This window comes from Lepidochelys kempii, chromosome 16, assembly GCF_965140285.1.
Source record: "Lepidochelys kempii isolate rLepKem1 chromosome 16, rLepKem1.hap1, whole genome shotgun sequence".
In the NCBI taxonomy this organism is placed as follows: Eukaryota; Metazoa; Chordata; order Testudines; family Cheloniidae; genus Lepidochelys; species Lepidochelys kempii.
In genome coordinates, this window is record NC_136395.1 from 11,561,959 (window position 1) to 11,634,047 (window position 72,089).

General features: G+C 44.7%; 1 protein-coding gene across 1 annotated transcript; it reads right to left on the bottom strand.

Moving 5' to 3' along the window:
• Positions 1-4,172: 4,172 nt before the first annotated feature.
• Positions 4,173-27,436, bottom strand: TNFSF15 (TNF superfamily member 15). Its single transcript, XM_073314169.2, has 4 exons — positions 27,020-27,436; positions 13,651-13,702; positions 9,988-10,029; positions 4,173-4,838 (listed from the first exon to the last, which is right to left on the bottom strand). The coding sequence occupies exons 1-4, from the start codon at positions 27,215-27,217 to the stop codon at positions 4,411-4,413; spliced, it is 720 nt and encodes a 239-aa protein (XP_073170270.1). The 5' UTR covers positions 27,218-27,436; the 3' UTR covers positions 4,173-4,410.
• Between the last annotated feature and the right edge of the window lie 44,653 nt (positions 27,437-72,089).

Here is a 72,089-nt window from a genome sequence, read left to right on the forward strand (position 1 = left end):
ACAGTAAGCCAAGTCTACTCTACCTTGAAGGAAACAGCGTGTACTATAAGATAATACAGTTATTTATATGAAAATATATTACTATAGCAAAATGCTATACTGGTCTCTAACACCCAGATCGGGCAAATATTTGTGACATTCAATCTGATTCTTTTAAAGAATGACATTTCTCCTTAGTTCTCTTTTGAAATGATGGGCCAGTCAGGATGTTAATTAAACAAAGCACTTTGTGGGTTGGAGGGAGACACTGTCAAGGTGAAAAATCAGATTTCTTTAAAAATGTGTCTTAATCTATGGTTTCAGAGTAGCAGCCGTGTTAGTCTGTACAGCTCACTTCATTGGATGCTCAAATAAATGCCCAAATAAATTGGTTAGTCTCTAAGGTGTCACTAATCCTCCTTTTCTTTTTGTCTTAATCTATGTTTCTAATAACACATAATTGTGATTTAATGCCTTGATCCTTTCATCTGATCTGTGCAGGCACTTCCTTATGGCCATCCAGACTCCCTTTGCAATCAGGGGTCTGCCCAAGAGAATTGCCTTGCAGGATCATGGTCTAAATCGTTTAAAAAAACATAATTTCTTTTTCACTATTTGTGGCAGTTGTTTTCTTTATTTATATCACTCACTGGGCTGTTCAAGTTCATTTTCTGCCTGTTGGCCCCAGTCCTTCAAACACTTAGTCACATGCTTGGCCCATTAATGTGAGGAGCCCATTAACTTTAGCGGGATAACTCATGTATTTATAGTTATTCACACCTAAGTGTTGCAGGACTGGGGCGATAGTCAGTTTCATTCTCTGTTGCTCATGCATTAGAACAGTTCTGATGTCTGTGGGTTTCCAAAACTGTGAGGGGATGATTTAAATTAGAGAAAAATATTTCCATTGAATCGAACCAAATCAGAAAATCTTCTATAAGAACATAATTGTTCACATTCAATTTTGTAAAACAAACAAACAAAAAAACCTTTTAGAAAATCCAAAGTTTCAGCTTAAGCCACTTGACAGTGCCTCAAAGTTTCAATCAACTTTTTAAAAATCCATTACCCATAGTACTATTTACATGCTTTTTGCAACCATTTTTAACTGCCTGGGTCTGATTATCCTCTCAGTGGAGATTCTCCTGATATACACCAGTGGAAATGAGATGAAAATCTGTTTCTTTGTATACATACTGGTCACCATCATTGTTACAGAAGCACAATAACAGAGAAAATTTCCACTGGAGATTATGTGCAGGGTTAATATGCCACCGCCACTTTAAAACAAGTGACGCAAGAAAAATCACTTACGTACATAAATGCAATAGCACAAAGAAGAGTTGCATATGAAAGCCTACATTAAGTGGACTATAAATACAGACTCCTGGAAAATAAATATGGGTTTGTTTTGTGGATAACAAGGTGAGGACTACTAACAGCTAATCTGTGATTACGGCCGGGCTGTGAAATGTATGATAAATATACACTGGAAAGAAATTGTATGCGTCTCATGTGAGGAAAGTCTTATTATTGCTCTAGGACTTCCTAGAACATGAACAGAATATATCTATTTGTCGCTATATAGATATCTCCAACAGAGTCTTTTTTTATATGCCATGTATTGTACGTTCCATTCCTTTCCCCTAAACTCATTTTACTATGATTTAGTGCACCCGGCATTAAGTATTGATGACTTGATTTTTACATATATTTCAATCAGGTGTAGAAATTTATTGGCATTGCATCATGATCAAAGAATAATGCCACAGCATCCCATGATAGAAACAAAGAGCTCTGTGGATTTCTATAACTGTCATAGAACTGCTTGAATTTTGCCTTCATGGATACACTTCACAGAAGTGCTAATATCAGGCTGCTGCAAATTACCTGTCCTGGGCAGGTGTGCTGTGATGAGAGCGTCTTAGCTTAACAGTGGTACCTTCCTTGGGCCTAACCCACAGCGAGGGAACTAGGAGGAGAAAAGCAGGAGGCAAAAAGAGAAAAGACCATGTTTTTTTTAAAAAACTTTGGAAGCTGGGAGCCTGGCAATAGCCACGCTCTCATGGGGCATGTTCAGTGCTTCTTAATTGTTTTTGGATGCATTGATATCATGGTGATAGTTGCCTTCTAAGACAGGTATTAAGAGAGCCAGGTGATAGGGGGTAAATGTAGGAGGGGGCCATGGGAGGGTTCTTCTCTTACAAAGGGGTTTGCAGTAAGAAAAAGATGGAGAATCCTTGCAACTAACCTAAAGCACAGCCAGCTTTCCAGCTCTAATGTGCGTGTACAGAGACATGGTGGCAATGCTCAGACCATGATTCTGTTGCATCATTTTGCCTCCTTCCATGCTTCTCTCTCGCCATCTCCCCCACACCCGCTTGTCTCAACTTGCCTCGGCTGTTTTCTCTTCCCTCCCCTACACTGCACTCTTGTAGAGCCTATGTTCTATTAATCTTGTCAGATAGCTTATTGTTGCATTAATGTATCTCCTCTTAGAAGGAGGAATGCAATGGAGAGAACAGACGGGCTTCCTTGCCAGTCTAGCTGCATTATATATGTGGAGTGTGTGTATATATAAGGACCTTAAATTTGAACTCATCAACTAAACTTGGTCAGGGTCTCTAGCATTCTCTAATGTGTGGAATTCTCATTATTGGTTTATGAGAGGCATGCACTGGCATTGAAGGAAAATATATCTCAGCTACATGTAGCAATATGGTATCCAGCAAAGTACTATGAGGACATATATAAGGCAGTCTCACTTTCACTGATCACGTGGAAAGAGATGTTGAAAGTGGAGGAAGTTCCAGTGAGAGAGAGAGAGAGAGAGAGAGAGAGAGTATGTCTAGCTGCAAAATTCATTATTTGGGTTCTTTACATGACTGAGTTTGAGACCTAGGGGCACTTAACAATATAAAGCTTGAGTCTATTAGAACATGATTTGAATAGTCATCAGTGAATTGTTTATCATGGGAGTGGAGGGAAAGCCAGGGAATTTCCCTGAGAGACGGTATGATCTAGAAGACTGAGCAAGAGACTAGAAGTGGAAAGTTCCTGAGTTCTGCTCCTGGCTACAGTTCCTACTCCCACTGTTGCCTTGAAATTAACCCAGCTCTCTGTGTAGAGGAACCACGAGGTGTGAGCCGGCCTAGTGCCTAGAAAACGTTACAGCAGCCTTTCATTTGAGAAATCACTGCAGGAGTGAGCATCTGGGTAGAGGGGAGTCATGGCCATCTTGGAAGTGGGGTTGGGGGGAAGACATTTTGTTTTCAATTTATGGAAATTTCTGAAATTTTGTGGTTTCTTTCCTCAAAAAGCTACAAAACCAAAGCAAAACATCAGTTTTGAGGAAATATAACACATTTTCAAAATGGTCCCAATTCTGAGTGACTACAGTTACCTGCTGTACAGCAGGTTGAAAGTATTCAAAATTTGAAATTTTTGCTCAAAATTTCAATAAAAATCTTATTTCCCTCCTCCCCTCCTGCCCCCCCGATTTCTCCCCCTGATCCAGTTTTTCAACCTGTTCTAATATTAGGACTTTTTTCATAGTGAGATGAATTTTTACACTGAAACATTAACATTTTTTGTGTGTTCCAGTGTAAAAAGGTACAACCCATCAGCAATGCTATGAAAAGAGCCATTTCTGGGCAGCAAATGGATCCAGAACAACATAGGCCACCATTTCCTGCAAAATTTCTTGGGAGAAAAAATATCAGGAATGTTTTTGTCTATTGGCTTGTTTTGCAAACTGCAAGAAGTCATTTTAATTTGCTTCCCAGGGCAGTTGCAAGGGATTAATTAAAGAGTTAATGATTTACATAGTGCCTTTGAAGATTTAATTTTCAATTTTAGTACAAAGTACTGAGCAAATCTATTTTTAAGGGCATGCCAAGAACGAATTGCCTGTTGAGAGGAGTGATCTGAAGAAAGATCAAACAAAATTACATTGGAAACTTGGGGACAGTTTAAAGTGGTTGTTTAAGGCAAAGGGGGTTGCTTATTGGAGGTGGAATGTAGGCTTAGTTGATTTGTTTGAGATTATTGTTCCCGGTCACCTATAAACAATCTGTGCAACACTTGTAGGCATGCAAGAGGTTCCTAGCTTTAGCATGGAAATGGATTTTTCTCTCCTCTGCCTCCCTCTGTGTTTCTGTGGTTTGATGTGGTGTGATCTATTTGGTATAATATTGGGATGGGCCATTTAATTGAATTTTCCTTCCTCCAAGGATAATGATGGGCATCGCAGCCACACAGGTGAAGGAGAATACAGGTCAGGAAACTGCTTTTGAGAGCACAGATGCTTGGAACTAGGACATCTTGATCCTGCACTCACTAAAATCATTAGCAAAACTCCTGTGTGACTTTAGTGATGCACTTGATTCAGAGCCCTAATTAGAAGCAGCCCTTATTCATTGCTGTTAGAACCTACAGTAAAAAAGCACCAAAGAATGTTTTGTGTTCTTTAGTGTAATCCACCCATTGGATATCACTAACATTGACCATCAGCCTGTCCCCCTCCTCCATGAAAAGCACTGCCCCTAAGTAAATTGGCTGGAACCAGTTGTTTCCCATCTCACACAGAGTTTTGGTGGCAGTCAGTAGTTGGGTAGGCTCAGGGTAGCTGTCCGTGACTTTGGTGATGATCTGCGTTATGGAACCTGGTTTACTGTGATTTGGAGTGGACCCTCGGAAAGTGACCTGAGAGTAGATGTAGTAATCCCCGGTCTTTGGAATCACCAGTGACTTATTGGTATAGTTCATGTTGTTCTTGGTGAAGGCTAAGCCTCGCTCGTGTTCCCACTGGAGAACTGGAAACTGGTTTCCCATGGGGGGTGAAAGATCTTGTTTCTTAACTGAGGACATAAAGGAGAAAGGAAAGAAATCAGTTGGTTCCCCTGTTCAAGCAGGATGTGTGACAGTGAGCATAACTCAGATGATATATTCCTTCAAAAGAAAACAACCTTGCTAGCACATTCTCTTTAGTAAGGGCTCACTCTGCCATGTATTACGGTAGTGTCCAGAGGCCCCACATGAAGTCAGAGCCCCACTGGGATAAACACTCTACATACACCTTGTAAGAGACAGTATCTGCCCCAAAGAGCTTCCAGGCTAGCTAGACAAAGCAAACAAAGGGTCAGAGGAAAGGAATATTATTACTCCCATTTTACATATGGAAAACTGAGGCACAGGTCGATTATGCCCAGATTTTCAAACTCAACTAGCTAGTTTGGGTGCCCACCTGGAGATGCTGTAAAGGGACCTAATTTTCAGAGACTGGACACTGGGTCCCCTTTAAGGTGTCTCGGTTTGAGCATGCTGGAACTGAGCCACTTGGCGTCATTAGTCACTTTGGAAAATCGTGCCCGACGCTGCACAGCAAGTCTCTGGCAACCTGAGACTAAAGCTCAGATCTCCTGAATCCGAGGCCAGCACTTACAAGGCAATCCTTCCTCAGGGTGCAGCCCGGTCACATGAAAGGGGGAAATTCACCCCCACCCCCAAGGCCCAATGCACCAGTTCACAGCATCCTAAAATGCAGCCAGCTCTGGGGCAGCTGTGTGAATAATTACAGCAACTGTACATAATGGTGCAGGACAGTGATCAGTGAGACACCCCATATCCAAGAGACCCTTCAGTCTATCATTACCCTAACTTGCATTTAGCCAGGACAGCCCTCGAGAAAAAGTGGCATGGAATCTTTTCTGACCACAAATGATCAGCACCTTGGTGTTAATCCAATCCAAATAGGTGGCAGCTTCAACTGCAAACACCGTCTCAAAGTCATGTGGAATCTGCATAGCTCATCCTCCTTGCGTGTCCCATACAAAACTATTTTTGTGGCTTAAACCTATCTCTAACTATGAAGGGTTAAGATGAGGTTTCCGCTGGGGGCAGATTATCCCACATCTGCCTACTGTGGGGTATCTTGTACCTTCCTCGGAAGCAGCTGGGGCCGGCTGCTGTCAGAGACAGCACACTGGAGCAGATGGACCCCAGGTCTGATTCAGCCTGGCAATTTCTGTCTTCTCATTTTTGCAGGGTTTGGAGGGTGGAGTTGAGGCATAGTGGGACTTTTACCCTTCCTGCTTTGATCATCTCTCTTCCCCCGTTTGTAATTCAGTTCAGGCAGTAGCTAGGAAAACAAGAGCCCTATATTTTATGTGTAAGAGTGATTTCTGCTAGGGGACAGCAGTCAAGTTTCCTAGTAACTGCGTTTGTCACACAAAATTGTTGCGGTAAAGTTACAGCTGAGAAAAGTAAAACATCCGACTTCTCTGGGCAATAAAAAGAAACATACAACGCTATGGATAAACGAACAGGCAAGACAGAGGCAACTGATTTCCAGGAGATGAGACCTTTTCTTTTGTGTGAGTGTGGGTTAATATTGAATGTTTGCTCTCTTTCCATATCATTCCATTTCGGGGAAAGTGGATGAATTAAGTACAGAAAAGAAAAGCTTTGGAATTCTTCCAGACTTAATTGCGAAGCATGCCCTGTGTGGTATGAGATTTAGCAAGATCACACATAATTACTACAAGGAACAGGATTAAGGGCGTGTGGCTGCGCGATGCCTCAGCTCCTGTTGGCGTCACTGGAAGTCCGGGGGGCTCAGAACAGGTCAGGATGGGTAGGTCTACACAGCCTGCAGAAGCAACCCTGCCAGCCCACATTGACAGATGGGCTAATGGGGCACGTGCTAGCACTCTAAAAATATATGTGTAGACAGCGCTTTGCAGTCGTGCCTGGGGCTCTGAAGCCTGGGCCGGGGGGTGGGCTTTGGAGCCCGAACTCCAGCCCAAGTCGCAAGTTCAAAGCACTGTCTACACAGTTCTGTTTGGAGCACTAGCGTGAGCCCTGCTAGTCCAGGTCTGTTGACCTGGGTTGGGTGACTCACTGCCTCAGGCTGTGTAAACATACCCAATCTGGTCTGAAACCCCGTTTCCAGAACATTGCAACAAGTACTGGCTAGCACTGGTTTTCTCCCAGAAGAGGTGAATGAGCCGTAATGCCTTGCATATTCGCTGAGCAGCATAACACTATGATGGCGTGCAGTAATGGATTTTGAGCTCTAGTTCATTCTAACTTTTCTCCAGAAAAAGGTAAAGCACACAGATGTGGGGGGGGGGGGGGGGGAAGACAAGGATTGCAAGAGCATCTGGAGTGGAAGGAAGAGTGTTCTCAGAGCTTTGGCTCCATCTGAGCTCTGTTTGGTATAGAAACTGAGCTTAGAGAAAGCAAATGGCTGTCTGCTACCTCACACTTCCCCAGGGCTTCCAGGGGGTGTTCAAACCTTGGTATAAACTAGAGGAGCCTTAGGCCTGCTCTAATTTGCAGCAGCTTGTAAGAGCCCCTCCCTCCCCACCCCACGCTCCCTGAGGGCTAATTCAGCAGCTGGGGATGCTGGAGCGTAGGGGTCTCTATGTGTGCAGTTCCCTACCCACTCTAGCATGGCCCCCACACTGGAGTGCACCGCAGCAGCTGTGCCTGGTATTTAGGACAAATTTAAAGCTGCTCTGTGCTACAGTAGCAGCTCCAGGCTCCAGAAATTCAGTGGTCAACCTTAAAAGGCCAGCTGTTCCCAACGAGTAACAGACAGGACTGTTGTTTCCTGCACGGATTTAGGGAAATGCTCAGCTATCACCACACTGTGGTAGCTATTACTTAACGATTTGTAGTGACTAACATCCCCCTCCTCCCCCGCAGTGATCGGAATGAATGTCGTTTCAGTGACAAGGGTAGAGGCTAGGGACAGGAAAAATAAGAACAGACCCTCTGCCTCATGGCCCAGAACTCAAATCAAACCTTTCTGGAGCTTCAAAACAGACAGGAGAACTTCTTGAAAATGTGTTTGTCATTTTCCTTTTCTTGCTCCTCTCCAGTTGGAGGTACAAGCTAGCGAATGTGCCCAAATGGCAGATCAAGGAGGACCGGAAATCTTGCTGATTTCCAGCTAGATTTTGCAAACTCAAGGGTTTGAAAGAAATTTGATTCAACTGTTGGGTGCTTCCCTGAAGCAAAGAGAACATCACACAAGCTTTTGAAGTTAATTCGTCAGGCGTACAGAGCTACAGTCTAATATTCTGAGCCAGCAGGAGGGGCTGTCTCTTGTCCAGCATCTCTTGCGACTATGTCTCGCTGGCTGTGCACAAATGACTCTTTTATCAATGAGTGTGACCTTGTTCTCCTGCAAATCTGCACTGATGTGTTGAAAAATTGTTGGTAAAAGGCATGGAAAAGGGTCAAAAGACACAATCCGGCTTTAGCTAGGAACTTGAGGACAAACGCAGAGAGGGAAACCCTGCTACGAGAGCTATAGGAACGTAGGCTCTGAGTCAGTGGAGTGTTTAAGCACATGCACAACTGTACACATTGACTTCAGTGGGGCGACCCGCACGCTTAAAGTTACTCGTGCGCTTTGAGTGCTTTTTGGAATCAGGGCCAGGGTCCACGCCGGGAGGTCTGACCATGGCAGAGGGATCTTGGAAGCCGTCCACAAGATTCTTGAACCATCACAGCCGTGCCAGCCACCTGGCAGCCATTCTGCCACTGACTTCCCCCAATATGTCCTTGCCCCCAGGTTCTCTCATCTGGGAGCTATAGAAATAGGTTAGGGCTCAGTTATAGGGGGGAGGGATAGCTCAGTGGTTTGAGCATTGGCCTACTAAATCCAGGGTTGTGAGTTCAATCCTTGAGGGGGCCATTTAGGGATTTGGGGCAAAAACTGGGGATTGGTCCTGCTTTGAGCCCGGGGTTGGACTAGATGACCTCCTGAGGTCCCTTCCAACCCTGATATTCTATGATTATGCCCCTCCCTCAAAAAGGGTTCTAAGAAGGGGTTTAGAGCATATTGAGAGTTCCTTGCCCCTCAGCCCATCTACAGAGGAATCAAGCATCATCCCCTGGTCTGGTACCTTTACACTGCAATAAAAGACCCTCCGCATGGCCATGGCTGGCCTGTGTCAGCTGCCTTGAGCTTGGAGGGCTCAGGCTGCAGGGTTGACATGCAGGTGTGGGCTGCAGGTTGGGATCTGAAACACCACAAGGGGTAGAGGTTGGTTCTCAGAGCCTGAGCCCACTGCAGTTTTTAGCCCCATAGCCCAAGCCCTGTGTGCCCGAGTCCATTGACCCAGGCTCTGAGAGTCTGTGCCACGGGTTTTTTATTGCAGAGCAGATGTACCTGACAAGCTCCATGAGTGCATGGCTGGGGGTAATGCTGGCCACACCTGTTAAGCAGCATGAGGCTGCTCCCTCAGCCTTTCTTATTCTTTTGACACCCCCACTCCTGTCCTTGAGAAAGGCATAATACCTTTTGACACTTCCCCCTCCTCACCACTGCTCAGACTCGTGAGAGTCACAACTGAGCCTAATTCTTCTCTTGCGCACGCTGGTGTAAATCAGGGGTGATTCCACTGAAGTCAATGGAGTTCTACTGGCGTGGAAAAGGTGTAAGTGAAGAGAATCAAGACTGTGATGCTTATGGAATATTAAAGGTCTGGTTCTCCTGTCCCTTAAACTGCTCTAGCTCCATTGACTGACAGCTGTGGAGTTACTCCTGAGTCACATCACGATGAGACTACAACTAGGCCCTTTCTGTTTAAATAGTCCCATTAAGTATAGCAGAAGAGTAAAATACCAGCCATTCTAGCAGTTGCTAACAGCCGCCAGCCCAAGTGTTCATTTTGTAAGCAGCCTTTTAAAACCATAAAGAGAATCTTTCATAAAGTGCCTGGCTTTGCAGACACTCTGTATGAACACAGGGCTAGATCCTCGACTGGTATAAATCAGCATAGCTCAGTAAAGCTAAGTCAAGAGACACCAGCTTGAGATCTGGCCCAGAGAGTGTAAACAGGAGATGACTTTCTTTCCACTACTTTTCCTGACTGGCAACTTCTGACTGTCAGTTTCCATCAGGCATGTGTGTTTTGGAGATCAGCTTTTGTGCAGTGCAATGTGATTGACAACTACCCAGGGAGGCATATCATTTTTGAACAGTTAAATTACCTGTTAGGTGTGCTCTTGGCTTTTCTGCACTGGATACTAAAGCTGTAATTAAGAAAAAAAAAAACATTTGCAAACATCCGAGTCCGAATGATTCTTCACAGAGAGACTCTGTACAGTCCCTCTTCATTTCCGCCTTGGTCTGTTTTATGAGTTATTTGTCTAGGCTGGTTTTCTGTGTTTGTTTTTTGTGGCAGGCAGGAATGGAGTTTTGGACAGAGCTGATAGGATCACTGAGCAAGCACCAGGACTTGTCAATTTCACTGCAAGGCTTGTGAGAACTTGGCAAATCCTTTTAAAACAAACACTGCCACCGCCACCCCCCACCCCCTCGAAAAGCAAAGCAAAAGCCTCTTCTTTGAATTAGATTTCAGCATGCATGAGGGCATCCTTTATCATTCTGTCATTTCAATACTAATATAGTCAGACTGTGCTCAAAAAGCCACAAGGCAGGTTTATCCCTACACCAATGCAAAGAGGAGGCAGTCTGCACATCCCTTATTCAGGGCCTGCAGCACCAACCCAGCCACTCCCCCTCTTATGCCATCTTTCTGTTCCCCAAGCTCCGCACTGCGTCCTCAAGCCTGCCTGAGCTCTGCGACAGCCACAGCCTCTGCTCCTCCCTTCCTTCCCCACCTTCCCTCCCATCCATACCTCTCTCCTCCAGCCCAGAGCTTACCCATGATCCTTCCTGCACTGGGTGACCATTGCTGAGGAGGCATCCACCTCCTGTGTTGAAAGGGGTGGGTGGGGGAATGGTGGACTTTGCCTTCTTTGCACCAGCTGCACTGCCACGAAAGAGCCCGTAGGGCACCTGTGAGTCTGGCCCACAGAACAAGAGTGAGCTGGGGTTTGCTTTCACGTCCAGCTACATTTTCCCTGCAGCATTAATATCATAGAATCGTAGGACTGGAAGGGACCTCGAGAGGTCATCTAGTCCAGTCCCCTGCACTCAAGGCAGGACTAAATATTATCTAGAGACCTTCCCTGACAGGTGTTTGTCCAACTGGCTCTTAAAAATCTCCAATGATGGAGATTCCACAAACGCCCTAGCCAATTTATTCCAGTGTTTAACCAGCCTGACAGTTAGGAAGTTTTTCCTAAGGTCCAACCTAATCCGCCCTTGCTGCAATTTAAGCCCATTGCCTCTTGTCCTATCCTCAGAGGTTAAGAAGAAAAATTTTTCTCCCTCCTCCTTGTAACAACCTTTTATGTACTTGAAAACTGTTATCATGTCCCCTCTCCATCTTCTCTTCTCCAGACTAAACCCAATTTTTTAAATCTTCCCTCATAGGTCACGTTTTCTAGACCTTTAATCATTTTTGTTGCTTTTTTCTGGACTTTCTCCAATTTCTCCACATCCTTCCTGAAATGTGGTGCCCAGAACTGGACACAATACTCCAGTTGAAGCCTGATCAGCGCAGAACAGAGCAGAAGAATTACTTGTCCTGTCTTGCTTACAACTCTCCTGCTAATACACATACACAGACAACACCGTACAGGGAAGTGGTTTCCGATGTAGATTCTTATCTACTCCTAGCCTTTCCCTTCATTTATGTTTTCTATTGACTCAAACCTTCACTCTCAGCCCAACCCTTCAGCTCTAACCCTGCCCAAACTTCCAGGGACTTTGATGGGGTTGCAGGAGCATGCACTACAAGAGGATTTAGCCCATAGTATTGCAGATGAAAAAGATGGAAAAGACCTCCCAGAACCTGGGATGCATCTGAGCTGTGCTCAGGAGGAGGTTTGCAAAGGTGGCTTTAAACCACATGTATACCCTGCGGCCCCCAATTCTGGTTCCTTGTGGATGCTGGACTCTTCCCTGCTGTAGACTAGACTAGCCACAGGACTGTCTGTACCTGGTTGCCTATTGCCCATCCCAGCATCTGGGCATCACCAGGGGAGAGTTGTCCCCAAGATATGTCCCCTATACTGGGAACTGGGATGGAGCTGGCATAGAAGCTACTAGACGATTCCCTTGTGCCATTCTCCACTTGCCAGATGTGATGGTTTTAAGACTGGGTTGCACTGTAGAGCAGTATGAAGGCCCTTTAGCAGGACAAAGAGCTGCCCCATCCTTGCGAGGTCACCTAGCCCATCCTCCTTCAGAGGGTTCCTTTGGGAAATCTAATTTTAAGATAATACAAGTGATAGGGCTTCCACCCCTTTGCAGGTGAGACTGATCTATAGCGTAACAGATCTCACAGGCAGGAAGCTTTTCCTGACATTCAGCCTGAATTTACTTTCTCGGACTTTAATCTCCTGTGGCTTCTAGTTACACCCCTTTGCACCACACTAAGCAATTCCTTTTCCTCTAAAGGAAGCTGATCTGGCCCCCAGTCTGGCTCCTATACGCTATTTCGGCAGTGCACAGGGCCCATGAAGGAGCTGCTGAGGAAGAAGTCCCTCTGGGCAGAAGTAGCATAGGGCTTGATATTAGTGACCTGGCATAATGTCCACCTCAAAGCTCAACTCTAGGGGACATGCTGGGAGAGTAGCTGGGTCAGGAAGGGGCAGGTTATGATGCTTCTCAAGGGGTACCCAGCAGTGTGAGGTGCCTCTCTACTGCTGGAGGAAAGCTTGTCTGTGACTGCAGTGGGTCAGTTCCCCTACCACTCCAGTCTCTGGGAACTAGTGCCTTCCAGGCCTCTGTAGGCCCCGATCTCTCTTTACAGGTGAACGATAGTCAACCTGCAATCTCCAAACACCTCAGTGGAGTGCCCAGCCCCTGATCCACTGGGTTTCCCAGACCCTCTGTTCCCAAAGGAACAGTTCCCTGGCCCCCCTCCAGCGAGTCAAATGATAGCAAGCAGAAATAGTGGAAACAAAGGGTTACCATATAGCTCTTCCTACTATAAGAGATTCTGGGCTGCAGCGTGGCTCCTAGGCAGCCAATCAGGTCTGCAGAAAGATGGCAGAAAGTCTCCTTTGCCCAGTTCCTCCTGAGCTCTTTGTGCCAGGTTTCTCAGAATCTGTCCCCAGGAGCCTTTGTCCTTGGATGTTTGTGTTTATGGGACATATCTCTCTACACACCCTCCCACGCCCCTCTCTATTGCACTTGTATTGTTCCCAGTTTCGGGGGCAGGGAGGAGAGAAGTCTCAAGGCCATGTAACCCACACACCTTCTGGGTGTGGTTTCCTGTCCCATCAAGCGAGAGCGAAAGAGAGTAAGCGAGAGAGAAAAAATATGTACAATGAGTCTGCTGTACAGCCTTAGCTAAGCGCTAGTTGGCTTTTAGCTCATGCACTAAGCTCCAGCGGTCCCAGGTTCTATCCCGCTCACCGAAACCACTGGGTTTTCTCAATGTTACAATTACACATGGGCATTTGAATCCCTTGGAACCCTTAGTTGTTAGTAGAGAAGGCAGGTAGCTCTGCTTGATAGCCCTGGGAAAGTGCATTTCCATATAGTGGAAAGAGAAGGAGGGTGAGGTAATATCTTTCATTGGACCAACTTCCTTGGTGAGAGAGAAACTCTTTTGAGATATTACCTCACCCACCCTGTGTCTAATATCCTGGGGCTGACCCGGTTACAAAAAACACTGCCTATCAGCCTTGCTCCTACATTTAGCTGCCGTGAGGAATTTGTACAGGTACCACCCCCAGTGGACACGTGAATGAACAGAAGGTTTTATAGAAGAAGGAAAGGACTGGCAAACTTACAAATTGGTGATGTCTGTTGCTTTAGGAATCTAGACACGCTTTCATCTGCAACCTGCGAATAGATTCACAAGCAGTTAGTGTTCAGGTGATTGAGACAAGACAAACCCTGGAGAGCAGAGGCCTGTCTGTGTATGTAATATTTTCATCAGAAGAGTCTATCTAGCCTTTGGCAATTGCCTCAGGAGACAGAAGAGACAACAATATTTGTTTACATCTGAACTGAGCCTGAAGTACAAACCCCCAAGTAGTTTCAGTTGTTGGTGCAAGAGCCTTCCTCTTCCACAGCCTTCCAATATCCCTCTGTCTCACACACACAGGACAGGTTCCCAGGTCTGGCTGATCTGTGCTAAGCATGGGACCTGGGGTGGGAGAACGGTGGCTCCAAAGCATCTTCCTGCTTCCTGGCTCAGCCAGAGCCTGAAGTTGCCCATGGAATAATTCAGAAAGGCCTAAGGGCTACTCTAAGTTATGCCACCCAGAGCAGTCACCCAGGGACAGTTCTGCCAACCAGGGAGTGTGGAGCACAACTCCATCCAGCCCCACTCCCTCCCATCCCCAGCCTACCACTGAACATCTCCTACACCTCAGGGAGGGGAGCAAGTCATGCAGAGGTGAGACAATGCACAGAGCTTAAAGCTGGAAGCCAGGATCTGACCCTGATTCTTTCTTATCATAGTGGGCCTGATCCGCAGCTGGTGTCAGACCTCCTCTGGATGGGGGTACATTGATGTACAGCAGCTGAGGATCTGTCCCATAATTTCTCCCTTACTTCTGTAGCTTGCGATTCCTCTCTCCCTCTGCTCTTTATTATGTGAATCTGTAACTCTATCATGTCGTTCTCTAAAGGCATTGGGGAAAGAGTTTGTGTGAAAGACAGATCAGTAACGAAAAGGAGCCAAGAACTCTCAGTGGCAGAGAACTAACCTTGCAAGTAAACAAGCACTTGACAGAGAAAGGGTCAGTTTTGTTTGTCTAATAACTTGCTAAATCACTCTCCCTATCTGAGATCCAGAGTCCCTGTGAAGCCCATTCAGACTCGCACTGTAAATATTGCAGCATAATATTGACTTGGTCTGTGCCAAAGACAAAAGGCATTTATGCAAAGCAACCGGAAGGCTGGTTACCACTTGCCAGTCAGATGCCTGCCATTGGTGCTGGCTTTTCCCATTCAAACCCCCATAGGTGGAGTGCCTGCATTCTTGCAAGACTTTGTTCTGTTCAGCCAGATTCTCAGGTGATATAAATCAGCAAAATTTTGAAGCCAATGGAGCTAGGCTGATTGAGGATCTGGTCTGGGGTGGCCAACCTGGGGCTCCGGAGCCACATGCGGCTCTTCAGAAGTTAATATGCGGCTCCTTGTCTAGGCACCGACTCCGGGGCTGGAGCTACAGATGCCAACTTTCCAATGTGCTGGGGGTGCTCACTGCTCAACCCCTGGCTCTGCCCCAGGCCCTGCCCCCACTGCACCCCTTCCCACCCCCTCCCCTGAGCCTGCCGTGCCCCTCCCCCGAGCCTCCCGCATGCCACGAAACAGCTGATCGGGAGGTGCGGGAGGAGAGGGGGAGGCGCTGATCGGCGGGGCTGCTGGTGGGTGGGAGGCGCTGGGACGGGGGCGAGGGGAGCTGATGGGGGGCTGCTGATGTATTACTGTGGCTCTTTGGCAAGGTACATTGGTAAATTCTGGCTCCTTCTCAGGCTCAGGTTGGCCAGCCCTGATCTGGTCTGTAGTTTGTGCATGTGCAACCCCCGCCCCCACCCCAAATCTTAATAGCAATGCCTAGAGGCATACAATACTTACAGTGGTTCTCAAACTGTGGAGCATTTGCTGATGGTCTATGGAGAACCTGCTCACATGATGCTGACTCTTCTCCTCTCCAGCTGCTAAACTGTAGCAACCCATTGCCTCTCCCTGCACTCTCCATTAAAGACTCTTCTAATATTATTTCTCCCCGCACCCAATTCCAGTAGCTGCTACAGAAATGGCACAAAAGGCGGCCTAATCAATAATGAAAGAGAGAGCAGGTGTCCATGAGACAACAGTCGGCTAGATCACCAGCTGGTGTGAATCAGCGTCATACACCGATTTACAGCAGCTGAGGAGCTGACCCCAACTCTCTCTGTTAAAACCAGGGCTAGGCAAAAGTGTGAGAACCCCTGCAGGACAGGGTCTGCTAGGAGTGTGCTTATGTTGTATGCGTATGCACTTTGTGGACCAGACTCTCAATCAGTGTCAATCAGAATAGATTTCATTGTAAGTTGGTTTCAATGGAGCTCTGCTGATTGGCCAGATCTTCAACTGGAGTTAATGACAATTACTACTAGAAAACAGTGATAATATTTAATGTTTGTATACATATATTATCCAGCTTGGATTATTTCACACACACACACACACACACACACACACACACACACACACACACACACACACACACACACACACAATATCAGCCGCTTCTGGGGGAAGAGGACACGTGCTGCATGCCAACATGGTCTAGATAATACTTGGTCATGCTATGAGTGCAGGGGACTGAATTAGACGACCTCTCGAGGCCCCTTCCAGTCCTATGCTTCTATGACTCTATGGGCAAAAGGAGAATGAATGGCTGAGTTCGCTTCATGGCAGACGGACAATATCCTGAATTAACTTTACTGAATTAAGTTAAACCTTGCTGAATTAGTTTTAACAGCTTTGGAGTCCATTGTTTTGAAAATGCAATTGTGTCTGTGTTATTGTGGAATTGTATGTTTGTACCTTCTCTCGGAGATTGACTCACTAATGCAATGTCTGGAAAGTATTAGGAACTTCAAAGGGCTTTTTGAAACAACACCTGTGAAATGGATTTCCTAGGAAGTACCTGTGGGAATGCAAATGACCCACTTCCAATCCACCCTTTTGAAGCTATACCTTCGTGAGGAGAAGCTGCTGTATATTTATTACATGCTCCAGGAAACTCCAGATCAAAGACTCCTAAACAGTGTACAGAGTAGAATAAACATGTTATGAATGTGCTAGTTCTGAGCTGAGGCTGTGATGAATTTGAGACCACAAAGGAAATCTCTTGGGTGGGGTGCTGAAGGACTGCTCCAGCCAGAGATCATGTTCGAGTTGGGGTGATGGCTGCTAAGCTTATTAGCACTGGGGTAGGGGCTTTATTAGTATATATATTTTTTTGGTAACGGTTTTCTCTGTAGTGCTTTTACCTTAAGAATAAAATAGGCTTGTATTAGAAAGAACTGCACGGCAACTTATAACTGCGGACAATCGTTCTGTCATCAGTCCCTGAATAGAAAGCCAGCACATGCTGGGGCAGCCTGTGGCTGCTGAGAATAACAAAGTGAAGGCAGGCAACCGTGCAGTCTGGAAATACCCTGCTCAGAAGGGAGTGAGATATGGGTCTCACCCCCCACCCCCAAAAAAGGCAACAGATGGGGAGTTGGAAGCCTGAGAGCACCACTGTGGGGAAATACAGGTACAAGTTGCCCTGAACTGTGACAACCCTCACCAGGAGTTGAGCCTGGCGCGTGGTGCATTGAGGCTTGAGATTTTAAAATGGATGCCCAATGCTGAGGTGCATGTGTGGTCTAGGAGACAGCTAAGCCACTTATAAAATGGTAATTTCCCAATAGCTAAATTATGTAAAAAAATAAATCTGGAGAAAAGAAAAAAATTGCAACAGAAAATTCCGTCCCTTCCCCAGCTACACCACCTCTGCCCCTGCCTTCCCGCCATACCCCTCCCCCCCAGCAGAAAAAGCATGATCTAAAAGACCCGAGTGAAAACTGCAGGGGCACAGTCTGCAAGATAGGAAGGAATCAGGAAGAACACCCTTTGTCATGTTGACCTTGAACTGTTTGAGATGACGCAGCTGCTTGGTACTGAATATTACATTGTCTTCTGCAAGAGCTCACAAGATCGCTGGGATGTTTGAATACAATTGTAATTTATGATGCGATGTGCAGCATCATGGTCAGCTGAATGTGTAATTTCCCTGGATGGACTTTATAAGGCCATAGTGCGGGAATTCCCTTGGGAACACTCCTCCCCCAAGTGACTTTAATGACAGCTGTAATCACTGAAATGTCAAGGTAGTTACATATGCCATAACAAAGCTGTGTTTGGCCCTGATTCAGCAAGATACTTCAGCACACACCTAACTTTAAGCATGTGAACAGCTCTATTTATTTACTTCAGTGGTACTCCATCCTCAAAGTTAGATCCCTGCTTATGTAGTTTGCTCAAGAACCTTACATAATCAGAACCCTTGAGATTTAAGTAGAGCTGATTGTTTCCATGAAAAGTTTTGACTTTTTGCCAAAAACGTAGAGTGTTTTGGGGACAAAAATTCGGGGTGGCGGGGGGTGGGGGTGGAATGGCTAACAACTGAAATATGTTTGGCTGAAAATCAAAACAATTTATATTTTAGGCCAAAAGTTTTAGTTTTCCGAGGGGGGAAGAACCCAATGTGAATAAAATGGAGAAGAGAAGTAGTGGTGCCTAGTGGATAAAACACTTGTTTGGGACTCAGGAAATCTAGGTTCTATTCCTGGCTCTGGTAGTGGCCTGCTGGGTGACCTTGGGCAGATCACTTCCCTTATCTCTCCCTCAGTTCCCCTAACTGTGAAATGGGGATAATGATATTGATTTGCTTTGAAATCATATGATGAAAAGCGCTAGTTATTTTGAATAGTTTGTTCATGTATATAATGTGTATATACTGCATAGTAAAGATCAGTTGGGCTGAAAGATGCTGTGTTATCGTACAATAAAGGGGTATCATTTATAGACCTCAAAATGAAATACTTTAAAAATTAGTCCTTTTAAAAATTATACTGGAGAGTTTTCTTATTTCCCATTCTTGTTTAGGTTGGTATTTTTCAGAAGTCCACAGCATCACCCTTTGGCTGCCACTGAAGTCTGTGGAAAAGCTCCCATTGATTGCAATGGGAACACAGTTAAACCTGCCTTGAGTGCTTCTGAAAAATCCCACCACAGAGCTAATTAGAAGACAAGGATCTCCTGATTAGGAGCTGATTAGGCCTCAATTAGAATATTGTGTCCAGTTCTGGACACACAAATTTCTCACAATTTGGAGAAAGTCCAGTGAAGAGCAACAAAAATGATTAAAGGTCTAGAAAACATGAGCTATGAGGGAAGACTGAAAAAATTGGGTTTGTTTAGTCTGGAGAAGAGAAGACTGAGAGCGGACATGATAACAGTTTTCAAGTTCATAGAAGGTTGTTACAAGGAGAAGGGAGAAACATTGTTCTCTTTAACCTGTGAGGACAGGACAAGAAGCAATGGGCTTAAATTGCAGCAACGAAGGTTTAGGTTGGACATTAGGAAAAACTTTCTAACTGTCAGGGTGGTTAAGCACTGGAATAAATTGCACAGGGGGTTTGTGGAATCTCCATCACTGGAGGTTTTTAAGAGCAGATTAGAGAAACACCTGCCAGGGATGGCCTAGATAATACTTAATCCTGCCATGAGTGCAGGGGACTGGACGAGATGACCTCTCGAGGTCCTTTCCAGTCCTATAATTCTATGAAATGGCAGCTTTAGTTCCTGTGAAGTCTGCGGTATGCAAAAAGCTGCCACGGGCTTTCAATTCCAAAAAGGCCAAAAGTCCCATTTATAAACGTTTAACGTTTAAATCAAAAGAAAACAGCTAAAGATCCCCCTCCCACACATCTCATTTTATTGTGTCCTTTTGAAAGGGGGTGTCCACATTACAAACCTGAATGCAGCAAAATAGTTAGGAACGGTGGGGCCATAAAGATTAATAAGCAGCTGTATTCAGGTCACATCCATCTCTCTTGCTCTTTACACAAGAAGAGAGCAAGCCTTTTGGAGGGGCCAGATTCTGTGTTATGTGGACATGCATATGAATACACATGCATGGGTAATCATAGACATGCAAGGCTGGAAATGACCTCAAGAAGCCATCAAGTCCAGCCCCCTGTACTGAGACAAGACTTAGTATACCTAGGCCACCCCTTAACAAGCTCTAATGATGGGGATTCCACAAGCTCCCTTGTTCCAGAGTTTAACTACCTGTATACACAGAAAGTTTTTCCTAATATCTAACCTTAATCTCCCCTTCTGAAGATTAAGTCCATTACTTCTTGGTCTACATTCAGTGGACATGGAGAACAATTGATCACAGACTTCTTTGTAACAGCCCTTACCATATCTTCATAAATGATCTGGAGGATGGTGTGGATTGCACTCTCAGCAAATTTGCGGATGATACTAAACTGGGAGGAGTGGTAGATACGCTGGAGGGCAGGGATAGGATACAGAGGGACCTAGACAAGTTGGAGGATTGGGCCAAAAGAAATCTGATGAGGTTCAATAAGGATAAGTGCAGGGTCCTGCACTTAGGACGGAAGAACCCAATGCACAGCTACAGACTAGGGACCGAATGGCTAGGCAGCAGTTCTGTGGAAAAGGACCTAGGGGTGACGGTGGACGAGAAGCTGGATATGAGTCAGCAGTGTGCCCTTGTTGCCAAGAAGGCCAATGGCATTTTGGGATGTATAAGTAGGGGCATTGCCAGCAGATCGAGGGACGTGATCGTCCCCCTCTATTCGACATTGGTGAGGCCTCATCTGGAGTACTGTGTCCAGTTTTGGGCCCCACACTACAAGAAGGATGTGGATAAATTGGAAAGAGTCCAGCAAAGGGCAACAAAAATGATTAGGGGTCTGGAACACATGACTTATGAGGAGAGGCTGAGGGAACTGGGATTGTTTAGTCTGCAGAAGAGAAGAATGAGGGGGGGATTTGATAGCTGCTTTCAACTACCTGAGAGGTGGTTCCAGAGAGGATGGTTCTAGACTATTCTCAGTGGTGGAAGAGGACAGGACAAGGAATAATGGTCTCAAGTTGCAGTGGGGGAGGTTTAGGTTGGATATTAGGAAAAACTTTTTCACTAGGAGGGTGGTGAAACACTGGAATGCGTTGCCTAGGGAGGTGGTGGAATCTCCTTCTCTAGAAGTTTTTAAGGTCAGGCTTGAAAAAGCCCTGGCTGGGATGATTTAATTGGGGATGGGTCCTGCTTTTGAGCAGGGGGTTGGACTAGATGACCTCCTGAGGTCCCTTCCAACCCTGATATTCTATGATTCTATGATTCTATGAAGACTGTTATCAGGTGTGTCTCCCCCACCCCACAGCCTTCTCATCTTATGACTAAATATGTGTTTTTTACCCTTTCCTCAAAGGTCAGGTTTTCTAAACCTTTCATCATTTCTGTCGCTGTCCTCTGGACTCTGCAGTTTGTCCGCATCTTTCCTAACATGTGGCACTCAGAATTGGACACAGTGCACCAGCTGCAGCCTCACCAGTGCTGAGTAGTGCAGGACAATTACCTCCTGCGTCTTACATACAACACTCCTGTTAATAAACCCCACAGTGATATTAGCCTTTTTTGCAACTGCACCACATTGCTGACTTGTATTCAATTTGTGATCCACTGTAGCCCACAGTTCCTTTTCAGCAGAACTACACGTTAGCCAGGTATTCCCCATTTTGTAGTTGTGCATTTGACTTTTCCTTCCTAAGGGCAGTACTTTGCCCTTGTCTTTATTGAATTTCATCTTATTGGTTTCCTACCAATTATCCAATTTGTCAAGGTTGTTTTGAATTCTAATCCTGTCCTCTAAAGTGCTTTCAACTCCTCCCAGCTTGGTGTCATCTGCAGATTTTATGAGTGGGCTCTCCACTCCATTTCCAACTCATTAATGTAAATATTGAATAGTACCAGACCCCAGATTGATCCCAGTGGGACCCCACTAGGTACACTCTCCCAGTTGGACAGCGAACTATTGATAATTATTCTTTGAGTCCTGTCTTTCAACCAGTTGGGCACCCACCTTATAATAATTTCACCTAGACCACTTTCCCCTAGTTTTCTTATGAGAATATCATGCAAGGCTATCTCAAAAGCTTTACTAAAATCAAGATATATCACATCTACTGCTTCCCTTGTAACCACTAGGCCAGTAATCCCGAAAAAGAAGGAATTTAGGTTGGTTTGGCATGCTTTGTTTTTGACAAATCCATGCTGGCTATTCCTTATTATCCTCCAGGTACATACAGACTGATTGTTTAATAATTTGTTCCAGTATCTTTTTCAGATACTGACCAGTCAGGCTCACTGGCCTATAATTCCCATGGTCCTCTTGGTTCCCCTTTTAAAGATAGTTATCATATTTGCCCTTCTCCACTCTTCTGGACCTCACCCATTTTCCAGGAGTTCTTGAAGGCAATTGCTAATGGTTCTGAAATTGCTTCAGCTAGTTCCTTAAGTATCCTAGGATGGATTTCATCATGCCCTGCCAACTTGAATACATCTAACTTATCTAAATTTCCTTAACCTGTTGTTTCCCTATTTGCTTTGCATGCCTTCCCTCTTGTTGGTAATATTAATTCTATTGAGTATCTGGTCACCATTAAACTTTTCAGTGAAGACTGAAGCAAAATAAACATTAAACACCTTGTCACCTTTCTCGATGTCATCAGTTATTAGTGCTCCTTTTCCTCTAAATAAAGGACCTACATGTTCCTTTGTGTATCTCTTGCTTCTAATGTATTCAAAGAACCTCCTCTTGTTGACTTTTATGTCCTTTGCTAGGTGTAACTCATTTTGTGCCTTAGCCTTTTTAATTTTGTTCTTATATGCTTGGGCTATTCTTTTGTAATCCTTCTTAGCAGTTGTCCCATGTTTCCACTTTCTGTAGGATTCCTTTTTGATTTTGGGGTCATTTAAAGAGCTCCTGATAAGAAGAATAGGAAGGGGCCAATATGGTTCTATCTTTCCTTCGCATTGGAATAGTTTGCAATTGTGCCCTTAATATTGTTTCCTTAAGAAACGGACAACTGTCCTAAACTTCTTTTTCCGCTAGATTGTCTTCCCATGGGACCTTCCCTATCAGTTCTCTGAGTTTGTTAAAGTCTGTTTTTTTCTGAAGTCCATTTTCCTAATTCTGCTGCTCTCACACCTTCCTTTCCTTAGAATAATGAAATTTGTCACTTCATGGTCACTTTCATTCAAATTGCCTTCCACTTTCAGATTCGCTACTAATTTCTCCCTGTTAGAATCAAATCTAAAACACCTGTCCCCTTGGTGACTTCCTCCACTTTTTGGAACAAAAATTGTCTGCAATACATGCCAAGAACTTACTGGAGAGTTTGTGTTTGACCATATTACTTTTCCAACAGTTGTCAGGTTGTTAAAATACCCCATTGCTACCAGGTCTGATGTTTTGGCTATTTCTTTTATTTGTTCTAGAAATGCCTCATCCACCTCCTCTTCCTGATATAATATATGCACCAAATTTATTTTGTGTCATTTCCAGGCATGGAATATTGCCTAAGCTTGACCTGTGCTTGAAGGGCCTGATCCGACTCCCATGTAAGCCGATCAAAAGACTCACTGACTTTCATGGGAGTTGGATTGGGCCACAAGGGAAATGCCATGATACCTGCATAAAGCCGGAGTCATTACTATCCAGTTGGGCCGTGGTGATAATGCAGGCAAAGTTTGGGAGGTGAAAACTACACACCTGGGGCCAGGATGTGAAGCTTCTCCTCAGCCCACCCACAGCCGTTCCTCCAGCCTATGTCCTGGGGTAGCTGATTCAGCCTCCCTCCGCCACTTGCATAGTATGTTGAGGCCATTGGCTTTGCATAAATATGGTTCCTTTCGGTTCCTCTTCTGACCCTCATCACTGGCCTCCATGCTGGCCAGTGCAGATCTGGCCTGGAGAGATCCATGCCACAGCTGGGGGCTTTGGAGGCCTGTCTGCATGGCTGCAGACCATTCTCACAGTCGCAGCTTGAGTTCAAAGTGAGCTGCAGACCCTTATGTTGCCCTTCTCTATTTGGGTGAATTTCCCTCTAAACTTGATCCTGCCAGCCTCAGGACTCCTTTGACCCACCTCTCCAAATCCCAGTGCCATCAATGGGAGTTAAGTGCAAAGAGCAGCAATTAAGACTTTGCTTTTCATTTACAGATGATTAACTGAGAAGACTGATAAGGCAGCAACTGGCACATTCCTAGCTGTGTGTCACTCCAGCGGTTGGCTCTATGGCAGGAACTAAGTGCTCGTTATATTCTAAATAAAGTCAATAACATGAAATTTAGCCAGGTAAACAAATGTGTTGCTGAAGCCACCACACCACTAAGGGACAGCAATGCAGCTGTTTCAGAATTAGGGCACAAAAGATGTATCGGTTATTTTGAAAAGGGGGCGGGTGTTGGTGATGGTGGAAGATACCGAGGCAGGCAGCTCTGGAGCGTAAACCCCATAGTTCTACACAGACCAGGTGCAATACAATGAGGAAAGCAAATTTCCAGTTTGCCCAGGTTGTCCCTATCAGGTGCTCTATCCCACAAGGGATGCCTCTAAAGATCAGGCAACAGTCTAAGCTTGTCCCGGGCTGGAATATGACTTTAGGCACATGCATGTGCAAGGGGTGGCATGTAATCTGCACCAGCCCTGCGATAGACCTAGGAGAGACACCCCTTTGTGGCACAACTCCCTCACCCACTTCCCTCTTGCTCCTGAGGGAAAAGAGTTACGGCTAGCTTATAACATGGCAAAAAATGAACGCCCACTCCCAGGGCAGCTCAGCCGAGCAACTCAGCACTGTCGTGGAGACGAGAGAAGGCTTTTCCCATTATCCTCTCCACTGGTCTCCTCACCACTAATCTGCTTTAGAGGGCAGCAAGCAGTCCACCTGCTTTCAGGGGCAATCAATGGGAACACAGCTTCAGCTTATTCCTACATGCCCAGACCGAAAGTCCAGGGAACCTGTGCAGAACTGTAAGTGGTTGGGGGTAGGCAGGGGCTCTCACTCCCTTCTGAGAGGTCAAACCACCATTTAGCCCTCAGTCCTTTTCTTCTTAGATGGGACTGCTAATTATGATGGAGGGTGGTCTGACAAAAAGATGCCCTTAACCAGTACAATTCAAATTTTTTAAAAGACTAATGGGAATGAATTAGATCAAAAGGGATTTTTCTGGGTTCTTTTAAAAAAATGTTTAGAAAAGAAAAGACTTTGTTGGAGCACCTGCATTCCTGATAGCGTTCCCATTGGAATGAGAGGAGCTGCTCCTATGGGTCATGGCTACAGGACAGGGAACATATGAGGAACCCATATTCAGTTCAGAGCACTGGTTTTTGGAGGAGCATTAGAAGAAAGTTCTCAAGGAAAGTCAAACACACCCATGACTACTTCACAGCTGCTAGTCACTGACTGACTCAGTTCTCAATGGAGCAAGTGAAAGGTTTATTGAGTGCAGTAAATAATACAGCAGGATAAGTATGTTCCGCCCTCTCCACTTGGCAGAGAGACAGATGGCAAGTTTCCAGCTATGATGATTTTACTTTTGCAGACTGGGATTTTCATATACTATACTTCATTCGATCATAACAGCCAGATATTAGAGTAATATCAAGAGACATGCACTAATTACCTTTCATGAATATGTATAAATATAATATACAATAATATTGTCCAGAATGAAGCAATCCTTAATGCTTACAAAGGATCTTCTATCTGAAGATCTCAGGGGCATTCACCAGCATTACTTCGTTAAAATGTACAACACACCTGTGAGCCAGGTAAATTTTAATCTCATTTGACAGATTGTTATTTTATTATTTCAATTGTGGCAGCATGTAGAGGCCCCGACCAGGATCTGGACCCCCATTGTGCTAGGTGCTGTACAAATATATAGAAAGACACAGTCCCTGCACTGATAGGCTGACAGTATAGGGACTAAAGTCAGCAGTAAACTCTGCCCAGATGCAGAAGTCCAACCATTCAGAATTCAGTGTAAGGTGTTGTGCTAAGGTATTACAGTAATGGGCACTATAGAAACCACAATAGCAGACAGCGAGAGGCACTGAGCAGTTAAGTGACTCACCAAAGTCACGAGGCCACACAGTGAGTCAATGTGAAAGCTGGGAAGAGATTTTCTGATTTAAGAGTTGTGTGTTTCTAAGCAGTTTTATGCAGCTTCTCCGTATACAAACATGCACTCACACACATTGTACAGATGTGGATATAAACAGGAAATCTGCCTTACGCATTCATCTAAGCAACCAGCAAACACAGTAAGTAAAGACAGTCTAGAACTAATATTGTATTTGACACCCTGGAGAGATTATAAAGTCTTTGACCAAGAACTGTATGTATTAGAAGTGAGCCCCTAGCTCTGATTTCACTGTGTGTGTGTTTGTACCTATATCTACACAACTGCATGTCAAAGAGTGTAAAAACCTAGTGCCAGAATAGAAATAAGGCTCATATTCAGTATATTAGTACCTCTTGATTATTGTTGTTCATGGTATTCATTCAATTGAAGCTTTGTTCATACAAATGAGCAAAGAGTGAACTTCAAGCGTAAAAGCTGAAATTCATGAAGGTCTCGCTCCTGCAAACAATCATACATTGGCTTACCTTTTAAGCAGGTGGGTAATCCCATTGACATCAATGAGAATATGCACCTGCTTAAAAAGCTGATGTGGAGGGCAGCAGCACAGAGTTGAAAGACACATACCTACAGAGGTATGCATGTGGAGATAGATGTCCAGCTGTTTATTAGAGATGGACCTGCAACTATCCCCTGAATCCAGTGCTTCTGAACTTTGGAAAACTTTTGATCAAGATTTAGATGAGGATTTGAATGTTGGGATTAGGGTCACTCCCAATAATTAGCCCAGACTGGACCACCATAGTAAATCCCAGGGAAATCTGAATCCGCATGTGACTCTGGTGCTGAAATGAATAGTTCTCACCCATCTGATTCACACACACACATATGGGTATTTGACACAAACACAACCCACAAATAGATGGATGGACACATTAATGACATTTAGCAGGTGGCTGGTGAAATAGGGTTCTTTCAGCCTGTAATAAGAGACGAGAGAGCTCTCAGCTTCAATCAGAAAAAGGTGGAACAGAGATGGTCAGCCAGATCCCCAGCTGAATTCAATGGCACGACCAGCAATTTACACTAGCTGAGGAGCTAGACTATAGAGTTTTCTTCAGTCTGCCAGTTAGGATTTAATATTGTTCCTGCTCCTCTGACCCTATTAAACTCAAGAAAGAGAAATGAAGAAAAATCTGCCTATTAAAAAACTGATTTTCCCCCTCCTTCCTCACTGTGTGCATGAAAGAAAGAAAAAGCAAGCAAGCAAGAAATAAAAAGTTTGTTTAACATTCTTCCTTGAAATCGTAAATCCATAAAGCAAGAAGCCACAAACTCTTTCTCCAAACCTAAATATTTAAAGAAACTCTCTTGTCTTTTTCTTAACCTTTCCTTAAGATCACTGAGAAATGGCATTTCCTTACCTGAGCTGGGCCAGATTTGTAGGCTCTGAGATTTCCAACCAGTAGATAGGCTGTGGGCAATGCCAGGGCTAGGACAGAGAACAAGCAAAAAATGACAGCACAGCGTATGTTCTTCAGATCCTCCCTGACACGCATTCCGGATTCTTGATTGGTCATATGAACTGCTTCCTCCAGGGGTATTTCAGCACTGTGTTGCATCCCTGTGACTGGCTTGTGCACCTCTCCCTTGGAATAGAATCTGGGAGGAGGAAAATCTCTTCTGCTTGCTGTCCTGCATGGAGACCCCCATTAAATAAGAGCTCACTTGAGTGTGGGATGGCTCTCCCCCCCACACACACACACATGCACCCTCCCTCCCAAGGAATGCACCGCCTACAGAGAAACCCAGTTCAGGGAGACAGACAGAGCACCACTTTTGCTAAGCTTGGAGAGGTGCACGTACTATGCTTGTGTCAGTTTTTCCTCCCTTTACAGAAGGAAGTTAGGAAAGTCCCAGGGGGTGGAACCAGGATAAATTAAGATGGATCAGATTAAAAGCTTTTCCACCCAGAAAAAGGGAACATGAAACCAATGGGAGTGAAAGTGAGAGATCAGCACAGAAATAATACACTGCACTTAAAAATTACAGAGAACACTAATTTAATTGAGGATAGTAACATCATGCAACTCTAGGATGGAGGGGGCAAGTGTCCTGTGATTGTTTAGGGACAGGTAAAGTGACTCTGATAAAGGGCTTGATCCCGAGAAATGCTGAGTGATTCCTAACTTTGGCGGGAGTGTGGAGGTGAGTGGTGCCCATCCAGAGATGCTCAGGCAACCACTCTCAGGATCTGGCCCAAAACAAGAGCTGATTTGGATTCCTGCCTGTTTCTGAGGTGAAACCAAACTTCTTTGCAGGTTGGAAAAATGTCGGATCCAGTTTCTGTGTTTGAGGGGTTCTTTTCAGTGCAAATTCCCGGGCGCCTGTTGTCACTGGTTAGGAAGGGAGAGGAGAAGGGTAGTGTCTCTGCTATACACTGCATGCTTTAGGGTCATCTTATTTTATTGGTGGGCTGATATTGTAATGTCAGCTGAACGTCCTGGGCCAATAGGAGTTTATTGATTGACCTTAGGAGGAGCAGATCAGGATCCCAGCTAATAACCCCAATAAAATTAGCTGGAAAAAGAATATCAGGCCATACGGTGTGATTTAAACAGTCCCATCTGATTTAAACAGTCATCCTCAGGGAGATCCAGGAAGTGCTTGGGAGCCACAATCCCTCTACAGATTTTCTGGAATATAGAAGGAATTGCACATGCTGTATCTTCCTTTGGGACAGTATATCATGTGTGCCCATCCTTCCTCCCTACATTGGCATAACTTGTCAGCACATCCTTAAATAATGGGACTGCCGCTGTGCTTGATCCCTGTAAGCAAACACAGAACAAGGCTGCTGCTGATACCCTCCCTCCCATTTGCATAGTCTATGCATGATTTAGAGGCAATCAATCAATCAATCCGATGAAGTGAGCTGTAGCTCACGAAAGCTTATGCTCAAATAAATTGGTTAGTCTCTAAGGTGCCACAAGTACTCCTTTTCTTTTTGCGAATCAGAGGAGAGGAGAAGGCAGACTGCAGATTAGCAGCTGCAGCAAGGGCCTGATCCTGATAAGACCTGTATACTTGTTGTTCCCACTGAACTTTGTACTTACCCCTTCTAGATGAAGCCCTTGCAAGGAGGTGGAAAACAGTGACAAATCAGAAGCTCTCCTTTTAAATATTGGTCTTTCTGAGTTTAGTGCACTGAAATTCTCAACTGAAGTGCTACATTCTATAGTAACTGGGGCTCCAAAATGATCAGTTATTACTATTTAAGAATTGCCCAGCCTTGTAGAAAAGAACAGAGGGCTAAAAAAATAAAAACCCAAGGTCTGATGGCTAAATTTCTGCAAAAGGAAGCTCGGAGTTGCTACAGTCTTTTGCAAGAGCGTACCGCTGGTGTAACTAAAGCGACTTCCCCTTTATCGCTGGCTGTGAAAAAGTAAATGAATTAAAATTAATTAATTAAATTAATATCAAACATTGGTGTTATATGATGTTCCAGATACAGTAGTAAAATAGGGAACATGATGGAATCTAATATTATAATTAAAATGCATATGAAAGGGAAGTCAATTGTAAGTGGTACAGCTTTGGGCAAAATATATAAACTTTCATGAGGGGGTTTTCCTTGTGAGCAGTCCTGTTAGGAAAGAAAGGGGTTGCATTCATACTGATTTCTTTTAGTTTAGGTGATAAAGTGAAGAAGTAAGGCTAATGTTTGCAGTCAAGCATGCTTATGCTATCAAGTTAGTGAAATATACCTGTGCTGAACAAGGTACTAAATAAAAGGAACTGAAACCAAATTGTGTGTTTATAAGGACACTTGACCACAGAGTAGAATAATTTGAAATGTAATTGTTTGGTTAATAATACACAAACTCGGCCAAGCCAGGGTTGGCAACCCTCCAGAATTGTCCTGGAGTCTTTAGGAATGAAAGATTAATCTTTAATTAAAGATTATGGCATGTGATGAAACCTTCAGGAATACGTCCAACTAAAATTGGCAACCCTACAAGCCATACATACCAAGGTCCCACCATTGCTATTAAAACAAGGAGAAACTGCTCCAGCTGCTCTGGCTTGTTGGAGCAAAACAGTTTTTGAAGGAACTTTGTATTGTATGATGAACTGTCAAAATCAAGTCTAAAAAACAGTGAAGAATATGGAGGAACTTTGTATAAATTATATGAACTTTAAACTGAACATTTCAGCAGCTAGCAGAGTGTTGATGGAGAAACTGAAAATTGAGCAAGCATAATTTACAAGACCTCAAAAATTGATGTCTCATTCCCTGATGGGATGGTGAGAGAGGACAACTCTCCTTTTGTTTGGACCTTTTCAATCTTCAGAAGAAGTCTAGGTCACCATCTGATTTGTCCAAGCCATTGCCTTCAAGAAGAAGAGCCAAGTTGAATCACCCAGCAGAAATTGGATAAAATGGTCCATCTCCTTCGGCACATTGCTTCTTCAAAGCTGAAAACATCTGGAAGAGAGAAGACTGAGGTCCTCGGCCAGCCACCTTTGAGTCCTCCTGGTGACACTTACAATATTTATCTTGGACAGGACCCTTCAACTGTCTCTTTTTATTTTCCAGCACTTTGGGCTGCCCATTAGCACCACTCCACCTGTTTTTTCAGTGTCAGCTCCTGCTCTGAATGCTAACTGAGCTGAAAGCTGATGGATGAACAAGATCTCATGATCAGGAACACACAGACTTCCTCTGGGGCGATGACCAATATCAGCCAATTGAATAATTCCTGAAACTGAGTACCTAATTAGCAAGGAAATATGAGTGCTTGTGTGCGTACTGTGGAGATGGTTACAAACTTCATTTGTGTATTTGTTTTGTAACAGGTTCCAGTCAAGATTGTTGTAAAGTACTTTAAAACCGAACAAGTTACTTTTGTTAACTAAGACTGTAGAATTGTACTTGTGTGTAATTAATGGTTTCACACTGATTTCAGGTTCCAGGTGCACTCAATCTGCATAGTCTGTCATAAATGTAGGAGTTTATGTTGGATAGTTAGGAAAGTTAGTCAGATCCTGGGCTAATATAATTCACTGGAAAATAGATAACAAAGGTTGGCTAATATAGATCTGTTGTGTAGGAGATGTCGGTGAAATGGCATGTAGATACCTGACCAAATTACCTTGTGATCTGCCTTTGGATTATTTTTCCTCTTTTGTTTTAGCAACACAGGAGTTGATCACCAACTGGCACAAGTGAAGCCCTATTCTGTGGAAAGAAAAGGGGTACTTGTGGCACCTTAGGGACTAACAAATTTATTTGAGCATAAGCTTTCGTGAGCTACAGCTCACTTCATCGGATGCATACAGTGGAAAATACAGTGGGGAGATTTTATATACACAGAGAGCATGAAACAATGGGTGTTACCATACAGACTGTAAGAAGAGTGATCAGGAAAGGTGAGCTATTACCAGCAGGAGAGTGGGGGGTGGGGTGGGGTGGGGGAAGCTTTTGTAGTATAAACTTCATGAAAAAACTCTTACAGACACAGACAGATATCATCTTCCTTTCCAAATGCAAACCGATGGACATCATACCAAAAGGACTGAAGGTAAAAAATCCATTACAATCTACATACCACGCAGACTATGCTGACAGCTTGTGCCACACGCTCTCAAAGAAACTGTGGAACCACCTGATCAACATCCTCTACCGCAAACAGGGAAAGATTAAGAATGAGCTCACAAAACTGGATACTCTCATAGAATCATAGAATATCAGGGTTGGAAGGGACCTCAGGAGGTCAACTAGTCCAACCCCCTGCTCAAAGCAGGACTCTCATAAAAAAACAGCCTTCCACACAAACTTCCTCGTGGCTGGACTTTACAAAAACTAGACAAGCCATTTAGAACACACGCTTTGCTTCTCTACAAAAGAAAAAGGACACTAAACTATCTAAACTACTACATGACACAAGGGGCCACAACAGTGGTTCCCTTAACCCACCCAGCAATATTATTAATCTATCCAACTATACTCTTAGCCCTGCAGAAGAATCTGTCCCATCTCGGGGCCTCTCCTTCTTCCCCTCCACCCCCTCTCCTTCTGCCCCTTTGCTAATGTCCAAGTCTTGAGCCAGCGATCAATATTTTCCCACTGAATTGAAGACTAAAAACTCATAACTCTGACACCAGACATCAATAGCGGCTTGTAAGAACGAGGCGAATTAGGCCTCATTAGCATTAACCTCACTAATGACGCCTATGTGGCTTCACACTTGTAGCATTTATATGTGTTTATAGCGTTAACCTTGCACAGCAGAAATGAAATGTACACTAAGGCAGCTGCAGGTTTAATAGAAAGGCGTTTAACCGGTGATTAGATTGCAAGTCTTACTAAATAACATACGCTGTCCGCCATTACAGGATTTTTCTCATGTACTTCCTGACAAGAGTTCACATACCCCTAGGGGTTACGGGTACCTCAGTCTGGAAACCACTGATCTAGGGAGTCAGTATAAATGATATAAATTATAAATGACATAAAGCATCCAACATAATGGCACCCTAATCTCAGATGGGGGATTCTAGATGCTACCATAATGTAACAAAGAAAAAGGGAAATTAACATATTTCTAAGTGCAATAATAACAAGAATAGTACTTTGCATATCTGTGCAATGAATGTGTAAGACAAGGTGGTTGAGGTAATATCTTTTATTGAGGGTGACCAGATGTCCCGATTTTATCGGGACAGTCATGATATTTGGGGCTTTTTCTTATATAGGCTCCTATTACCCCCCACCCCCATCCCGATTTTTCACACTTGCTGTCTGGTCACCCTACTTTTATTGGACCAACTTCTGTTGATGAGAGATGAACCTTCAAGTTTACACAGAGCTCTTCTTCTACTGACTCTTTAAAAGAGCAATGGACCTTAACATTCCTCTGATTGTTCCAGGACAGGGTTGGACATTTCAGAACACATGTTTCTGGGACAATTTGGGGCTGGAGAGCATGTGGAGTCACCTTATCAGTTGTTAACCAAGACTGGTGGCAACCCGTGGAAGTCTGTGGTATTGCAGGCAGGCTCCAAGATCCAAAGCATCGGCCCAGGGCTGCCCAATACATAGGCATCGAATGCATGCTTGGTGCTGACTGTAGGCATCCCAGGGAGAGAGTCACTGTAGCAAGGCATTGTGGGGCACTCAGGATTATACGGTAAAATGCGACACAGCTCTTCACTGGTCTGCATTGCGCCCACAAACATGCCAGTGGAAGAAGAGCTCTGTATAAGCTCAGTAACTTGTCTCTTTCACCAGCAGAAGCTGCTCCAAAAAGACATGACCTCATGCTCTTTGTTTCTCTAATATTCTGGGACCAACATGGCTACAACACCACTGCATGCAATGAATGTCTGAGACACAGGAGTGATGACTCGAGACTGTATTTATTTTGAAGGCCCAAACACTTGTCATGGGTCAGAGTTGCAAAAGATTAATACCCTTGTCACATGACAGGGGTCAGTATCCATTCACTACAAGTGCTATAGTTACAGATCATAATACTCTCCATCTGAGCTTCTAAAAGTGTTTTGCAGATATTAATGGAATAAGCATTCTAATGTTCCTATGAGGTAGGTGAGTATTGTCACCATCTTTCAAAAGTAGTGTGTAAAGATCCACTCCTTCAAACCCTTAGATATGTACTTCTTATCCTCATGAGTAGTTCAAGTGGAATCAATGGGAATATTTGCTTAAGTAAAACGAACTCAAATGAATACATTTTGTTTGATGGCAGCCATCTTGGTCAACACACCAGGGATTGAATGGGGAACCTCTAGAACTAAAAGCAGGAACCGCTACAATTTAAGCTAAAGAATCAGTCCTCTGTAGGTGGGACTATAATGGACTGATCTCCTTTCTGGATTGTGCAGAGAATGACTTGTAACACTAACTCAAGTACATTTGCAGGATTTAGCCTCAAGGTGACTTACCTTAGGTCATGGATCAAGTTGGTTTCAGAGCTGTCAAAAGAATACAGTTCTCTAGACTTTCAGTCTCATGTTCTAACCACTAGATCAGATTCCTTCCTATGTGAGAGTCATATGACAAAAAATGAAAAAAGGAACAAAAGAACAGGGGTGGAAGAAAGAAAAAGAAATTAAGCAAAAGAGTGGTGCTTCAATTTGATAGCACAGGGCATTTATTTGAATGAGCAGTTGCTGAGGTTCTACAGTGGGTTGTGAAAATGACAGAAGTAGTTTCCTTTTCTGTGTCACTAGGAATCCTCAAGATGAGTCTGACTGAAACCGTTCAGAGGCTAAAATGGACTGAGTTTTCATCCTTTGTGCTGCTTGGCATTTCACTTCTCTTGGAGAAAGGAAGCAGACCCACCATTTTCATTTCTATTCCGTTTCCAGTTTGCAGTCAGACAGTGCCATGTCTAAGCTGCAAACACTGCCAGGGAATACTGAAACCCCAGCAAGACCATTTTCAGTTAAATGTAAAAGAAGGCACAGATCTTCAGGTCCAACCAAGCTATCCTTGGAGTGTATGATGGGGGCAAACATGACATTCAGCAGTTCTCCCACCTTGGGGGCAACCAGGGTTGGTTTATGTTCCAGCATAAATTAGAGCAGCCTCCGATTTATTCTGGTAGTAAATCAAGCCCCTGGAAACCTGTTCTAGTGTTCCAGGGTCTCCAGAGAGCAAATCTCACTTTTGGCATACCAACTCCTGACTGGGTAGTGGTGCTGGGGAAACCAAGACCATGCTCCAGCCCCACCTCCAACCCACACCTTTCCACCTCTGATGTTTCATGTACCATTTGCTAGGTAATAGCACATAAGAACTCCATGCTTTTGAAATTACTCTATCTCTTTATTAAGAGACCTCTTTGCAGAGATGCTGCAAGAACAGCTAGAAATCCAGTCATGTGCATACACCCTGGTTTCCCGTGCCTGCTCCAAATGCTTCCTTCCTGCAACCTGTGCTCCAAGTTCCATATAGGTTGTTACATCTTTCCTTCAATTTTTTTCTTGTGGCTGAATGGCTCATCTAGCTCAAAAAGCTTGAACCCATTATGGACACCTCAAACATGGAACACTTTCGAACGGGATAAATTGCTTAGTGTGCCCTCAGTTGTTGTTGGTAGTGGCTAGTGACTTCTTTTCAATGATCTGTTCAGTGATTTTGGGTCAGCGCAGATCTTCCAATTTTCTCGCCACTACATTGGCTACAGATCTACTCTGTGTCAGCTTCGACTGGTGTCACAATGAATGTCATGTAATCTTTGAGGATCTGCCAGTTCCTTCTTCATAGTTCTCCAGTCTAATATTGCTGCTTATTGTTGTTACAGGGGTTATATTGCAACTGGTGGCACAGTCCAGTGGGAATCAAACTGGTCATTGATCTAATCGCATACCTGCAAAGGAGGCCCTTGAATGACTGGCAGCCTTCTTCTGTGGTGTGTGTATACTGACAGTCGTTGGACCTGCTAAAGTCACCCTGCCGATGTCCTCGTCTTCATTGGACGTCCTCAGTCACTAATGTGTTGCTCTTTTTCCCTTCCTGGGGTAAGCTGCAGCATTGGGACACAAAGTGCTTCTGTTTCCCACAACCCTGGCCCTGTTTCCTATAGACTGGGTATTTTTCTTTCTGCCTTCCTTTGTGGCTTTTTGTGGTACATATCGGGGCACTGGAACAAGTGGGCCATGGCCCCCCACCTTCAAAAGTGGGAGGGCTATGCCTTCCCACTTTTTACTGGCTGTAAGGGTGAGTGATCGGGGGAAGGGGCAGAGAGGAGCGAGCGGGGCGGCGTGGTCTTTGAGGGAAGAGATGATGCCAGAGTGGGGTCTCGGGAGAAGGGCTGGTGTGAGGGCAGGGGCTTGGGGGAAACGGGCACTGTGGAGGTGGGGTTACGGGGAGTAGGGCCACGGTTTGGGCGGCTGTGGCCCCCCCACTTTTAGGGCACTTCCACTGTTCCTGGTACATATACTAGACTGTGATGTCTGCATTCTCAGTTGATCTGTCTTTGTCCTGCTTCCTGCATTCCTTCCGCTTGAGCCCATTCTGCACTAGTGACTGTCATCGTTTCGATCCTTTCCCTCAGCAGCTCAGCTGCGCCAGCTGTTTGGAGGCACATCTCCAGGGTTATATCTGGTACTCTCCACGATCTCTCCTGCTAGACAGAACCACGTTTTACAAATAATCCTATGTTTCCTTAGGGAATATTTTATGTCTCCAGCTGCCAGAGTTCTCAGCTCTCGAATGAAAGTATCTGTTCCCTTCTCAGCTTCTTGGCTTTAGGTCAAAAAAAACCTCAACTCAGTATCTTGCTCGGCTCATTTTGTCTGAAGCACTTCTATCATGCTTCCTCTGTTTGGGACATTATTCCTGGCAAAAGCAGCTCACTCACGTCTCATCTTTTTTTCCTAGTGAAAAACCAATACCTTCATTCCCCCATCTCTCTCCTCTCTGGCCAGCTCTGGATACCAGCTCAGTCCTTGTTGACACTGCTTCCTTGCTTATGCATATATTTTGGTCTGGAAATCCAGCATTCCCAATGAGTCTGAATCACCGCCCTGCACTTTTAACCGGTAGTGGGTGGGTGGGGGGGGAGGGGGTGGGATTGTCTGGCTGGCCAGGAGAAGAGGGCAACGCTTTGTGCAGGTCTGTCCCTAGACATTTTGGTGTCCTCCATGGGGACAGGAGGGGGAAGGGGCTGTGCCCAAGGTCTGTGGAGGCAGGAGCAGGCTTGGGGGGCAGGGGGGAAATAGCCCCCCAGCACGAGCCGGCAGAGCAGAGTGGGTTGGAGCCGGGTCGCTCCACTTCCTGCCGCCCGGTGATTGCAGGGCAGGCCCGACTCCGCACTCACGGGGTGGCAGGAAGTGGAGTGACTCGCCCCCAGCCTGCTCCGCTCTGCTCCCCTGGCTCCCAGCCATGGGACTTGGGGGGCAGGGGGAAACTGCTCCCCAGCACTCACCGGTGGTGCGGCTGGGAGCCGGCGGAGCGGAGCAGGCTGGGGCCGGGTGGCTCCACTTCCCACTGCCCGGTAAGTGCAGGGTGGGCCCGACTCCTGCTGCAGTCCCCTGGAATTGGCTGGAACTGGAGGTTCCCGACAGTGGATCTGCGGGAGGAATATGGACAGAAAGGTGTGAGGGAGGCGGGGAGGGGGCTGGTAAAAGCACTCTCTCCTCTCCCTGGTGAATTGGGTGAATTTTGGGGGGTTTCCCCTGCACTGCACATTTGATCCTCTGGGTTAGTCCCAACATCTAATAATAAAGTTAAGGCCTGATTAAATCCATATCCAATTTCTCCTGTCATTCTTTCGGCATAGCCAGACAATTCCTCTTGGCCACCTTTTTGCTCTGTTTCTAAGTACTGTTTTGTTTGCCAGTTAATCGAACTCTCTTCCTTGCTGTGGGTCTCACCAGACTGACCGTGGTCGCAGTTTTCCATGCACTGCATACTGGGTCCCACCTTGAGAGGAGGGCAAGATTTTAAAACCAAACTGGCTCTTCCTTAGTAGAATTATTTACTGATGTGCTCATATTGCAGCCAGGTGCACACAGACTGGCTTCCTGCTGCCTCCTTCCAACTCTTCCCCCCTTCCACCTGTGCTACTCCCTCTAAGGCCTATGCAGGTTGTGACACCTGACGCACCCTGGGTTGAGAGGAAACAGAAAGGGCAGCACTGGCTCTATGTCATCTGGGGATTCCCCTATGCAAAGGGGATCTCCAGTTACCCTTTTAAGTCAGGCTTCTGGGCCCAGGGCATTAGGGAAGCAGCACAGTAGGGACAGAGCAAGGGCTGAGGACCCGGGTCTCGATCATGAAACCGTTTCTAGTCATATTAACAATTGTGAAGCTATCTCTCTCTCGCCTCCCCGCCCCCAGAAACCCCTAAAATTGGGATGTAAACTACCTGACAGGCTCCCCAAGTCCTTTCCTTTATTTAAGGCGGAAGAAAGGTATTTATGAGCTTATCTTCTGAAAGGGACAAGGTTCTCGAAGCTGTGCAGGCATCATGTGACAAATATATCCACACCTAGAGATTGGATTCTAAATATACTTTTAAAAAAAAAAAGCCGAATGAAAACCTACTACTTTATCCTAAGAAAGCAAAGAAACAGTAGTTACTGTCTTCCACACATTCTATTTTAACCTACTTTGGTCAGCGGTGTTGCGAACAATTCTCATTTGAGCTCAGAAAAGTCGGGGATCATGGGGAAAATTTGTGCTTTTGACCTAGAGAAAAATGTTGCCCTACTTGTCAGAGGGATTGGCCAGACATTGCTTCTTTACCAGCCCCTTCCCAGCCCAGCAGTGACGTAGGCCTTCACCAGCCAACCTTTGTGTCCAATGAAGTTTTGAGAAGACGATTATGGCCCAGATCCTCTGCTTAGGTGTATTGGCTTCAATGGAGCTATGGCAATTTACACCAGGATCTGGATCTACTTTCGATAGGCACAGTTGTGACCTACATGAGCTGCCCGTAGAGGGGAATAAAGCCTGGCCCCTATGCCCCATCTTGTGTGAATGGGTAGGGAATGAACGGCGTATAGGTAGAGTTTTGTTGTGAGCAGGAAATAACCTGCATCAGATAAAAGCCTGGCACAGATTTTCTTTTCCCTCCTGAAGCAAGTGATGATACGGACTCAGACGATCACACTACGGCCCCCAGTCGGCTCCAGTGCATAGTTGCATTCCCCTTGCTAGAGGTTTGTGGCAAAACCTTTGTATCCGCAGGGGTGAAGGTGCGTTGAGCTGCACCCTGTCCCGTCTGATTAAATAAACCCTAGGGAGAAAGTGCAAAGGAGAATATTTAAGGTTTGATCCAGTTCTTTCCACGCTCTGCTGCCCAGAGACTACATTAAATGTTCCTCCATGGAAGAGCAGAGAGTTAAACAAGCTGCTGCTGTGTGGTGTCTGCATTGGCCTGCCTGCCCCATATGTCTCGTTAGTCCTGCAGAAGTAAATTACTGCATGCGAGCCGAGCTACTATTTACTGCAGGCACATCGAGAGGCTGCCAAAGATGCACAAAGTGATATCAATTATGCCTATTTTTTTCGGTCTGGGGGAGAAAAAAACAAACCAGAACAAGAGCAGCCAAAAATCGATTTTAGACATCACAGAAGGGACCAGATGATTCCTGGCTCTTGCACGGCTGCGTGGGGAGGGAGAAGGAAGGAGCAAGTAGCCATCTACTGCTGCATGCCTCACACAAGGACTAGGGCAGTTGAAATCCCCTGCCTTCTGGGGAGCAATTCGTCCCAAAGGAGGTGGAAAAGGGCAGGGACAAGCTACCCCACTTTGCACTGGCCCCTGGGGCTAACAGGCGTCTGGGTGGGCGGGGGGGGGGGGAGTGTGTACGACATCTGTAAGATATTGCAGCCTGCTTACTGCATGGAGCTTCTTGGGAGACCTGCCTTTCCCAGCTCCCCTTTGGGCAGTGCAGTTGTGCAGTGGCCTCGAAACACCCACTCTGTCATATAAAGTACCTCCTATAAAGACAAAGCCCTGGCTGGGATGATTTAATTGGGGATCGGTCCTGCTTTGAGCAGGGGGTTGGACTAGATGACCTCCTGAGGTCCCTTCCAACCCTGAGATTCTATGATTCTATGATTCCTCCCAAAACGCAGAAAGTTCAATCATACAGAGTGGCAAAGGGAAATTAGGAATTAGGGGCCGGGGCAAAAGATATGCCATTATTTTAGACTTGAAAAAAAGAGAGCTGGAAGGGCAAGAAGACACAGGAAAATCGCCCTGGACTCAGTAGAGATGAGTCTAAGCTGTAATGTCTGCCACCAGATTCAAACCTTTCCCACAGTCTGATCATATTTGGATTGCTGGTTTATGTTCCGGTGCATCTTAAGTCCTAAACAACCCATTTGCGGAGGAGAAAGGTCTTGCATCAAGCATCTTGCAACAGAAAGGAGGCTGTTGAGACATGAGAAAAAGGACTTGGGAGGGGAGCAGAGAAGATCACGTAGTTCAGTGAGTAATCCCAAAGAGACATAGGAATATGAAGAGTACCTGCAGTTACACTAACCACGATGAAATTAAGAAGGACTCTTAATCCTCATGATTCAGGGCACGAGGAAATCATTAGCTGAGATCTGGAGGACGTATCACCCTATTACTTAATATTGCATAATTGGATGCTGTCTGAGAATTTAATGTACTCCTCTTAAGCTTCCAGCATAGGTCACTGACAGAGACAGCAAATGGTAAGAAATTGGACTAGAGGAACCAATTGTGTTTTCTGGCCTGGCTCCAGAAGACTGAGGGCTTTAAAGGTTTGTACCAAGACCCTGAACAGGATCTGGAATTAGATTGGGAGCCAGGCAGTGAATGAGGCAGCGATGTATGTCAATCTAGGCTGCCCAATAACTGGTTTGATGTATGTTAGATCAATGGGAGAGTCCTCATGGCCTTCACAGACAAACGCAAGTAGAGTGTACAGGCTGGCTTGGAGGTGACAAAGGCAAGGGCCATTGAGGCTAATCCTGCTTCTGAAAGAATGGGGAGCAATCTCCTATGTAGCTAAGAGTGGGAAAAGCTGCTATTGCATGTCCGAGATGAGTCCAGAAGAAGACAGACACTGTGCACCACTGTGACCAGGAGAGGCCAGATGCTCTCGGAGTGGACAGAGATCCAAAATCCTGATGCTTCCCTCTTCATACCAATATCTCCTACATTTTTACTGGGTTGAGTTCGAGTTGTAGCCTTTGCATCCCACTCAGGCACTGGGATGTATGAATAATATCCATGTAGAGTCACCATGTGGGTTGCTGGCATTGCACCTGCTATGGTGGGAAACTCCCAGTTTGAATCTCTGTTCTCCTTCCACCAGCACACCCTTTATGTGACTGGTGGCTGCAGTTATAATGAGTATACTTGCCCCTATGATACCTACCATTGTAAAATGTGATAGGGGTTAAGAAATGAGTAACTACAGCTGGATAAATACAAAGACACAGGCAGCTGAGAATGGTGATGGGTGAACCTCAGAAAGTTCAACATCTGGAAGACACACTTAAAATATTACTCTGGAGTCTGCAAAACAATCAAATTCTCAGAAGAACTGTAGCTCTGTAAGCCACGAACCAGTGCAGACTGAAAATACCACAAGAAAACTCCATCTGATAGCATTTTGGCATTTCCGGCTTTGATCCATGCTGCAAATCCCACATTTCAGAATCTGAGAAAAGTTTTTGGAGGGTTCAGAAATGGGCAAAGATTCAGGGAAGTGGTTCTTTATTGAGCAGATGTTTATTTTCCAACCCCTTGCACTGAGGTTCTGGATGTCTCAGTTGAGGGCAACTGCATTTGTATTTCCCCTCACAGGTCCATCAAGGGCACCCACTCTTGGCTTCCAGCTCCCCCGCTGTTGCCTTTATGAGTGGAGATCCTTGTCTCTCTCCCTTCTGACTGGGGTATTCCCAGGCTACACAGTCCCCTGCCGTCACTGTTATTTCCCAGCCAAGATAGTCTGCCGAAACAGACCTGCTTGCTTTCTTTTCAGAGACTGATAACAGAGTGATTATTACAGATACAAGTTACCACACACCTCTTTCTAAGCAAGCCTACTTTATTCTTCAGGCAAGAAGCATTCCAAAGAAAACATTAAAATAATAGAACAATCTACACACATTCGATTAAGCTTTCCAGGCATCACCGCATCCGTGGCATTTCTTTGTTATACTAGCGTTTCCTACGTCCGGGTTTTCCCAGCCATGACCTCTTTTTTGGTCCTCCAATCTCTGTCCGGGTGGATTTCTGAAATCTGAACAAATGTCCAGGAATTATGGTATTGCCACTCTTCCTTCTGCGCAGCTGCTGACAGTGGCAATGCCTTCAGAGCTGGGCAGCTGGAGAGCGGCAGCTATTGGCTGGGCGCCCAGCTCTGAAGGCACCACGGCCACCAGTAACAACGCAGAAATAAGGGTGGCAAGGTGTGGTTTTGGCACCCTGGCGTCTGCGATGCTGCTGCTGGTGGCGGTGCTGCTTTCAGAGCTGGGTGGGCCGGAGAGCAGCAGCTGCCTGACTGCCTCTTTCCCCCTTCAGCTCTCCCTCCCCTGGCAGGGTCCTCTATTTGGGAACTCGAAATATGGTAACTGTAGGTTACATGTTCATCAGAGCTTCAGCTCAGAACAAGCATTGAGTCTTGTAAGGCCTCAGTAAGCCAAATCCTTCCAATCCTCCCCTAAGGATTGGGAGCCCCCCGGACCAGAAGTCCTGTCCATTTGCTAGATCAGGAAGAGGGCCTTGAGTCAGTTTAAAACTCAGGCTTTTTATACCAAAAGTCTTTGGCTTTTGATCTCTGGAGAATCCAGGTCGAATTAGTACAGTGGTTCTCAAAGCCGGTCCGCCGCTTGTTCAGGGAAAGCCCCTGGCGGGCCGGACCGGTTTGTTTACCTGCCGCGTCCGCAGGTTGGGCCAATCGTGGCTCCCACTGGCCATAGTTCACTGCTCCAGGCCAATGGGGGCTGCGGGAAGGGTGGCCAGTACATCCCTCGGCCCGTGCTGCTTCCAGCAGCCCCCATTAGCCTGGAGCGGTGAACCGCAGCCAGTGGGAGCCACGATCGGCCAAACCTGTGGACGTGGCAGGGAAACAAACTGGTCCGGCCCACCAGGGGCTTTCCCTGAACAAGCGGCGGACCGGCTTTGAGAACCACTGAATTAGTATATGCGTCTCTCCCCTTGGGTGTGGTTTCAAAGACTGATGATAGAGGAAGTAAATTAGCATCCCCTTGCCCTACAAGAGAAAGTACATATGATGCCACAATTAATTATCTTAATTCCCCTACGTTTCTGTCACCCTGGACAGTGTATTCTATCGCTGTGTCTTTGCTGACACAAAATTGTTCCTTTGATGGCAAGATAACAAACACATGCGATAGATATCTTCTAAAATCCTAGGTGGTGTTAAGGCATCCACAGCATTTACTGTGAGGTGGCAAGGTCAGCCTTATCCCCTCTTGTGATAGCGTCTTTAAATGCCACACTGGCTAACAATGGGGTAAGAGGAGCTTGAGCCCAATTAGGCCACTAGGCAGCACCTGGAGGGGGTTAGGCATAACTGATGATCAAACCCAACTGGAGAGGAGCAGTGTCCTGAAGGAAGGAACACAGGGCAGTGAGGGAAGGCCATGGAGGAGACCCAGATGAGAGGTAGCTGGGAGTTTCTTCTCCTGGACTAAAGGCAGAAAGAAGCCTGAAATTTGGAGCTATTTTAGTAGGCAGAAGCCTAGGAGGCTGTACCCTGAAATAAAAGCAAGAAAGACACTTGCTGACATTAGGCTGAGCTCCAGCAAGAAGCCCTGAAGAAGCAGGGTGGGGGACCTTGGAGAGAAGCCTGGGAAGCTGTGGGAATCAGGGAAGGCTGCTAGAGGCAGGGAAAACCCTGTGTATCGACAGTAAAACAGTGAAGACTACAGGAGATGGTGAGTCTCACTACAGCAGGCAGGAAAGAGAGTTTGGTGTGCGATGGAGACTGAGGAAGTAGCAAGATGGCAGGAGCTGAGGGGTTCTGAGCCACAGAGAGGGTGCAATAAAATATTGGGAGTTGAATGGGACTAGAAATATATGAGGGGGATTTCTCTGAGTGGTCTATGTCAGTGGTTCTCAACCAGGGGTATATGTATCCCTGGGGGTATACAGAGGTGTTCTAGGGCTACTCAACTCATGTAGATCAGTGTTTCTCAGCCTGGGCATTGCAGGATGGGTTTAGGGGGGTTGCAAGTACAAGGCTGGTATTAAGAGTGGCAAGCAGGGCAATTGCCTGGGATCCCATTCCACAGGGGGCCTTGCACAACTAAGTTACATGCTTCAGCCCTGCCATCTGGGACTCAGGCTTCAGATAACCCGCACAAGTGAAAAACAGGCTCAAGTATCACACTGAAATGTAAGTACAATATTTATATTCCAATCACTTTATTTTATAATGATATGGTACAAATGAGAAAGTCAGCAATTTTTCAGTAAGTGCGCAGTGACACTTTTGTATCTTTGTCTGATTTTGCAAGCAAGTCATTTTTAAATGAGATGAAACTTGGGGTACTCAAGACAAAACAGACTCCTGAAAGGGGTACAGTCATCTGGAAAGGTTGAGAACCACTGGTCTGTGTTGAAGATCTTTGGTGGGGACCCATGGGTCTTAGTGACTGCCAGGAAGAGGTGTTGAAGGACAGGGGTACTGGAACAATTTGTATAGTGGGGGTGCTGAGAGCCATTGAACCAAGCTGTGAACCCTGTATGTAATAGAAACCACTTCAAGCCAGGGGGTGCAGTAGCACCCCTAGTTCCAGCCCCTATGCTGAAGGGACTGAACTCTGGCTATTATTTTATGGGGACTTGGGCCTGGAATGCCTCTGAGGGGTGTGGAACCAAACTGTGTCCTGGCCAGAGAGCTAAGTCACAAGAAGTGGTGGACCACCACAGGACTGGAGTGACCATCAACAGGGGGTGCCAGGAAAAAAAGATCTGCTATGCCACACCAAGCCACAAGGGGGCATTCCTTGGGTAAATACGCTCTTCTGCCCCCCTCTTCCCCACAGCTGGGGGTCACCTCACTTTATTTACATCACAGTGAAACTAAAGTGCCTTGTCCCCACTGTTTTTAGAGCCAGACAGCTAATGAACGTTAGTTATCCTTACAGCAAAACACACCTCTTTTTGTCAGAGATGACAAAGTCTCAGTGTAGCTCTAGGATAGGGGAGCGTCTCCTCATTGCTTTGTGACCTGATGTCTCTGTCTATGCACGCCAACAGCACAATGACTCTGTTTTGTTTTTGCATCTTTTCATCTCTTTCTTTTTGCTTCCAAGGAATTGGCGTCAGGTTGAGGTGAAGACCTTCTGCTCTCACTGCCTTCAGTGGATTGTAACTGTCTCCCAGGGTCAGGTACCCGTAGGCATTCAGACACTCTGAGTGGGTGTGTGTCAGGTGGCAGATTATGCTCAATTACAGCTCATGGTTGGTGTAGACAGGGAGCTTGGCGCTCATCCCGGAGCTTGAAAGAGATGTGGAAATGTATTCTACTGAAGTCGTTGACTCTAGAAATTGCAACACATAAGTAGTTATGTTGAAATGGCATATAAAAGTTTCAGTCCGGATCAAAGGGTTTGCAAATCAAACAAGGCTTGGGACATTGTACATTTCAGGCCCTGAGGTCCCATGACCCACCATAGTTTACTATCAAATAATACAGATGGGTGACCAAGAAAAGGGCAACTCATACCATGACTGGAGGGGTGTGTGGGGATGTGGGGGACAGGATTAAAAATAAAGAGGAGAAGAAAGTATTGCCATGGCGCACAAACTAAGTTGTCATAGTTCCAAATGCAGAAGTGAAACAAGTGCTTCAATGCGGGTATTGGTCATTTGTAGAATGAGTAAGCTTTTCTTCACTTGTTTACAATGATGTGGTTTTAATGCCTGAATTTAACGCTCTGAGCTTGCTCTCGGAGCAGATTCACACGTGGGACTGAGGAGGTAGTCAGAGCTGGAAAGCACTACTCACAGAGAGCAATATCTTTATCCTATCATTACAGAACATGGTAAATTCCGTGCACCTTTGCGGCTTACATGGTTCCTTCCATTGGAGGATCTCAATGTGCTTTGTAAATAGGAACTCACCGGGCCTCACAGCATCTTGGGACATAGGGATTACCTGAACCGTTTCACCCATCCCTTTGCGGAGTAGGTTGCTTTAAATGATAGCCTTAGAAAAATGCTAAGCACCCAGCCATTTTTCTGACAAAGGGAAGCGTTTTAAGGAAGACTTAAAAGACTTTTTTCTTGGTGACCTTCACAAGCACAATAAAAGGCAGTGTGGTTTAATGAACAGGACAGGAGACTCAGGGGGGAGAGGGGTTCTAATCCCAGCTTTGCTACTGACTTGCTGTGTGACACCGAGCAAGTTACTTCTTCACTCTGTTTTCCCTCTCACCCTTTGTCTCGCTGGTCTATTTGCTTGTAATCTATCCATGGGACCGTCTCTTGTGATGTGTTTGCACGGTGCCTAATGCAGTGGGCCCTGATTTTAGTTGGGGCCTCTGGGTTCTGCTGTAATGTAAATGAACCAGGTGAAAAGCCACTTGTGTCTCTTGCCAAGAAGAGCGGTGCTTGAAACCAGCGGGAGCTGAAAATAGCTCTGCTGGGTTCAAAGAAAACAAGGCCCTGTTTGCATACAAAGGTCAACATGGTAGTTCCCTGACCATGTTATAAAACAGCAACTTCTTGGTCTTGTTTGTGTAGATGGGCCCAATCATGGCCCCATCACTCCACCTACAGAACTTACCCTTCATGTACAGATAAGGGACAAGTGTCCCTGTTGTTACCTAAACCGCTGGAGGGCTGTCTATAGATGAGGGAAAAAGGAATGGGGAATGAGCCTGCTAGGGGAGATGGGCTGGCAGTGATGCTGGAAGAGAGGGACACATATTATCCCAATTTGTGCCCAGTGAAGTCAATACATCTCCAGACAGGCTGTACTAATTTTTTCTGCCCTTTCCTCCATGGATGGGGACCCACTGGGAGGTGGTTGTCCCTGGAGCAGCCACCAGATGTAGAAACGTGCTGCCATGGAGCAAAGGGGCTATAAAGCTTCCATGGAAGCAAAGGGCCTCTGAATGGAAAGCTTTGCTTCCCTATCGATCCCCCTGGATCTGTGGGGAATGTGGGCCACCGCCACAGCCTTTTCTGTGGGGAGCAGAAGGCACCCTTCCCGGAATGGGATAATTGGCATGGACCTCACAGAGATCCCCCTGCCCTTTGCCCCTCCAGTGAGTTTCCCCGATTGCCAAGTAAGGCATAGGCTGAACTCGGTTTGAGTGAGCTATGCAATAAAGATTTAGGAATAACTAATGTCTCTGCAAAGACCAAGATCCCTTCTCCAGCAATTCACATAGTGGTCAAATGGCTAAATGTGCTGGCTAATTTACTCACCGCGAATAAGCCAGCCATCTCCAGGTCCAGGAACATTGAGCCATGATTTTCAAAAGTGACAAATGATCATGTGATTCAGTTTTAGGGGGCCCAACCTAAGTCACCTTGAAAGAGGCCTGATATTTAGCAAATATTGAGGATCCACCCTCTGGAATTCAGGCCTTTTTAGGTATCTCAGGTTAGACACCCAAAATTTCTAGTCAGTTTAAAAAACCTTATCCCGTGTTCTAGTCTTCTTCTAACCAGCATGCTGCTTGTGTAGCCAAGGTTTGATACCATTTATTTATGGCACTAGTTCAAAACTAATCCCCCTCCCCCAGTATGTAGCTGATAGTGGGGTTAGTAATTCCAAATAGCTCCGGCTTCAAGTGTAATTTTTTTTTTTAAATCCCACCTCCATTCTGCAACATAACTTGATGTTGCCAGACACTATTGGGATGTAAAACGAAACACATGGCAACACCCTCCTCACAGAACCCATGTTCTCTGTCTCTGCTGGAAATACCTTGCCTGTTGCATCCTAGAATCACATTAGCATCTTTCATGGCTGCATCACATTGGCGGTTCCTAGTCATCCCGTGATCAGCCAGTATACTCAGGTCTCTCTCCTCCTCTGTTGCTTGCAAGTGATACATCCCCAGCTTATAACAAAAATTCTTGACATTGCACTTAAGAACATAAGAGAGGCCATACTGGGTCAGACCAAAGGTCCATCTAGCCCAGTATCCTGTCTTCCGACAGTGGCCAATGCCAGATGCCCCAGAGGGAATGGACAGAGCAGGTGATCACTGAGTGATCCCTCCCCTGTCGCCCAGTCCCAGCTTTTGGCAAACAGAGGCTAGGGACACCATTCCTGCCCATCCTGGCTAATAGCCATTGGTGGACCTCTCCTCCATGAATTTATCTAGTTCTTTTTTATCCCTGTTATAGTCTTGGCCTTCACAACATCCTCTGGCAAAGAGTTCCACAGGTTGACTGTGTGTTGTGTGAAGAAATACATCCTTTTGTTTTCAACCTACTGCCTATTGATTTCATTTGGTGACCCCTAGCTGTAGCTCACGAAAGCTTATGCTCAAATAAATTTGTTAGTCTCTAAAGTGCCACAAGTCCTCCTTTTCTTTTTCCTAGTTCTTGTGTTATGAGTAACACTTCTTTATGTACACTTCCTTATGTACTTTCCCCACACCAGTCATGATTTTATAGACCTCTATCATATCCCTCCTTAGTTCTCTATTTTCCAAGCTGAAAAGTCCCCACCTTATTAATCTCTCCTCATATGGAAGCTGTTCCATACTCCCATTTTCCGAACCTTTTCCAGTTCCAATATATCTTTTTTGAGATGGAGCGACCACATCTGTGTGCAGTATTCAAGATGTGGGAATATCATGGATTTATATAGAGGGAATACGATTTTTTTTGTCTTATTGTATATCCCTTTCTTAATGATTCCCAACATTCTGTTTGCTTTTTTGACTGCCACTGCACATTGAGTGGATTTTTTCAGAGAACTATCCACAATGGTTCCAAGATCTCTCTCTCTCTTAGCACTATTAAATTTCATCCAGTTTTCAAGGTCCTCCGGATTTTCTTGTATAATATTCCAATCCTCCTCCATTTTGGCAATACCTTCCAACTTTGTGTCATCTGCAAATTTTATTAGCACAGTCCCACTTCTTGTGCCAAAGTCATGAATGAAAATGTCAAATAAGACTTGCTCCAAGACTGATCCCTGAGGAACTCCATTAGTAACCTCCCTCCAGCCTGACAGTTCACCTTTCAGTATGGCCTATTGTAGTTCCCCTTCAAGCAGTTCCTTATCCACCTTTCAAAACTCATATTAATCACCATCCTCTCCAATTTAACTAATTTATCATGTGGAACTATATCAAGTACCTTACTGAAATCCAGGGAGATCTGATCTATTGTATTTCCTTTGTCTAAAAAAACCCAGTTATCTTCTCAAAGAGATTAGCTTGGTCCAGCATGATCTACCATTTGTAAAACCATGTATTTTATCCCAGTTTCTCTTGACCTCTATGCCCTTAACTACTTTCTCTTTCAAAATTTTGTTCCAGGATCTTGAGGTCAAATTAACGGGCCTGTAGTTTCCAAGATCACTTTTTTCCCCTTTCTTAAAAGTAGGTACTATATTAGGAATTCTCTGGTCATGGAGTAGGACCCCCAAGCTTACAGATTCATTAAAAAACACCTCCCTCTTGCTCTGTTCTCTTCCCTTCTCTCCCTGCCCACCCCAAATGTGCTCTGAATCATTCCAATCATTTTAAACTATCTTTAGTATTTGTCGTCTCCTCCTTCCATGTTCCAAACTCCCATTGCAATCAGTAGGGAATATGCATGTGCAAGGATGGCAGCAACGGACCCTCTGGGTATTCTTTGCTTCTCCTCAACACTGTTCTCCCTCAATCCATTTCCAAGGGCCTGAAACTCTCCTCACAGATGAAAACAAGGGAAGTGGGGTCTTATTGTACACTGTAAAATACAAACAACTCCCATTGACTTTCATTGGAATGGAAATTCTGTGGCAAGAGAATAAGATGCAAGGCTACAAGTCAGTGCAGAAACAAAATCTTTCTGTCCTCTCTCTGCATATTTCGCCTTTTCTTGCCACTATCTCTGCTTATTTCTTCTCTCCCTTATCTATTCTATGTTTTGTCCCTGCTAGATCATCCCTTTCAGGCCCTGATTCATTCAGCCTCAGCCACTACTATGTTCCATCCTTGCTTGGTTCTCCCTGCTCATTTCACTCCCTTCTGTATAACTGACACTTTTTTTTGGGGGGGGGGGAGGGCGGCGGGGAATCCTGCCATGCAGTCTTGGATGCCTTGCTGCTGTATCTCCCACTGGAGCTGCTTACAAACAGCCTGCCAGCATGCAGGTCACGCCCTAAGCATCTCTGTATGGCCACGGTTCTGGTTCAGCAACTCTGATGCTAGAAGCCTGTCAGCAAACACCAGCCACATTCTGGCTCCCACCACCCTTGGTTATTACAGGGTGGCAACAATACACTCCCAGGCCTGAATTTCCCCCCAAAAACAACTCTCCTGGCCAGTTCAGATACTTTTAGGCTTGTTGTCCCTGTAAGGGAACAATGAAGTAACTTGCCATCTTAAGTAGTTATCCACCAAGTTCAAAACACTGGATTAATTTTCATTAAAGAACAAAACATTATTTCTTTGTAATTAAATAGCTTAAGTGAGTACAAGTATTAAAATAAAAAATGGTTACAAGAAAAATAAAGACAAAACGCTTTCTAGTACTGAACTTAACAGACTGGACTTGGTTGAAGGTGAAATTCTTACCACAGTTTCCAAGTATTGTTGCTGACCAAGTTTCAGGTCAGGATCTGTCCCCAAGGCCGTAGGCTGTTTCTTTTGTCATCTTAGTTGGAAAAGAGAGATGGATAGGGAGAGAGAACTTCAGGTGTTTTTGCCCCTCACATTTATAGTTCCATTATGCCCTGAAATGTATTTTCCAGAGATCAGAGTAGCTCATCTTAATTAATTAGCCTCTTACAGTTTTTATGGCAACTTCCACCTTCTCTCTCTCTCTCTCTGTGTGTGTGTGTATATATACATATATATAATCTTCTTACTATATGTTCCATTCTATGCATCCGATGAAGTGGGCTGTAGCCCACAAAAGCTTATGCTCTAATAAATGTGTTTAGTCTCTAAGGTGCCACAAGTCCTCCTGTTCCATTTTCCAGAGAGTGACCCTTAGGTAAAGTTCTCTCCAACAGAGAGCAAGGAGACATGGAGTTTGGTGAGGAAGAGGTGTTATGCTATTGCTTTTCACCTGTGCATGCTAAAATGCAGATTGTGTTTCTTTCTTTGCTCTCTTGCTGTCTGAGTTTATATGCAAACGGAGGTAAACACACATCCCTTTAAGACATGTTTGCTTGACCAGTTCCATGTGAGTTTGAATGTGTGCTTTTAACATCATACAGGGGGATTTCATAACTTTACACACAATGTTGCTACATATATTTCACCATGATACTACTGACCAGAGAATTATTTAGTTTTCAAATGATGCCTTGTGGCATATTTTGTACAAAGATTTTAACGATAGTGCATGGGGTGTGAATACAGGGGTGCATTCAGGCATAGTAACATACAAGGAGGAGCACGTGTTCAATCATGCAGACAGAGAGCAACCAGGTAGTTTCTGCATGCAATTCATTAAAGCTAGATAACTGATGGGGAAAAGAGCCAGATAAGATAAAGAAGCTGTGGGTTCCAGGTGAATAACACCACTTACGTAACAGTTTCCATACACAGTGCTTCACAAAGAGAAATACATATAATTACCCCCATTTTACAGATGAAGTAACATAGGCATAGCAGGGAAAGGTCACATAGAAGAACCAGGAATTGAGCACAGCTCCCTCAACTCCTGGACTAATGCCCTAACGACTGGATCGTGCTGGCAGCCTTAAAGCAAAGTTTGCTCCTTTCCATACATCAACCCATCCAGATCAGCAGGACGGTCTCCTCCTTTCTCTAAAGGGCTTCAACTACCTGAAAGGGGGTTCCAAAGAGGATGGATCTAGACTGTTCTCAGTGGTGGCAGAACAAGGAGTAATGGTCTCAAGTTGCAGTGACCTGAACTCCATCTGTCTGGAGTTCAGGGCTGGCCTATGCTTTGTTAGTGGTCTCAAAGTATTTTACCATCCAATTAATACAAATGTCACTGTTCAAAATAAAAGAGCACGATCTAATACAGTGGTTTCTTTTGGGCGTCTCCAAGTCAAGAAAGAGAAATGGGGGAAAGATCCAGAAATATGTAACACAAATCAATGAAGGCTGGGAGAGAATGAAAGGAATGTGCTCCTTGGCTAAAAGGCAGTTGTTTGATAATTGGTTACAAGTAGTGGAAGGATAGTCTTAAAGTGGAGACCCAGTGGATAGAGCACACTGGCCTGGGGCTGGGTAAATATAGGTTCCATTAGCAGCTTTACCATTGGCCTGCAGGGTAACCTGGGGCAAGTCACTTTTCCTTCTTTGCGCCTCACGGTCTCCATTTGTAATATGGGCATCATGGCTCGCCTCTTCCGTAAAGTGCTTTGACAAGTGCATACAAGGTGGCGGTGCTGTTTGTCATTAAAACAGAGGCAGAACAGGTAGGGGATTGCCTGATCAGGTTCTTATTACATGCTGAGCCTTTCCACCTACAACGCCAGTCACTCAGCTTAATCAGAAAAGGAGGGACTTGTGGCACCTTAGAGACTAACCAATTTATTTGAGCATGAGCTTTCGTGACCCACAGCTCGCTTCCACAGCTTAATCAGTGTTACGTGTAGCTTTCTAAGGGTTGGTTTATACAGTGTTTGTACACCTACATAAATATATATCTTTACAAACAGACATAGTGAGCGGCACAGCCCCTGGGCGTGGATGTAGTTATACTGGGATAAAGGTACTTATGTGGGAATAAGCCTCAGGGCCTTTGAAAATCCTACTAAGTTACTGCATGCATCTTTAGGTGCATAAATACCTTTACAAATCTGTCCCCCAGTCTCTCTGTGCCTCAGTTTCTCATCTTCCAAATTGGGGATAAAAATACTTCCTATAGAATATCAGGGTTGGAAGGGACCTCAGGAGGTCATCTAGTCCAACCCCCTGCTCAAAGCAGGACCAATCCCCAACTAAATCATCCCAGCCAGGGCTTTGTCAAGCCTGACCTTAAAAACCTCAAAGGAAGGAGATTCTACCACCTCCCTAGGTAACGCATTCCAGTGTTTCACCAAGCTCCTAGTGAAACAGTTTTTCCTAATATCCAACCTAAACCTCCCCAACTGCAACTTGAGACCACTACTCCTTGTTCTGCCACCACTGAGAACAGTCTAGATCCATCCTCTTTGGAACCCCCTTTCAGGTAGTTGAAAGCAGCTATCAAATCCCCCCTCATTCTTCTGTAGACTAAACAATCCCAGTTCCCTCAGCCACTCCTCATAAGTCATGTGTTCCAGTCCCCTAATCATTTTTGTTGCCCTCTGTTGGACTCTTTCCAATTTTTCCACATCCTTCTTGTAGTGTGGGGCCCAAAACTGGACACATTACTCCAGATGAGGCCTCACCAATGTCAAATAGAGGGGAACGATCACGTCCCTCGATCTGCTGGCAATGCCCCTACTTTTACAGCCCAAAATGTGGTTAGCCTTCTTGGCAACAAGGGCACACTGTTGACTCATATCCGGCTTCTCGTCCACTGTAACCCCTAGGTCCTTTTCTGCAGAACTGCTGCCTAGCCATTCGGTCCCTAGTCTATAGTGGTGCATGGGATTCTTCCGTCCTAAGTGCAGGACTCTGCACTTGTCCTTGTTGAACCTCATCAGATTTCTTTTGGCCCAATCCTCCAATTTGTCTAGGGCCCTCTGTATCCTATCCCTACCCTCCAGCGTATTTACCTCTCCTCCCAGTTTAGTGTCATCTGCAAACTTGCTGAGGGTGCAATCCACGCCATCCTCCAGATCATTAATGAAGATATTGAACAAAACCGGCCCCAGAACCTATCCTTGGGGCACTCCGCTTGATACCGACTGCCAACTAGACATGGAGCCATTCATCAGTACCTGTTGAGCCCGACGATCTAGCCAGCTTTCTATCCACCTTATAGTCCATTCATCCAGCCCAGACTTCTTTAACTTGCTGGCAAGAATACTGTGGGAGACCGTGTCAAAAGTTTTGCTAAAGTCAAGGAACAACACGTCCACTGCTTTCCCCTCATCCACAGACCCAGTTATTTCATCATAGAAGGCAATTAGATTAGTCAGGCATGACTTGCCCTTGGTGAATCCATGCTGACTGTTCCTGATCACTTTCCTCTCCTCTAAGTGCTTCAGAATTGATTCCTTCAGGACCTGCTCCATGATTTTTCCAGAGACTGAGGTGAGGCTGACTGGCCTGTAGTTCCCCGGATCCTCCTCCTTCCCTTTTTTAAGGGTGGGCACCACATTAGCCTTTTTCCAATTGTCCGGGACTTCCCCCGATCGCCATGAGTTTTCAAAGATAATGGCCAATGGCTCTGCAATCACATCCGCCAACTCCTTTAGCACTCTCGGATGCAGTGCATCCGGCCCCATGGACTTGTGCTCATCCAGCATTTCTACATAGTCCCGAACCACTTCTTTCTCCACAGAGGGCTGGTCACCTTCTCCCCATGCTGTGCCGCTCAGTGCAGCAGTCTGGGAGCTGACCTTGTTCGTGAAGACAGAGGCAAAAAAAGCATTGAGTACATTAGCTTTTTCCACATCCTCTGTCACTAGGTTGCCTCCCTCATTCAGCAAGGGGCCCACACTTTCCTTGACTTTCTTCTTGTTGCTAACATACCTGAAGAAACCCTTCTTGTTACTCTTAACATCTCTCACTAGCTGCAACTCCAGGTGTGATTTGGCCTTCCTCATTTCACTCCTGCATGCTCGAGCAATATTTTTATACTCTTCCCTGGTCATTTGTCCAATCTTCCACTTCTTGTAAGCTTCTTTTTTGTGTTTAAGATCAGCAAGGATTTCACTGTAAGCCAAGCTGGTCGCCTGCCATATTTACTATTCTTTCTACACATCGGGATGGTTTGTTCCTGTAACCTCAATAAGAATTCTTTAAAATACAGCCAGCTCTCCTGGACTCCTTTCCCCCTCATGTTATTCTCCCAGGGGATTCTGCCCATCAGTTTCCTGAGGGAGTCAAAGTCTGCTCTTCTGAAGTCCAGGGTCCGTATTCTGCTGCTCTCCTTTCTTCCTTGTGTCAGGATCCTGAACTCGACCATCTCATGGTCACTGCCTCCCAGGTTCCCATCCACTTTTGATTCCCCTACTAATTCTTCCCAGTTTGTGAGCAGTAGGTCAAGAAGAGCTCTGCCCCTAGTTGGTTCCTCCAGCACTTGCACCAGGAAATTGTCCCCTACACTTTCCAAAAACTTCTTGGATTGTCTGTGCACTGCTGTATTGCTCTCCCAGCAGATATCAGGGTGATTTAAGTCTCCCATGAGAACCAGGGCCTGCGATCTAGTAACTTTCCGTGAGTTGCCGGAAGAAAGCCTCATCCACCTCATCCCCCTGGTCCGGTGGTCTATAGCAGACTCCCACCACGACATCACCCTTGTTGCTCACACTTCTAAACTTAATCCAGAGACTCTCAGGTTTTTCTGCAATTTCATACCAGAGCTCTGAGCAGTCATACTGCTCTCTTACATACAAAGCAACTCCCCCACCTTTTCTGCCCTGCCTGTCCTTCCTGAAAGGTTTATATCCACCCATGACAGTATTCCAGTCATGTGAGTTATCCCACCAAGTCTCTGTTATCCCAATCCCATCATAATTCCTTGACTGTGCCAGGACTTCCAGTTCTCCCTGCTAGTTTCCCAGGCTTCTTGCATTTGTGTATAGGCACTTGAGATAACTCGCTGATGGTCTTGCTTTCTCAGTATGAGGCAGGAGACCGCCCCTCTTGCGTTCTCCTGCTCGTGCTTCCTCCCGGTATCCCACTTCCCCACTTACCTCAGGGCTTTGGTCTCCTTCCCCTGGTGAACCTAGTTTAAAGCACTCCTCACTAGGTTAGCCTCTCTTGCTATTTAGATTGAAAGGCTATTAGGTCAGGGATTGGCTTACTGTATTTATACAGAACCTGGCAGAAAGCGACCTCAGTCTCAGATGATGCTATTGAAATCCAAAGAATAATTATGGGTGTCAATATTAAGCAGAGGGAAGAATGGCTATCCTAGAAGAATGCCATGAATTGAGGCCAGCATACCAAGGAGAAACTTCCTGATAATTGAAGGCAAATTAAACTGTGGGGTCATTTTCTTTGGGAAGTGGTGGAACCCTCACTACTGGAGTTAATCAAAGTCTTAGCGTAGCAATTGTCGACATCACCATAAACTGCACTAATCACTGGCAGCCTGAGCCAAATTCAAGCAAACTTTGCAGCTTTAGCAACCAGCTATAGAGATGTCTTTTCTGATTTACATGAATTAGTTTTGTTCCATGTGGTTAAGGTTCTAGGTTATGGAATTTTGCCCATTATTGATCAGTTTCTAAGTTTATTATGCTAATAGGACTCTAATTGCATTTAGTGATGTGGTCTTTGTTTTAAACAGCTGCCAGAAGAAACTGTGCTCGTCTGATCTGTAAATTCTTATTAGTAATCTTTATTTTGGAAATGGAAGTGTACATGGGACCATAGCACACTGTGGGCGACTTTGTTTTCTTCAGTTGCTGTGAATTGGCATAGCTCTGTCATGGGGTTTGTTTTTTTTAATTAGAACTGGTTAGGAATTTTTTTACATGAAATTTTTTTACAAAGGTGAATTCAATTTTTGTCATTTTTAGTTTTTACACTAAAAACCCTGATCTTAAAGGATTATTACAAAAAGCTGTAACCCATTAACTGCACGCTCCCCCCTCTTTTTTTGTCCAATGACTGAAAAGGTATTAACGGGCCACTTCACCTTGAATGGTCTCCTAGAATGTATTAATTACTAACGCTACACACTCTGTTCCACTTTGTATTTAACTGTGACCAGAGGCACCGATTTTCTAACGTGCCATGGAGTGCTCGACCCCTGCTCTGCCCCAGGCCCCACCCCCATTCCACCTCTTCCCCTATCCCCCCCCTTCCCAGAGCACCCACAGAGTCGGCACCTACGTCTGTGACCTTTCCCAGACCTCAAGAAGAGCTCTGTGTAGCTGAAAGCTTGTGTCTTTCACCAACAGAAGTGATCCAATAAAAGATAGTTACCTCACCTACCTTGTCTCTTTTCACCTGCATTATTTTGTTTTGTTGGGAGGGAGGCAAAATTTCCCATTTACTTGAAAGTCGTCCACTTTCTGTAGTTTTTTTTTTTTAAAAAAGATGCAAATGTTTTGATTAGCCCTTAATGTTCTCTGGCCCACTTTACAGAAAGCTCAGCCCAGCCAAGAAGGCTGGGAGCTTTAATCTGCTCCAGGAATCTTACACACATTGCATTCGGTCATCACTCTGTGCTGCTTAAGTGCTTTCAGCTTGTCCTACTAAGAACTGGCAAAGCCAGCAGACAAAAGCATAACAAAAGCCACTGGGGGAAAGCTGAATCTAGAAAAATTCAGACTAGAAATCAGGCAAGAACTTTTAACAGTGAGGGTAATAGACCACAGAAAAAAATTACACAGGGTTATAGCGCAGTTTTCATCCTGTCTCTTTAAAACTGTAGGGGAGGCTGTGAGGTCAAGTGTCTGCAGTACCTCTGTAGGGGTCAGGAGAACTTGGTTCTATTCCCAGTTCGGCTGCTGGGTGACCTGGAGCAAGTTACTTCACCGCCTTATCCCTCAATTTCCCTATCTGTAAAATGTGGCTAGTAATGGTGCCCAGTTGGCTTATCAAGTTGCTTTGAGGTCTATGGACAAGAAGTGCTAAGTAAGAGCTAGTATTTTTAAAAGACGCTTTATTGCTCATCTCAAACGTATGGTTTTGATGATGGAATGTTTGGGGACAGTTAGTTTTATGGCTTTTGATTGGCAGGAAGTCAGATTAGATGATCACGATGGTTCCATCTGGCTTTAGAATCTGAGTTTAGCCCGAAAGAGATTCAACTGCCCCACCCCCAGCTAGTTTCTTTATTTAAAACAAGAAGTGGTTGAAGAGTGTAACTGAGAAAGGAATATGACCCAAAGTGTCTAATTTCCTTTTTAGAATGTTGTAAACCAGGAGTAACTGCAGTGGAATTACACTGGTGTAATACAAACATGAGAATTAAGTCCTAAATATGTTTCATGTTGTATCTTTCTAACTCCCTCCAGCTTGTTCTATCTCCACCACTGTAGGGTGCCTTAGATGATAACAGGTTGCATATAAGCTGTGCCTGCTGCATGCTAAGTATGTCCCTCTGTATGCTGTCCATAACGGAACAGCACTCCGGCCCCATAGTTTGACATATCAGAGTTTGCGTCATCTGCATGTTCCCTTGGTTGAACAATTTCAACCAACTCTATTCATTGCAGTTTTCCCTCATAAAATGCTGATTCAGCTAAACTGAAATGTTTTATGGGACGGTGTTGGTTTTTTTGGTCTAAAATTTCAACAAAAAGGAATTTCATTTTAATAAAGGTGAAACTTTGCTTTACATTTTTTGTTTCTACTTGTCTTGTTTTAATATAATGATAGAAATTTAGGGCTGGAAGAGACTTTGAAGTCAGGTCCAGCCCCCTGTGTTGAGGCAAGACCAAGTAAACTTAGACCATCCCTGACAGGTGTTGATCCACCCTGTTCTTTAAAACCGCCAATGATGGGGATTCCACAACCTCCCTTGGATGCCTGTTCCAGAGCTTAACTACCCATAAAGTTAGAAAGTTTTTCTTAATATCTAACCTAAATCTCCTTTACTGCAGATTAAACCCATTACTTCTTGTCCTGCCTTCAGTGGACACGGAGAACAATTGTTCTCCATCCTCTTTAAAACAGCTCTTAGGGTTAGGGCAGCCCTTCACATAGTTTGAAGACCATCAGGTCTTTTATCGTGACTAAACATGCCCAGTTTTTTACCCTTTCCTCAAACTCAGACTCTTTCCAATTTGTCCACATCTTTCCTAAAGTGTGGTACCCAGAAATGGACACAATATTCCAGCTGAGTCCTCACCAGTGCCAAATTGTCATAAATATAAAGGGAAGGGTAACCACCTTTCTGTATACAGTGCTATAAAATCCCTCCTGGCCAGAGGCAAAACCCTTTCACCTGTAAAGGGTTAAGAAGCTAAGGTAACATCACTGGCACCTAACCCAAAATGACCAATGAGGGGACAAGATACTTTCAAATCTGGAGTGGGGGGTGGAACAAAGGGTCTGTCTGTGTGATGCTTTTGTCAGGAACAGATCAGGAATGCAGCCTTCCAACTCCTGTAAAGTTAGTAAGTAATCTAGCTAGAACATGCGTTAGATTTTCTTTTGTTTAATGGCTGGTAAAATAAGCTGTGTCTTTTTGTAGCTTAAGGTTTTGCCTAGAGGGATTCTCTATGTTTTGAATCTGATTACCCTGTAAGGTATTTACCATCCTGATTTTACAGAGGGGATTCTTTTACCTTTTCTTTAATTAAAATTCTTCTTTTAAGAACCTGATTGATTTTTCATTGTTCGTAAGATCCAAGGGTTTGGGTCTGTGTTCACCTGTACCAATTGGTGAGGATTTTTATCAAGCCTTCCCCAGGAAAGGGGGTGTAGGGCTTGGGGAGATATTTTGGGGGAAGATGTCTCCAAGTGGTCCCTTTCCCTGTTCTTTGTTTAAAACGCTTGGTGGTGGCAGCATACGGTTCAAGGACAAGGCAAAGTTTGTACCTTGGGGAAGTTTTTAACCTAAGCTGGTAAGAATAAGCTTAGGGGGTCTTCATGCAGGTCCCCACATCTGTACCCTAGAGTTCAGAGTGGGGAAGGAACCTTGACACAAGTAGAGCAGCTCCTGTGTCTGTATCACACTCCTGTTACTACCTGCCAGAATATTAGTGGTTTTTACAGTTGCGTCACATTGATTCGTGTTCAACTTGTCATCCACTATAACCCGCAGACTTTTTCAGCAATACTACCCCTTAGCCAAGTATATTTCATTTTGTAGTTATGTATTTCTTTTCTCTTCCTAAGCATAGTACAGTGTGTGTGTGTGTGTGTGTGTGTGTGTGTGTGTGTGTGTACACAATTTGATAAGATTGTTTGGACACTTCCAAAACAATTTTTTTCAGGATTTTTGATTTGCAGCTTTTTTTTTAAACTGGTTTCAGAGTAACAGCCGTGTTAGTCTGTATCCGCAAAAAGAAAAGGAGGACTTGTGGCACCTTAGAGACTAACCAATTTATTTGAGCATGAGCTTTCGTGAGCTCCAGCTCACTTCATCGGATATGAAGTGAGCTGGAGCTCACGAAAGCTTATGCTCAAATAAGTTGGTTAGTCTCTAAGATGCTACAAGTCCTCCTTTTCTTTTTTTAAACTGTGACTTTCCATTCCAATTCAGGATGAAAGGAAACTTCAAAATGTTGACATTTTCTCGCAGAATGAACATTGTTAGTTTTGATCAGCTCTAGCAAAGACAAAGCAGGAAGTTGGAGGGTGTCTTAACAATCACACTTTCCAAGGGGTAAAAGAGGGTGTTGTTTTGGAGTACAAATTGTATTGCACAAGCAGATCTACACATATGTTCCATATGCCCCAATTCTGCTGGCACAGAGACTGCTGTTGCAATGTTCTCCTACGTAATAGCTGAAGTTTGTACTCATGGAAAAGGGAATATCTTGAAATGAGAAACAGAAGTTTAAGCCTTTCTATGCAAGAACTGCTGTGATTGGCGTGTGGTCAGCATCCCTTTGTGAAATCAACGTCTCAGTCTTTGCACGCTTGCCCTGTTTAGGCGACTGCTTCGTTTTTCCAAAGGTAATTTATGAATTCTAACTCTCATAAACACCAGTGTAAACTTAGGAGCAATTTCACTGATTCAGTGACTCCAAATTTATACCAGGGTAACTGAAAGCAGAATTAGGCCCAAAATATTCACCTATATAGCACTTTTCATTTATATATAGTACCTCCGGACTTTTACAGAATCTATACACAGCCAGCATTCTGGCCTCTCATGCATTCATGTGGGAGGACATGGATTTTTAATGATCTAAGGGTCGGTAAGAAATATCTAGGGCCAGGCTCTAGGATATGGCTCAGGGACTCTCAGTGCCCATCTAGTGAGCAGTATGTGTCCAGAAATGGTTTACACTCCCTTGGAATTGTCAGGATCTTAGGGCTTGCCTACACTACAGGTACTATACTGGCATAGCTATGGGGCCATAGCTATGCTGTCATAACCTTATAGTGTAAACAAGTGGTCGGCAACCTTTAGCACGCGGCCCATCAGGATAATCTGCTGGCAGGCCGCGAGACGCTTTGTTTACGTTGACTGTCCGCAGGCATGGCCCCCTGCAGCTCCAAGAGGCCGTGGTTTGCAGTTCCCAGCCAATGGAAGCTGCAGGAAGTAGATGAATAAATTGAGTTCCATACAGCGTATTCTGTGTGTGTATGTGGTGTTAAACATTGCATAGCTCCCCTCCAGTAGGGTTTGCTTTAGTGTCTTTGGACAAAATATGCCTTTCCTGGTTGTTCAATGTGGTGGTTGCATAACTCGTCACTCTCCTCCCCAGAGCTGTGGAATGGAAGGCATTCTGTGAATGTAAAGGATGATTATTGAATCAAATCTGGCTCTCAGTCACACTGCGACATGTGTACTAATCGTTGAGCTTTTCTGGCCTGCTCTATACTAACAATTTCCATAAAAATGGAAATGTTTCAGAAATATTTTTGCACTCTAGCCCCATTTTCCAAACAGGTATGGGAATTCCGTTTTACTTGATATTGGTAATAGAGCTCACCTTAAAGATATATACAGTGATCACCAGCAAAAAAAAAAAAAAAAAAAAGATATTTACCAAGAACGACCAACTAATAACTGAGATCAGTTTGTTTCCATGGTAATCAGAAACCATAGCATCACCTATACTGTTGGCAAATATTGACCTTTTAGTGGTGACCACTTGCTGGACTAGTGAAGTACCTTTCCAGTTGGCAGCATGCCTGTGAGTGGTGGGATAAAGCTGGCTAATATAATACACCACAGCTTCTGTCAGTCACTGATTTTTGATGAACGCAAGTTCCTTGTTTGGCTATTGTAGTAGAGCGGGTTGAGTGGTGGTGCAATTTTCATTGCACTGATCTGGAGGCTTTGAAAAGGAACAATTTTTAATTCCCCCCCCCCCACACACATTTTTTAAAACAAACTTGAAAAGGCGGGAGGGCTGGGGAGGCAAAGAAAAGGAAAACAAAACAAAAATAAACTTCCTCTTAAAATTTCTTTTTGAATCTTATTTTCAGTTTTCCTTCCCCTCTCCAACTTTCTCTCCTCTTCCCTCCACATTGCCACTGATACAGAAGGGTGAGAAAGCGGGGACAAGGAAAGAAAATAATATTCAAGCAAAGATCTAAAAAGGAAAAGAAATAAACAAGACAATTGTTTGATTTTGGAAAAAAAAGAAAACTTAAAACAAAGTCACGATATTCTTTCGAAAAGTTCCAATTCTTGCTGGTAAAAATGCTCATTCAGGTTGACAAGCTCTATTTTATTGTGTGGGTTATGAGTAGAACATTGTAGAGAACATACACAATGATGTATATGGACTTTACAAAAATTGAATTTTCAGAGCCTGTCTCATGTCCTGTTACAAGGAAATGGAAGTTCCATAGCCTCTCCCTTACTACTTCCCCCCTCCACCCTCCACACACACACTCCTACACAAGCTTTCTTGTTAAGCCAACTATAAAATGCCTAGGAAGAAAAGTGAGATAAGCCCACTGTGCTTACATGGAGAAACTGGTGTATACCTTCAAAGTGACAGAACTAGCTAGGAATGCGGTGGGTGTTACAAACTGTGTCAGGTTTGAAGTTCACAAGAGAACCGAGGAATGTTTAAAATAAACTTCCTGTTGGTTATCTGGGCAGGAAAGGAAGAGAGCATGTCTGAGTAATCAGGGATGGATAATGGTGTCAAGTGGACAGGAAGGAAAAAAAGTCACAAGCATCTTGTAAGTCCTTATTATGGGCAAGTTTAAACCCACCTTTCATGGGTAGCTGAGAGGCCTGTCTATTGGAAAACTAGGACCCCACTTGTAAAGCTTGTCTTGGGTCACTAAGATGTTAGCACTTAGTCCACACCCATTGAAGTCAGTGGCGAGACTCTCTTTCACTTAGAAGGACTTAAATCAGGCCCTTATCGAACTGAACTGAAGTATGCATTTGCAAATGAGAATTAATTGCCTTATCGCTACACTGCGATAACAGATAGGTTCATCAAAGAGATAAACACTCTCTACCATAGGCACTGACTCTCTAGTAATTTTGGGGAAAAAATTAGTAGGGTGCTTAGCACCCACCAGCAGCCAGCTCCCACCTCCCACCCAGCGCCTCCCGTCCACCGGAAGCCCTGTCAATCAGCTTCTCCCCCTCCCTCCCAGTACCTTCTGCCTGCCATGATCAGCTGTTCCGCAGCATGCCAGATAAATAATTCCTTCAATAATGACCTCTGTTCCATGACATTTGCGTGCCTCAATTGGACCTTTTCTATCCCATCTCCCCAAAATATATATTTTTTCAGGGGTCATGACACAAAGACACCCATTGCCTAAATCAAACACACTTGTACCATTAGGGGCTAAATACTGTATTATACATTGCCCACTTGAATGGTTTAGATGACATCCCTCTAAAGACCAAGTTAGCTGTGGGCACACCCATTTATTTTCCCGCGCTCCTCACAATGGTTTATCAATTCCACTAATTTAGAGCCCCCCCCCCTTTCTGGATCAAGTGTGTTCCACTTATTTCTAATTTTCCGTGAATAATCTTCAGCAGCACCCAGGCCATTGCCGCTCTTTTCTTTTTTCCAGTGTGACGTGATAGCATCCTTCCCTTCCAATCCCCTTTTAGCTTGGTTTGATTCCAATTAAACCTAAGGTGGTTCTTCCATCCTATAATTCATTGTTTCCATATATGGGAGTCTTTGAACCATTAAAAGGGCCATTGCCCATTATTCAGTATATTGACTATTCTCTCTATATACTGTATCCCATAAGCTTGAATCATTTCTAACACAGTCTTGTTATTAATTTCTGACACACTCCATAAACTTGCATTTAAAGATGTTTCCAAGGCTTGTATCTGTTTTAATTGGAACATTACATTCCTTATTCCTTGCTCTGATAATGTGCTGAAATTTTGTTTTACATGCATTTGTATGGCTCCCAAAACCTCACCCAAGACATTTTCCCTCCTAACACCTCAATATCAAATGAATTCAACACCCCAACCTCTGCACCGAGGCCACCCACAATAAATTATCCTATACCTCTTTGGCTTTGACCCATTGTTGTTGCCATGCTATTAACAGAGGCAAACATATTCATAGCTCTACACGCGTGCAGAGTCTGCTCCCCAATATTCCATTCCCAGCTCTGATGCCGCAGAGCCTAGCCTGTGTCCCCCTTCCATCATTCTCTTTTCCAGTTCTCTATTTTGTTTTTCCAGGTGTTCCAGCCGAGTCTGCATTGCTTGTGCTTGCCTTACTTCCTTCTCTAAACTTCCCTGGCAGAATTTAGAACTTTCTTGCAGGGTCTGCAGCCCTGTACATGCCTCCCCCTTGTGTTCAATTACCTTTTACGTAGCCTGCCACAACAACCATGTCACAGCTGCCTGCTTCTTGCTGGCATTAGGCATGTATAGCTGTACATACTTCTCAAACATGTTTTCTAATGTATCAATTATCACATCAGGTTCCACTGCATCCTCCATCCAAGGCAGTTCCCAAATGCAATAATCTCCTTCTCTTACATAGAAAGGGCTTTAACTTTAATCCACTGGGGTGCTTCCTCTTCCCCTTTACTCTTTGTTAAACATTATCTCAATAACCCCACCCAGTATCTCCCCACATGCTCTCACTCACTTATCCTTAATGTAGCATGTTCCCAAAACTCCACGCAGTATCTCCCCATCTGTACTTTTAATCTCACAAATCCCACAAATAAGGAGTCACCCTTTAGACTCCCCCAACACTGTGAGACCCCGTCTCACAATCCAGCACTCCTTATATCTCTCCCCCTAGCCCGTCCCCCTTCCCCCCCCCAATTTTCCACTGTGTCCAGTATCTGTCCGCATTCTCCTCCAAATGTTAGACTCTGATAGAGGCCTACAGGATGGGGGAGCAGGCAGATACCAGACACAGTGTTGGCATATAATATTCTAAATATTTTTATTGATTACAATATAAACCCCATTCACTCCACATTCACAGTCCTTTCATACTACACCAGAATCTGAACATCCAAATGAAATCCCAATGGCCAGTCGAAATTCAGTCCGATCACAAGGTCTGGGGAACTGGTGTTACACACCTTTTCTTTTTCAGAGCTCTGGATCAATGTCTGACTCCAAATTTCAGATATGTCAGGCAATTATTTATAGACCAGTTTGTTGCATCCTCAACTTTGTTTCTGTTTACAAAGCCTTTCACCCATAACTCCAGGCAAACAGTTCTGGGCAGGCCACCATAATCCAAGAGGTTCCATTTCCCCCAATTTTTGCATAACTGCACAGCTGGTGTTATTCCCTTCTCTGCTAATTCCTCATATTCCCCATAGACATAAAAGTTGGTTTTGCAGATCACTCATAACCTTGAATGCTTGCTTCAGCTGCCAGCATGCAACTCACGTGCTCATGTCAAACATACAGCATTTATACTAGGCCCATATGGCCTATAGCATATAGCATACATCACAACACAAACACTTCCATGCTGCAAGCTCTGCTGCTCCTTCTAAGTTCCATGCAAGTTGCTGCAGCCTAGGCTTTGATATTATGTCACTTAACTGCATTGTTGTTGTCGTCTTGTGCTATTGGCTGAGGAAAATCTGAGCATGTGGTCAACCGGGATGTCACGGTGATGGAATTTATGACCCAAATGCTGGTCTATGCTCCACTACTTCCTTTACTATTTTTGAACCATTCTTGGCCTGAATTCTGTCTCATGGAAGCCAAAAGCACACTGGACTTCAAGGAATGCAGAAAGAGGCCTGTTTGTTTTTGCACAGGGCTAAATCCTGGACCCATTGAAGCCAATGCTGAAATTCCTGTTGATTTCACTAGGGTCTGACCTTTTTTCTCTCTCTCTCTTTTTTTTTTTTTTAAAAAGAAAGCATCATTGATGCATTGAATGAGAATGAAGCCAAATACAACAGGAAAGAGATTATTATCTGTGCTACAAGCAAAAAGCAAAAACAAAGGAAACAATAAAGTGTAATGTACAATGCAATGGCCAAGTCTTTGCCTTTCAATTTTAATGAAAATTTAGCATAATTAAATGTGAAGTGGGTGCCTTGTTATTGCTCTGGTCCTTTTGATTAAGAGGCAGGGTGCTATCTGCTTATTACTTCCTGGACCCTCTGAGTTGGGGAGGACCTAAAGCGTGACTTTTCAGGCTGTATGCACTGAGTTGATGGAATATCGGAGGCAGTGGATCTCGTACATCCTGGACATGTCTATGTGCATGGGGGAAAAAGGAATGAAAACGATCCTTTATTGTGACAGCATGGTTGTAAGGATATGTGGAACATTTATTTAAATCTGTAGCAGGAAGCCAGGCCAAAGGGGGAAGCAAGGAATGTTCCAAATAGAGTTCTAACACAGAGCGAGAGAATGTAGCTTCCAGATAATATTGTTTTCACTTGTTCTAATGAAGCTCTGTGTTCAGTGTCAGAAGCCAATGGTTCTTTCCGTGATGCTGTACCATTGCCATACAACAGCAGCTGCTGAATTACTCCCGTCTAGAGGGAGGCCGAAGAGAGGGGCACACAGCTAAGGATCTCATTAGCATGTTAGTGATTAGGCTTAAACTCATGTTTCCTCAGCCATGCACATTCTCCTACCACCCTGTGCTCTTGTAAGGGAGTGGCTGTGCAAGAGGCTTGAGTTGCACTTTTACTGAGGGATCAGGATTATGCCTAGCCATTTTACCCTACTTTCACCTAGATGCAGCTACCACTCATGCTTGCACTGGGGAACAACAGCGTTGTACATCCTGTTGCCCACCACATGGAGGATCAAGGATGAAATGATTTCTCTTAGATCCCATGATCCAAGGCACAAAAGAACCCCTGTGACATTCCCCTCTGGTGTTATCTGGACCAGTGATCTTGTAGGCCTCTCCAATCCTTGACTCTGGAGCCAGCCTTATCCTGCTCTGCTCTGAGAACCCCCCACTCCTGGGCTGTTCACACACAGCCTCTGGTATGTAAGCTGCTCCCAGCTACTTGCAAGTGAATGACACTAACCAGTATCTCCGGTCCCAGACACAATCCTAGGAACCTCCGTCTTCCAGTGTCCAGTTATGCCCGCTGGACTCTGCAAGCTTATATGAGTTCATCAATTTAACAAAGAAATTGATATGTACCATGCTTCTTATCCCAAGGTGAGCCTCTGACACACTTCAAACCAAATGCACTGCTTCAGGTAGAATAAACAAACAGATTTACTAACTATAAAGATAGATTTTAAGTGATTGTAAGTCAAAGCATAAGAAGTCAGATTTCGACAAATGAAATAAAAGCAAAACACATGTTGGTGATTATGCTTAAACTCATGTTAACATCGGGATTCTAGGTGTTCCCCAGAAGTACAGAGCATCACAACCCCCCCCTTTCTTGAATTCCAAATCCTAAAAGTGCTCCTATACTTGGAGAAGTGACTTTGTAGAAATAGCAGCACTGCATTCTGCAGTTGTTCCCTCCTTCCCTTCTAGGTCCAGTTTCTCCCTTTACAAATCAAAGGCTGGCTTTGCTGTCTGCAAGGGTCACTAACCCAGCCTGACATCTGAAAACTCACCTGTGCCCCTTCTGCCTCTTGCATTACAAGAGCTTCTAATAAAGGTTCTGCAATCTGAGCTGTTAGGCAGGTTGTCCCTGGCTGCAGCACTGGGACAAGGAAGAAGGAAAGGTGCAAAGAGCATGCCAATTGTGGTCAGTGTGCAATGGGGAGTCCACTGTGCACCTGCTGGAGACAGAATCTATCCCAAAGGGAGAGACAGGGCCATGGTCTCAGTCCCTCTTCACACTCAGTGTACCTATCCCTCTGAAAATGAGGCCCTAAGAGACTTGGTCAGGGTCACACTGAGTCAGTAGCAAAGCCAAGCCTGACCCATGTCTTTTTGAGTCCCAGTGCATTGTGTGAACCACAGAATCACCCTTCCAGCTGTAACATTGCTATATCAGATCAGCATCCTCACCCTGCACAACGCAGGAACTTGCTAAATTGTTAGGAAGGTCCAAAATTGCCCTATTAACAACACACTTGCTTTCTTTAGTAAGGAGAGCTAGAAGGGCTCTGGTGAAAGATCATAGACTGAGAATATGTCCTTTATCTGCTTTGCTATGATTTATGTTAATTAGTAGGTGAATGAAGGAGGCTATATAGTTGTAATTTAGAAATGCACAATGGGGTGCCTTAAGCAAAAGGTAAACGCACCTTTTTTATTGAACAAGTGTATAAATAAATGCATAAAATATTACTTACAAGATACAGGGTCTGATCCAATGTCTGAGAAAGTCTATGGGAGTCTTCCTTAATTCTGATTGGGTCAGACCCACAATTCCTATTTCCTGATATCCTACAGAAAAAGATAAGAGGAGAATGTTTTCATTCATTCCTATAAGATAATAGAGACATTAACTGATCACACCAAGTTGTCTCTCTCTTGACTTCTTTTAAGCATCCCTTCTGAATCATCTTGTTTTCAAGTCTTTCCTGTCATCTATTTGTCACTGACTTGAAAAATCCATTATCTCCAGGAAGGAAGAGATCGAAACATTTCCAGTTCCGTAAGTTACAACAAATGATTCCAGGACTTAGAGGGCTGCAGGAAAGTTGGCTACAACCCAATTTTCATAATTAGACCTCTGAGATAAAGGGGTTTCACCTAGTGTTTCACGGATAAGGTGTGTGGGTTTACATAAAGTTGATCTTCTAGTCATCGTCCTTCTATTTTAGACCTAGCAGGCTCATGATGGTTCATCTGTCCCTTAGGCGTTTCCTAGCTTTGCATCTGGGTTGCCGATCAGTGACACAATGGGAACTAGGAGTACTTGTGGCACCTTGTAGTCTAACTGTCAGTGGGAGTTTAAGAACCAAGAATTATTGGAGGTAGGGAAGACTGATCTGAGCCCAACGTTCTTAAAGAGATGCATATCCTTGAATAATTTGTCTCTAAATGGTCATCTACCAGTATTGCTAGAGTGTCATCCTTTGCATTCAATCCCTTATCTTGGAATGTATGTGGTGCCACTATTCCATTATCATCAAGTTCTAGTACATTCAAATCTCTTTATAATCACAGATTTTTTTTTAAATTCAAGCAACTCCCAAAATAAAAGAACAAAGATTAGCAATGAATCACATTAGAAAGGCCGTTGTCGACATTTTCCATGCCAGGACCCTGTTTAGCAAGTGGTTGACTTTTTTTGGATACCTGTTTACAACCCTCAGGTCCAGAAACCAGACTTTGCAAAAAGTGTCTTATTAAATTGGAATTGCATTAACTCGCTAGGTTTCTCTACAATATTCAGACACTCTCACACTACAGTGATATCTGATTAAGATGACCAACGACAAATCATAGAATATCAGGGTTGGAAGGGACCCCAGAAGGTCATCTAGTCCAACCCCCAACCCCCAATATTACCCCCATAAATATTGTTATGACCTTTCTTTCTAGGTAGGAGAACCTAGGGCACTGGTAGGATTAAGTCAAGAGTTCTCAGAAGTGGCCACTGACTGTGGGTGTCCCTGAGTTCTGGGTGCCATCACAAGCTTTGCTCCGGAAAATGGAGACAGCCAATATCAGTCACTTCTGAAAACATTGTCCTGACTCTCACTATGTGACCTTTAATAAGTCAGTCAGTCAGTAGAGCTGGGAGGAGAGGCTGGGAGTTTCAAGGAAGTTTCAAAGGAGTTTAGGAAACCAAATCTTACTGAATTTCAGTGGGACTTGAGCACTTAACTACCTTTTAGGTTAGCTGTAACCCACAACGAACATGACCTTTCTTGTAACAGCCGCATTGGCCTGTTATAAGACCAGGAAACAGGCACTAAGATGTTCTATGATTTCGTGTACACGCTGCATCACTGCTTAAGAATTCCATTAATCTTCCATTTCTGCTTCTTTCACTTTCCAACCGACAGAACATCTGGTCTGAGCAATATCTCCTATGTGGGAGTGGAAGGTGGCAGACTCAGCAGCTGGGGTAAGCAGAGCAAAGAGTGAGAACAAAACAATTGAGGAAATGAAAAGAGGAAGTGACAGTCAAAAAAGATTGCTCACACCTTCCTCCCTCCTTCATGGCTGAGGAAAACAGGGGGCTGTAGGGCTGGGGGACTCTCTCTGGAAACCTCCTTCACTCTTCCTTTGTGACCATTACCAATCTGCTCTTGAAAGGGAAGAGAAACTAGAGTTTAAAATCCTACCCTTGCATGTCGTCATGTTCCCTGCCACTGGTATTGGGAATCTTCTCAACAGGGCCAGTGCAAGGAGGTTTCACACCCTAGGCAAAACTTCCACCTCGCGCCACCCGCCCCCTCCCCTCGGCCTGGGGAGCCCACCCTACGGCAGCTCCCTGCCGCCCCCTCCCTCAGCCTGGGGAGTCCCCCCTGAGGCAGCTTCCCTCCACCCCCTCGCACCCCTTGGCTCAGGGAGCTGCGTGGAGCAGCTCCCTGCCCCAGCTCACCTCTGCAGTGGAGCAGGGTGGTGCTCAGGGGAGGAGGCAGAGCAGAGGTGAGCTGGGGTGGGGAGTGGTTCCCCTGTGCGCTGCCCCCCCCCCCCGTTACTTGCTGCAGGCAGCCCTCCCCGCGCCCCCCTGGCCCAGCTCACCTCCGCTCCACCGCCTCCCCAGAGCGTGCTTTTGGCCTCCCCCAACCACTTGGCACCGCAGGCGACCGCCTAGTTCACCTAGTGGTTGCACTGGCCCTGCTTGTCAACTGTTCCTTGCAGTGTTCCCTCTGCATAATTTGACAAATGGGAAGAAAGCCTTTGGAAGAGAATCAATACCCACCTTCCTCTGGGGAACTTTAAAACAATCCTGCCACTTAGGATTTAAGTGTTTCAAAGAGGCTTATGACTAGTCTAGAGTAGATGTGTGCTTCTCTCTTTCTCCCTCCCCCACAAAAAATATTGAAATGTCTTGGTTTTGATCCAACATGGCATTAAACCAAATTCTGAAAGCTCAAAGTTATTTTACAAACGGGAATTCTTGTTTTCTAGCCAGCCTTAATTGTAATGAATCTATTGCCTCCTTGGACTCTTGGGGCCAGCTGGATTAGGCTACATACCCTGGCTGGCCCCTTGGAACTTCATATTGATGGTGAAGATAGAATTCAGATCTTCCTGCTCTGAAAACACAGCTCCCTCTAATCTGAACGAAAGGGAAATCCTCATTATCAGTAAAGGGCTTCTGGCATATGATTAAGCGTTCCAATTCCATGCAGTGCTGGAGTGCAATGGCAAACATACAAACTAACCTGGGAATTATGACCAATCCATATGCACTGCTTTAAAAAGCTAGATCTAGATCTTCAGGTGATGTAAACTAGTGTAATTGACTTGGATGGAACTACGCTGCTGTAAACCAGCTGAGGATCTGACCCTAAAGTGTAACTTGGGCTACCCAATCAGTTACATTTTAGAAATGAAAGGGAGCCTATGAACTTCATCACACTATCGTTTAAAATTGTTACCTTTGCCAATACAAATAACCCCTATGAGTCCTGCTACTGAAAGAGATTAGAGAAAAAAAAATATCCCCTCTCCCGCTTCTCCCCCCGACATACACACACTTAGTTTTTCCAGTGTGTTCACATCCAGTAAAATGCATGGAGTAAAGCCAGATTTTCATAAAAGTTCAGCCACCTGAAATTCCCACTCACGTTGATGGGCAGATTTCCGAAAGGGCTCAACTCTGAACAAGCTGTGCTCTTTTGATAAATTGGTCCTCTCTGTAATATTTGTTTCTTCTGCATGAGTAGTCAGTTTCACTCTTTCCCCTTTGTAGTCAGTATCCCTTGTTGTTTGTGGAGTTCTTTCACAAAGCAACACAAGACAGGAAAACATTTTTGGAATGTGATTGGAAATCCTCAATAATAGCCCAGTTCAAAACCCAATAAAAGGGAATACGTTTGAACACAACTGTATAATTAGACTGGAAATCGCTAAGGCTGAGAATTTAGCAAGATTCAAAAAGGGATTGGACATTTATAGGGATATCAAGAATATCCAGAGTTCTTCTTAATGCCAGCAAACATTTTGGAGTGGATATAAACATGCTTCATGGTTTAACCGAGCTCTGTTACAGATAGTTGGTATGAGGGTAGGGGAACACCTGGCAGATTATCCCACATCTGTTGACTTCAGGTTTCTTTTTCATCTGAAACAGTTGGTACTGGCCACTACTGGAGACAAGATGGTCCTTGGGTCTGACTCAGTCTGGAAATTCCTATATTTCTGCAAAAGTACCTGAAACTACTTTTAACTTGCTTTTTGTTAAGTTGACAACATCTCTTTAGCCATCACTATTAATGAAATATAGCCTTGTCAATTAATAAAATCCCAGCATCTTCCCTTTTTATATAACCAGGAGGATTATTAAATCCTCAGGATAGTAAGTTCACACTACTGGGAAATCTCACATTTAACCACAGACCTTAGCAGAATTCTCTTTATAATTACACAGGCATAACCGTTGTGGTGTATACCATAGATTTTAAAGACCAACCTGGACCCAACATTTCCCCACTAACAAACCTGTATCAACAGCCTCATCTCTGAGGGTGAGCTTGGGGCGGGGGGAACCCTCCGTTCCCAAAGGTACCCCTTCCCTCCCAACACCCGCTGCCCTTGTTCCATCTCCGGCTGCCTCCTGTCCACGGGATAGGTGTGGCGGCAGCTGCATGCCCCTCT

Bases quoted from the DNA above. Each gene is read 5' to 3' on its own strand.
- TNFSF15 (XM_073314169.2), bottom strand. From the start codon at position 27,217: ATGCAACACAGTGCTGAAATACCCCTGGAGGAAGCAGTTCATATGACC. The intron at 13,703-27,019 runs GTAAGGAAATGC...ATCTATTCGCAG, and splicing joins ACAAATCTGGCCCAGCTCAG to GTTGCAGATGAAAGCGTGTC. The intron at 4,839-9,987 runs GTAATTTAACTG...TTATGTCCTCAG, and splicing joins GCCAAGAGCACACCTAACAG to TTAAGAAACAAGATCTTTCA.